This window comes from Passer montanus, unplaced genomic scaffold, assembly GCF_014805655.1.
Source record: "Passer montanus isolate IOZ18808 unplaced genomic scaffold, ASM1480565v1 scaffold48, whole genome shotgun sequence".
Taxonomy (NCBI): Eukaryota; Metazoa; Chordata; class Aves; order Passeriformes; family Passeridae; genus Passer; species Passer montanus.
The window spans coordinates 4,190,384-4,262,472 of NW_024369707.1; the positions used below are offsets into that span (position 1 = coordinate 4,190,384).

The 72,089-nt window shown below is 41.0% G+C and overlaps 1 long non-coding RNA gene across 2 annotated transcripts; it reads left to right on the forward strand.

Annotated features, from left to right (window-relative positions):
• Positions 1-25,124: 25,124 nt before the first annotated feature.
• LOC120508647 lies at positions 25,125-42,001 on the forward strand. Of its 2 annotated transcripts, none has more exons than XR_005629038.1 (4): positions 25,125-25,229; positions 26,674-26,888; positions 29,311-29,405; positions 41,900-42,001. It is a non-coding gene; the product is annotated as an uncharacterized LOC120508647 (long non-coding RNA). The 2 variants fall into 2 exon arrangements; XR_005629039.1 differs by lacking the exon at positions 25,125-25,229 and adding an exon at positions 25,650-25,816.
• Positions 42,002-72,089: the final 30,088 nt, after the last annotated feature.

Below are 72,089 nucleotides of genomic sequence, written 5' to 3' on the forward strand. Positions count from 1 at the left end.
ATGAGATTATTGGAAAGGAAGTGGAATGTTCAACATCCAGTCCAACTGGATGTTGGACTTACCAGCTTTGCCTTCAGTACTGGTGGGAGTTCCCAAATTTAGTAGCATCACTTAAGAATGGCTCATTTCTCTGACATGGCTCTAACAGGGCTGAGGCTCTGAAAGGCAGTTTCAACATTTCATAACCTACCTGAAGTCATACAGGTATGTCAGTTGTGGATGGGAACAACAGAGCAGGATAGCACTGCTATCCTCAGCACCCAAACCTTGCCAGCCCACAGAGCACAACCAGCACAAATTGATGGAGCCAGCTGCAAATTAGTTGAAAAGTCTTTTCCCTTGATTTTTGTGCATGGCTCACTCAGGTGAGGCAGTGCTGTGAGGACAGTGCAGCAGCAAAGCCATGTGAACTGTTCCTTACCCAGGGGCTGGACTGAACTGGTGCAGGGGCAAAGCACCAGATTAACAGGATCAAAGGGGATTAAGTAATCAGGGTAAATTCTTTTTCCTGGAAAACTTGGAAACTTGGCCAGTGTTTCTTCTTGCTTTTTAGCAAGGAGACCCATGGCTGAGCAGCAATGTTGAGATTCTTTCTTGCCTGTACAGGGTTTGTTCCAGTAGATTCTGAAGAGGCAGAGGGGATGATGGAGCACTTGACTGCAGTGCTCTCAGCTGGCCTTTCCCTTTCCCTTTCCCTTTCCCTTTCCCTTTCCCTTTCCCTTTCCCTTTCCCTTTCCCTTGGAAAGCTTTTCTATCAAGGATCATCCAAATATGTGCCATCTTGCCTCGTGAATGTGTCTAGTGTTTCAGTTTGACCTTGGTTCAAATTCTCAAGTGGTTTGAGTTTTGTTTTTTTCCAAGCACCAATGCAGCTCATGTTTTGTTCTTCCCATATTTTCCATCACACTTTGACAAATTTCGACTAATCCTTTCAGCAGCTTTATTGTCACTTGTCTCTGTGTTACTGTTTCTCAGCTTGTCATTTAATAACTGAAATACTAGGACATATAAGAACATGGGAAATACCATATATCACCCAGTTGTCATGTTTGGAATTGCAGCAGCTCTGTTGCACATGATACAGTTATAAATTAAAATTTTCCATTGACCTGGAGCTTAGAAGGCTATTTTCCATGCAGTTTTTACTTAGATTTGCTGATCTTGATATATTTATATCCATTTATCTTTTATGTATCTATTTGTATTTCTTCTTATGTTCCTATTTCTTATTTCATTTTGCTATTCCTAGTAAAAATCCATTTCTCTGGCATGCCCTTGTCTCTATTGAGGTGATATTTGCAACCATTCCTGAGATGGAGTGAAAGTTTTTGATTGTAAATGGATTGGCAAAAATATACAAAATCCTGGGTATTTTTTCTGTGCAGAGAACCAGGGAAAGTTGAGTTTTCTTAAACTCAAGAGGAGTTAAAGGAGAAAGGAGAAAATTATATTTTTCAAAAATGGCTGTCTCTGAAATAATTCAGAATAGGAAGGTTTTATGAGACCTCTCTTTATAAATTCTGGAATTGATCCATTTGTCTCTTTAAAATTTAACTGCAGTCAAGAGAAAAATTAAAGATTGTGTCGTTTTGATAATGTAGTACAAAGCTATTTTTGGTAACTTAAAGAGCTTGTCGAAAGCACTTCCACTAGGACTAGCACATTGAGGCCAACATGGGACTTGAATCCAACCCACTTTTGAATCACGACAGACCCAAGACATTTTTAAAAATGTTGAGATCGCACATGCTGTCTGATTTGAGACTTTACAGGTAAGTTCTGCCTTGGCACAAGGTCGTGAAGTTGCCCGTATGTTGGTGGTACTTTTCAGGAGCTGGGGCTGTGTCACAGTCGGCTCTGGCAGGGAAGGCTGTTGCAGGTCCCTGCAGAGAGGCATTGTCTCCTCAGGATAAAGTGAGAGGTATTTCAGAAGTGCTTTGAAGCCGTGCCAGCCTCCTCGCAGGGCTGTGAAACCTGATACCTCCGCTTTTGAGCTGTTGGGGAAAGTACAAACTGTAGTACTTGTGGAATTCATTCACTGACTTCCAACCTCGAGTCTGGCCTGGGAATGGAAGAAAGAGTTTAAGAAGAAGGTGGAAAAAAAGACTTCAGTAGTATGTGGCAGTTAACTGTCAACTTTGGCATCTTTTCAGATTTGCAGCTTCATGCTTTCTAGAGATAAACTGTGACTTTTCCCTAAGGACTGGAGGATTTCATTTTCCTTCCCACTGAAGCTGCTAGGATTTTATGACTGTAGGAGCTATGTGAACTGCAGAACTACCAGCAAGATGCCTGCCATGCTCTTAGGTAGTTAATTTAAGGTTACAGAACATTTCTCGCAGCTCGTTCCTATTTACATTAGCTTCTCAGTATTTTCCATTTGTAAAGCAGATCAATAGGGTCCTTCTGGCTGTATTACTATGCCTTGTCGTGTTTCATCTGGGTTTCTCTGAAACCTTTTGTCTCATTAAGAGGTGGAGTGAAGATTTTCTGTGGGCTCAGAGCACATTCCTGTGCATCCTGTGTGACAAAGGAGCTTGTGTAAAAGCAGGGAAGGAGCAACCAAATCTTCAACGAGTCAAACTTTGTTACTCTTTTTGTTCTCAGTGGAGCTCAGATGCGAGCGGGCAGTTTCTGCTGTGTCGCCTGTTGCTTTTGTTTCATTTTGGCAGAGTAGAAGAGAAACATTCACTCATGTCTCTCCCGGTGCTCTCTGGCCTGCCTTGGCCATGCAGGACCTGTGAGGTGTCGGTTCTGTTAGGAAAGCAGCAGCCTTTCAGGTGGGGCTGGTGCTGCTTGCACAGGAGCCAGAATCTCACGGGGTCAGCCAGGCCAGGCTGGGCCAGCGCGGTTTGCCAGCTGCCAGCGCCGTGCCCGTGCAGTAACACAACCCCGGGTGCCATGCCAGGGCACTGCTGCTCTTGGCTAACAGTCCCAGAGGAGGGACAGGGTGAGACATGAGCCTGGCTTATGGCACTGAGCGGGACAGGGAAAGATGGCAAAGGTGTGTTTCACCTCTGGGGACTGGTATGACAGATTTCAGAGACACGTAAGGGAGAGCTGGAAAGCTCGGGCTAAAACTGAACTGCAACTGCTGAAGAAGGAAGAATAGCAAGAAAATATTTAAGTAACAAAAGTGGAGGAAAGTAGAAGTTTATTGCTTAATAGGGAAATGAGCAAATAATAGGTCATCTCTTTGATGTCTTTTTCCTTTCAACCGCCACAGAAAAGGTGAATTATGACCAGATGCTTAAACCAGTTATTTTTAATAAAAACAGGACTAAAAAGGAACAGGTCAGGTGTACTTGATAGATAAGAATGATTATGCAAGTCAGCAGGACTTGATACAATATCCTATAATAGGAAAAATTTGCAAATGCTTACTTATCTGCCATTCTCTGTAAGAAATGTGGAGTCTCCTGATGATGTCAAGAAGACAAATGCATGACGTGTGTTTGAAAATGCAAGGGCAGCTGAGAGGGAGGAAGCCATGGAGAATTTCGAGAACTTTAATGCTTATTTAGTATTAAAAATTAATAATGGCATAAAGCACTAGATGATACTTTAAAAATCTTTCTTTTCCTTACAAATGTGATAAATAATTATCATGATGCCACTCTGTACTTGTGCGTAGTAGATTTGGTAGAACCTTATTGCAAAGACAAGCTAGTACACCATCCCACATGACATTCTTGAAGGCAAACTGAGCTGGGTTTATGTGCTAAGGTAGGCACACAACTGACTGAGGCGGTTGTGGGCAAATGCGTATTTGGGATTTAGAATTTTTCCTGTGAAGATGGCCCAGGGAGGTCATGATGACTTTGCTGCTGGAGTATTTCAAAAAGACTGTAGATATTTTGTACTTGATGGTGCCTCAGAGGTGGGATATAGATGAGATGATTTCCTGTGATTCCCTTCACTTCTCTGTTCCTGGGACTCTGATGTGTGGCTGACTGGGGAGGTATTAACTCAAGTGCAAATAACTCAAGTTAACTGTGCACTGAAGACACAACCCTCAGCTTAATAGATGTCATTTTAAAACCTGGCTGGGAAAACATGGTTTCAGATGTGGTAATAATGTCCCAAGAGGACATCCCAAGATGATTGGTAGATTTGAGAATGATATGGCTGATTGGAGAGGTTCCAAAGTGAGAATGATCAAACAAATAGGAAACAAACCTAGAAGGCAGCCTGAAACAATCTGGATTGAAAGAAAAATTGCAAAAATCTTCAAATAACAGAAACGGCTGCTATAAAGAAGAGCAGTATGATGCTTAGAGAGAGTCCAATCCCTGCAGAAGATGGAACAGGAATTAGTGAACTAAACTGCAGGAAAAAAATCTCAAAAGAAGGCATTAAAATAAAGGGGGAAAACCCCAAAACAACAACTATCCAAATCAGGGATAGCAAGTACTGGAAAAGATTGCTTGGGTGATTATGACATGTGATGATGTTAAAGGGCAGGGGTGAGTGAAATACCTCTCAGAAAGGACATGGAGATGGTTGTTCTTACTTTGGGACCTTTCAATGTCCCCATCTGATTTCTTCAAAGATTTTTTTTCTCCTGAGAAGGAATGCTTTGCCTTGATAGCTGAGGACTAAATTTATTCATTTACTGCTCAAAATAGAATTGCTACTTTCTATTCCTATCAAAACTGTCTTTCTAGCAAGTAGGGCAAATAGCCAGCCCTGCATCTGAGGTCTTCACCTTTCTGTTCCCTTTTGCCTGTGACAGGGAATCCATGTGAGCTATCCTTTACCCCATTGCAGCCTGTGGATGGGGACACAGAGATGCTGTTTCTTTGCAGGAGATGCTGGGGCTCTTCACAGAGAGGCCACACTGAATATCCAGACATGCCAGTGAAACTGCTGGGCGCAGTTCTGAATGCAGCCTCCTAATTAGTGTTTGCAGTGGTCCTTCAAACAGCACTGTGTTCATTGCACATATTTGAATTTTGTTTCAAGTAAAATCCTCACACAGCTAGAGTTTATGTCTAAATTGTCTTTGTCTTTTGGGTATTAAGGTGGAGAATGTGTTGTAAGGTAGAAACAACCCTGGATGCAAAAGGCAGCTCCTATCTAGGCAGTGTCACATAGGTTTTCTAAGGCTAGATCTGTTAAAAAGCTACAAACGGATCTGTCATTTCTGGTTAGAAGTTCAGAAGGAAGCAGACAGTTTGGATCAGGCAACAGTCTGCAGCGATGTGTCCAAAACAAGAGCTTTTGTTCCGAGCGGGGCTGATGCAGGCCACCAAATATGCCAAGAATGCGGGGCCGTTTGTGGCGCTGCACAGATACCATCACCGGCGAGCTAAGCACCCACATTCCTGCTCCAGTAACAGCTCTGGGGATGGAGGCAGCTGAAACCCAGAGCAGGAGGTTGCTACTGCCTCCTTGTACACTAATGTCAGAGATAAAACGACCTCTGTTTTTCTTTGAATTGCGTTTTCAGAGCCCTCCCTCAAAGAGGCAATTAGCTGTGAAACCTCTCAGGGTCAAACGGCCAAGGTTAGTTACAAGAAGGGAGTTAAGAATTTTTGAATCAGCTGCTGTGATTTCAGTGAAAAATCTATGAATGATTTCAGTGAAAAATCTGTGTAGTCTGTGCCCTTTGCATCAGGAAATTATGTTTCTCTAGCTGACATAATTGCCAAAATCAAGTAAATATGTGAAAGCTCTGTGTGTAAACATGTATGGATTGGAGGAGTTGTTGCACTCCCTGGTTTATGAAAAGGCTCTACAAATTGCTCTGAGCAATTTTCATACCCATTTCAGTGGTATTTTTGTAATGCCATGACAATTAACTGCTAAGATTGTATTCATACTTTTAAAGTGGGGTTTATTTCTTGTTATTAGATATGAAAATAGTAGTTGAAATAACAAAAACAAACAGTATCCTTAGGGAAAAGGTTTATTTTTCTGTAATGGAAATGTACTATATCCTTTGGTAATTCAAAGAAGTTTAAAGAAGTGGTCTTTGAATTTTACAAGTTCTATGTAACATTTCAACTATCAGGACAGCGTAGTGGTTGAAGCTTTAGTGAGGCATTGATTGCAATCCATTCCAATAGCTTGTCTATCTTGAAAATAATTTAAATTAGCCATGACACCTTGTTAATAGTGGCTAAGGGAGCTAAAGAATTAAAAAACCCCAAACCCACAGTGCTCCAAATCTGCCATATGGCACATCTGAACTCTGACATTGCCAGTTTTGGAATTAGCTCCTTTGAGCACCTGGTAGAGTTCATCTTTAGTAAAGCAAATATTTTGTAGAAGAAAGTTTTCTTTCACCCCAGGGTGTGAGGTGCAGTAGGGAGCTGTTCTTTGCAGGACCATGACTCTAAGAGGTTGCTCTGTGTCAGGTTCACCATCTCCTGATGTGTGGTGTGCTGCAGGGGAGGTATTTTCATCCTCCACAGGGGTGAGCCGAAGTAAATCTGCCTGCTGTGGGTAACCCTTAATAAGCCCAGCTAAGCACATCTGGAGAACAGGCATTCAAAGCCATGAAACACCACAGCCTCAGCTGGTTAAAAGCTCTCCTCCAGCAGCAGAGAGGCTGGAGGGGCCCTTGGCACTTCTGATGCTGGAAATCAGAGTCTGCCTGCCTGGAGGTTACTTGGTGGGTGTAGCAGAAAAAAATGGCTTGGAAAATACTGATTAATAAGTAAAACCAGGCTGCTACTGCAGCTGACACCAGTAGCAAAATGGGAAGAAAAGCAGATTAAACTCTCTCTGGAAGATCAGTTGGTGAAGGCAATGATTTGGATCCCAACCTGCTAATTAACCCATCTAGAGGAGTCACTGTGAAGGATTCTCCTAGCCAATGTTTTGATGAAAGAGTTGAGTGGTGTAAAATCACAAATCCAACACAACTGGTATTTTACTGTCTTTCATTACAACAATTTTTCAATTATGCTTCTTTTCACTAAGCTCATAATGCAGATTAACAGATTTCCCTTCCTTTTTAAAGGAAAACTGTGTGGTGATACTAAAGTAAAAAATTTAGGGAAGAGGCACAACTTATTTTCAGTATCTTTATCATCTGTCAATGACAAGATGGATAATTAAATCTTCTCTGTCTTTGCAGAGTGGAGTTTATGTTTAAATGGGTGGGTCTACTCAAAGCTAAAAGGAAATTTCACAATATATTTTTTGTAGAGAAGACTCCCAATGCTAATGAGTAGCCAAATCTGTCTTGGGGAAACAGTTTGTTACTAAAAATAAATTGCAGCCTAACTGTAACTAAAATCAGATTGCAGAAACCAAGCTACTCCGATTCCTGATTTCTGCTACAGAAGGAGTTGAATCTATTACAAACAGCTTTTATTATTATATATATTTTTAATGTGCCAACTGAGCCCTGTTTTGAAATTAATCCACTTGTGAGCTTCTATCAAATGCTTACAGCATTCTCCAGAGATTTTTCTTCAGACTCTGCAAAGCCAGTGAGGAACCAGTTCATAGTTATGAGGCCAAAAGGAAAAACAGTGCACACGAGCTATTTATAGAATATGAAGCAAAACAGTGTGATAAAGGGCAAATGAAAGCTTTCAACGAGAGGCTTTTCGTTCCCAGTCACATGGTCTTTACATGCAATTTCTTTTTTACTATACAATTTAGCAGGGAAATTAAATCACTTGACAGCAGCCTTTTTCTGATTAGAAAAGAACTGTTCAATGCTCCTTTACCATTTATAATACGCTCACTTGTGGCTGTTGCTGTTTGAGAGGGTTTGTTTGCAGAAGTTTCTGCAGAGCCAATACTTTCCTGGCAGGTGGAAGCAGAAATGGTGGCCAGAGGTTGCCCTGGGAAGATTTCAGTGTGGAGCATGGAAAACCACCCTGCTGCCGGGCACAAGATGCAGAGTTCTTAGTCATGAGCCCCAGATATTTGGGAAAACAAGACAAGGATCCCCCTCCTCTGAAACTCTGACAGTCACAGGCAGTAGAAGCAAGCAAAGGTAAATTCAACATTTTTAATTGCTTTTGTGTCCCATTACCCCCTGTATATAAATGTCCTTGTTGTGTTCATGCCTTTTTGTTCTTAGTGCAAAAGCATTAAGCAAAAAGCAAAGGACATTTCTGTCCTGGGAGTTTATCAACCACCTCATTCATTTTTAATATATTTCTTCCAGACTAGTTTGTTCAAGTCAAGTATCTGTGCTCCATCTCTGGGGGCTGTCTTTAAGCAATTCTGACCTTGAATAAAACACCAACTTGACCTGGGTGCCAGATTGTGACTTAGCCTAAAACCATATTCGACTCTTTCAGAAATACAGGAGTTGCCAATTACTAAAATTAGATATTTTACTGCCTAAGTGTGGTGATTCCAAGAAGGGGAATGGTAAAGAGAAGAAATTGCATGAACTGTGTCCCAGAGCTCCAGGCTGATAAAAATAAATGGTGTCTCAGATTTCTTTTTGTTATCTTTCATTTTCTTTGTATCTGTGATGAAGTTTGAGGGAGGCTAAAGAAACTGGATAATTTATCTCTCAAATATAGAGGCTGATGCTGTCATTTCAGAATATTTTCACAGAGAAGGTGATTTATGGCAGCAGCCTCTTCTCCTTGGACATGAGCAGCATGTTTGCAGGTTCGCAGTGTGTTCTCTACCTGAGCTTCTCACCACACAGGCCATCACCCAGACTGTCTTGTCTCATCTGTGCCAGATTCCTCCTTAGTCCTGGGAGCTCCTGTGTTATACCAATACTTCACAGACTCATTCTGCATTGTGACAGGTGAATGAGTGGATGAAATGCTGAGGCTTCAGCAGCAGTGGTGCTGTATGGGAGCTGAGTGCTGCAGCTGGGCAGCTGGGGGCAAGGACTATGAATGTGGTACATCTATCTGTAGTCAGTCAGTCCCTCAGACAATTTTACAGATTTGCTAATGGGAGCAAGGTTTTTTAGTGTGGATTCTCCAGGCCCTTACAAAGATGTGAATGTACTCCAGAACCCTAATGAATGATAAGCAGAAACACTGAAAGACAAATTTCTATTGCTGTTTCTCAGACACATGAACTCCTCCAGAAGTCAGGAGTTACTCTAAATTTAAAGAAATCAATGCTGGCTTCCTCCCAGGATGTAAACTCTTTTTAAGAGCTCTGTTTTATGTGTCTGTGTGTATGTGTGTATATACATATGTAATGTTGTTTTCAAATACCCAGTGGAAATTTAATGGAGTTGCAGGAACAGCAGAATGGAGGAGAACTAAGTCTATATCCAGCATATAACCCAAACAGTGCTGCTGAATTGATCCCCAAGAGGAAGGCAGGGCAGTAGTGCAAAACTAGAGCTGAGAGGTTTGGGACTGCTCAGTCCCATTGAACAGCAAGAAAAATCCCCACCTTTTCTGCTCCTCTAGTGTTCCTGCTGGACACTAAAACCAGGCTAAAAATAAAACCAAGCAAAACTGGAAGAAAAAAAATATATTGGAAAGAGTGGAGGGAAAAAATGTTATTTTCAGCAATGTATTCTGTGCAAGCTTTACTTTGCTGGTAGACAATTAAAATGGCAATTTTGAGCCATGATGGCTCACTGTAGTTGCTCAGAAACGGGGTGCTCCCATTTCTCTCTACACCTGGAACGTTCCAGTCAGACTGGCAGTGTCTGGGAGACACTGCCTTCCCAACAGCTGCATGGGGGTGAGGCAGAGGAGCGAGGAGGTGCTGTCACCCTGCTGTGTGAGCTGGAGGGTGTCCCCTCTCTGTCACACCCTGTGCAGAAGCAGTAGGGCCCAGGCAGTGCAGCTGCAAGGGGAGGTGACAGGAGTGTGGAGAGCAGGGCTTTGGAGCTGCCTGAGCCTGGCTTTGCTTCCCTCAGGTGTTTCTGGGTGCATGATAACGCCTCAGCTCATCTCTTCCTGTCTACTGTGGCATCACTGATATTTATTCACTTGTAGTCACTTGTGTGTGAGGCCAGTACAGGTCTCTCTTCCTAAGCTAGACTGTGACCAGAACTACAGTCAGTAGATTTAGGTTGGAAACCAAGACAAACCTCACATGCAAGTTCCCTTCCCAATGACCTGGAGCAAGGGTGAGTCCGAGAGAAGGACCTTAAAGACCTGATGGTGTTGGAGCACAACTGGACACAAATCCTCCTCTCTGCACTTCCTGTCCCAGCCTGAGGCTCAGCCCCTGCAAGTGAGAAACAGGCTGATGCCATTCATTACTGTCACCTTCAAATATAAACCTGCTGGAAAAGAGAGCTCTTCTCAAAGCCTTCCCATACTCTCTGTGCTAACAAACAAGATCATGCTTGTAAGAAGAGCATACCATGAAGTGGCATAGTGTTCTCTCTCTTTTTTTTTTTTTTTAAGCTGATCAAGAGGGACAAGAGACACAGGAGAGTGGCTTAAGGGTATTCAGATCACAAGACTTTTTAATGAAGAGAACATGCAGCTGGCTGCATATGCTATTCCAGAAAAATAAACACCAGTTGTAAATATCCAGCCCTCTTGCCATCTCTGAAGAATTTCTGCCAGCTGATGTAAGTAGCTGAGGAAGAGGTCAGAAGGCTGTCACCCTCGTGTGTTGATGGAGTGGAACAAGCAGTCTGCAAAATCTGGGGCAGGCAAAGATAAGCAGAAGGGACTGTCCCACCCCTGGTTCTGCTGAAGCATGCACGAGAAGAGTATGCACTGCAATTTACACTGAAGGCTCAAAGGGTGAATCTCACTGGGCACAGGCCTGTTTTAAGGAGTTGCTGAAATGGTCTCTTAAAGTATGGGACTACCTCACATGATCTTGTGTGCTCTCAGCTGTCTAAAGCTGGCTTTTATCCTGCCACTCCAGATGCAGGGAAGTCCTTTGTCACAGATGGGATCCTCTGGCATAGCTGAGGGGGCTGAGTACAGGCAGAGCAAGGGCTTGGCTGGAAGGGCACCCAGCCACAGATACTGAGCTCAGCTTTCAGCCCTAGGAACTCTGCATGGGCTATGAAGTGAAGCAGCCCTTACTCAGAGAGACTTTTCTGGAACAAAGGCAGCACTGAAGCAAGATCTGCAATGTTTTGAAGGAAGCATTGATTTGTAAAGTATCATGTAAGGTGATAGGTCTCCTTCCTGAAGAGTGGCCGAGGCTTCAGAAAAAAAAACATTGTGCCTTTTATATATTTATCTTTTCTTTGCTGTTACACAGTTATAGAGACTACTGCAAGAAGTTTTAATTTTGGTATAAGAATTCATCTCCTTCTGCCCCTCTTTCCTCATATGAAGTCAGTGAAGTGAAAGTTCGGGTAGTATCTGGGTGTGCTCACTCAGTTTCAGCAGTTAAAGTTTCCAAAATTTGGACTCCAGCCCAGAGACATATGAGATTTTAATACAACTTGTCTGATTCCCTTCATTGTTACCTCCTCTTTCAGCATTTTACTTACACTGCAACAGGATTAAATTAACTTTATTATGAGTCATACATGAGCATACATGCAGGTCTGTATGTGCATAGAAACAGGGAGAAGGGAAATACACTAGGATATTTAGAGTGCTTAGTATCTACATATTTGCATAACAAAATCTAGCCTATTCTGTTTCCATTTTTACACAGGCTTGTCTGATTACTTAATCCAAAGCCACATCCTCCACTCATGGCTGCCAAAGCAAGCCACAGGCAAGAGGTGAGCTGAGTTGTGTTTGGTCAGTCCCCATGCAAGCTGTTCTTTCCTTTATTTCTTTTCCTGCTCTGTGGTTTTCTTGCTCTTCTTTTTTTTGCCTTTTTTTTTTTTTTTCCTCCTGATTTTTGGTTTGTTTTGGTTATGTTCTTGCTCTTCTTTTTTTTGCTTGTTTTTTTTTCTCCTGATTTTTGGTTTGTTTTGGTTATTTTCTTCATCATTTGATGTATGATCCTCTTGGTTTGGGATGTTCTTTACCTATGTGTTTACATTGCACCTAATCACATTGGGCTGTGATCCCAACTTTGGGTCTGTGTGCTACTGGAATATAAATAATAATGTCTTGCTGCTTTGGTAGGCAGTCAGGTTGGAATCTGCAACTCTACTCTACTTGTGGGCACTACCCATTGCAAGACTGCTTTCTGAATTTTTACCTGAAAGTGATACTGTGTGTAGTACAAATAACCCTGGCACAGCAAAATAATGAACAGCAGCAGCATAGGAAAAAAATCTGCTGTGCCAATGGTGAAAGCATTTTCTTGCAGGAGTGAAATTGTGCTGTAAGTACTTGTTGGTTTGTTAGAAGTCTTGGGATGTGTAAATATAACTGATCCCATCTAAGTTACATTAAGTTATCATTGGCGAGTCTGAGGTTAAAAAGCCCCTAAAGCTCAAAGGATAAGGGAAACAGGTGCTTTCCCAGAGCCTTGGAAGTTATGCTACAATCAGTTTTTTCCTTCCCTTTGGGCTTAATAATATACTAAAGTTGATACGTTATAGCTGTGGTAACATTTATAATAAGAAAATATGCAAATACAGCAGCAACATAATTTTTCCATACTGCTTAGCAAGTAAATGGTTGTGTACAGAATAGCCTTCAATCCTGTGAGCGTCTTTCTGTCAGAGGCAGCTTCTGGTATTTATGATAGCAATAAAACCACTGATTATTATTGGACAAATTTCTCAGACATGAAAAAAAAACTTCAGACATTTTACTTCCAAATCTTTCAGTATGTAACAAAAGGTTTGAGGTTTCAGAAGTTTAGTCCCTGAGGATAAACAAATAAAGTTGTAAAGAGCACACCTTGCTAATATGATTGTTCCTTATTAGCATAATAGTTTTCAAATAAACAACCTTCTAATGTCTCTAATAAGCAATTACTCTATGATGAAAACTGCAAATGGGGCCCACTGGTGGGTAACAGATAACAGTAAAATCTGTCAATAAAACAAATATTGTTCTGCCTGAACAGCTCTCTTCCTCACTCCAAGAGAAGAGAGAGCTGCCTGGGTATTTTTACAGGCAGATGCTTGACAGCCAGATATGTTGCAACACTGCTCCTCTGATGCTTTGTTGTGATATTACTTGAAGTCTTTACTCTTTATGGTGTGTTACAACAAAATAAGGCAGAGACCTTTACTTATTTGGAGCTACCTACTCTTGAGTCCAGTAAAACCACAGTACGATGAATGCTTGCCCAGGAATAGGGATTTGACAGATTAATAGAGTTTGCTTTCTTTCATAAAAGGAAAATGATAATTAAAAATTTGGAGTCCATCCTATCTCTGAAACATGCAAATGAATGGAAGTAGCATCTCAGCACTCTTCTTGCTATTCTAAATAATTTGCAGTGGCAAAAAGGTGTTAAATGCATGCAATAATCACACTTTCCCAAACATTGAAAAGTATGAAAAAAAGTCATAACTTTAATAACTTTTCAAGCAAACTATTTTCAAAACATTTGCAGTGCAATTGACATACTTGCCTAGTTGCTCTATCATTGATTACAAAGCTGTGTTGTGCTTGCTTTGGTCCTTGTACTTCTGCACTCATTTTTCCAAAATAATTTTGCATTTAGTTTTCAAGAAATAAGGGTATGGAATATGAGAAAATCACAAATCCCCAAGCCTGGTCCTTTCCAAATTCTGTGGTGAGTATGAGGGTTTTATTTTATATATAGCTTTGTAGAAACAGGATCATTTGAAGGAAAATCTTGAGCAATTCTTATCTTTGTTCCATTCTGGGCTGACATCATGGTACGAAAACGCAAGGAATGTACAGTAAAGCCTGGTGTGGGAAGAAGATCTTGACAGAAGGATGATTAATGGTGTCTGAAAGAGGGAAAACAGTTATGTAAGAAATACAGCCCATGAGTTTGAAACTGAAGAAACCATCACAGGTGCAGGCTGTAAACAGGCCCCAGAGGGAAGAATATTGGTCTTTTAAAGGTGGACTCTGTAAACAAACAGATGAGGCATAGGAAATATCCTTCCATATAAATTTTTATGGTACAAATAAGTACATGGAGCACATAAGCACTGTAAGTGTTTATAAACTCAAAGAACATCCATATTGCAGTAAAGCTGCACAAATAGTACCACAGTGTAAATTTATATAGCGTGAGGCAGATGTGTGGTCTGATGGCTTAGTTTGTTTTTCTGTCTTTAGCAAATGACATGATTTCTGTGTCTCTGGTTTTGTTTTGTTCCATTTAGCTGCTCTCAGCTACATAATTGTTCTTGCAGCTTGTAAATATTATGGTCAACCTCCAGCAAAGTTTAGATGAGGCCAATCAAATGTAAACAAGTGTGTCTGCACCAATGATGTGAGTAAGCAAAGTCATCTCTTGTGATGTTTCCTCCCCCTTTTCTTACTCCCTTGGGACTGCAAGAGCTTTGTGGAGCCTGCTGTGGTACTGCAGAGCCTGGGGTTCCGTTTAACTGCCTGTCTGGGATTGTTTTTTCTGTTTTTCCTCGCTATTTGGTGTTGAATTTATACAGAGGATAAATAAATGGACCAGTATCACCTCTGGGGTGCATCTCACATCTGTCCTGTCTTCTGCCCTGCCCTAGGGTGGCTGCCTGCAATCCCAGCACAGAGTTCATACAGGTGTGAGGTGCAGTGCAGGGGCCCAGCAAGGCTGAGGGTGAGCAGACTGCTGAGGAGCCACAGCCTGATGCAGGGCTGTGACACAGAGGGGTGGCAGTGCTGCTGGCAGACCCCTGTGCAGCTTCCCAGCAGGCTCAGCCCCTGGGCTGCTGTGCCCTGCAGCACAGGACTCTGGCCTGGTGGCTCTGGCAGAGCTCTTTCTGTGCCAGGGCCCCAGGTGCTGCAGTCACCAAATCCTCTGGGTGAAAGCCTGTGCATTAAAAAGGTGCACATGGATCAGTTTTTACCCTTATTGTTACCCCATTATTACCCTGAATGCGATCTTTAGGGTTTCATTCCATGTTGCTCTATTGTCACTGTGCAACCCCAAACCTGCATGACATGGCAGGCAACACAGTGAATGCATCCCATGGGCTTTCTGCTGCAAACACAAGAAATCAGGAGGGTTTTCTCTGCGTGCAACCTCCTCCCATTGCTTTGGAGCCTCTCACTGTTGTGCACTGAACACAGGCCCTGCCTGCTCCCCTGCATCCAATCTTTACCTGTCTCCCACCCCAGTTTTGTGTCTCCAAGTGCCCAAATCCTGCTGTAGCTTTTTGCAGCTGCAGCAGTTCAACACTACCGCCAGCCTGACATTCCACACCTCATGCTCCCATAAGCAGTGCACTGTTGGGTCACAATTTTTGGTTAGATATAATTAACCTTTAAGGAAAAAAAAAAACCCACCAAAGTAAAGACTGCAATGCTATTGATCTCCTGGGAACAGAGCCTGGGAGGTGTCTGACATTTTACATTGTTATCTATGGGAGAGGAAGGAGCTGGGCTGTTTTTTCCCACAAGAAATGTATCTATTTTTGAGAGCAAAGTACTTTCTTTGCTATGGGACCCAAAACCATTTTCATTCACTGACTCACAGTCTCTGGGGGCCTTTTCCCTGAGCTTAGGAGCCAAATGCTTAGTGGTTTGCAGATGGAAAAGTGACAGCCCAATTAGCTAAAACTGTTAATTTAAAGGTAAAGATGTTACCTGTTTACAACTATCTTGGCTTTGAGAACCAAACAGTCTCCACTAGCCTCATTCCTCTGTTTTTACATAGAGTTGCTGCAGGTTTGCTCATAATAACTATTGGGTGAGAATCTGAAAGCAGTGTATCAACAGCATATGATTTATTCTGTGGTTCTTGTGCAGAAAGCCAGAATATGATTTCATGCTTTCCTGTTTCTCTTTTTGTCTTCTTATGGTATGAAAATCATTTTTAGTTATTTTCTATTAAATTTTTCCAGTAGCCTATTTGCTTAATTATGGATGAATGTTTATTGATGAATTTTTCCTTTCCAAGAGACAATCTCACTAAGACCCAGGCAGAAACAACGGGAAATGTATCTGGACAATGTTCACTTTGTATCTGTTCTTGTGGTGTATGGCAGAGCCAGTATGGGTCAGCTTGGCTGCTCCTGGCCCCAGACAGATCCACAGGATGCTTCCATGTGTGGTGCTATTTATTCTTTGAGTTATGAGGAATGTCTGTAGTAGCATTCATGGTCCAAACAGCTGAAAACTCTCTGCTGCATCTCTGCAGGGTCTGAGGGTGGATCCACATCTGCCTTGTCCACATGGAAGGACAGGAGTTGGTGGCAAATGTACTCTGAGAGCTGCCAGTGTCCACACAGGCTGGAAGTTTTGGCAGGCATGGGACACTGGCAGTTGGGACCAGACATCTAAAAACGCTTTTCTCTTTCATTCAGAGATTGCATAGGGACTGTTTAACCTTTAGACAAAGCCTTTCTAAATAAAATGCTTTACCAGAGGAATCAAATATCAAGGAAAGAGGTATAGCAATATTTAGAATTCTTCTGCATTGCAAAATCTGTGTGAGGAACTTCAGAAGAGCTACTACCAAATGTGCCCAATAGCATTTCTTAATATTTTAAATGTATATACCTAATCAGCTCTTTAACTTGTCTCCAGGCATAAGGAAAAGGAAAAAAAAATTTTTTAAAATTGCCTGAAGGGATGAAGTCTCTTGGTGTTTATGGTAAATGCACTGCTTTGCTCTTGTTAGAGTTTTCATTAGTTTGAATTGTCTGTCTTAATGCAGCTTGTAATTTACTGACAGTAAAGGAGATTCCAAAATGGCATGTGTTACCATGGAATACATTTACTGTTAATATAGGATAAAGAGGTAACACTTATATATCCTGAAGTCAAAAAGGAACTTTAGATTTCTTATTTAGAAGATGATATCTTAATTAAGCTCACCTGAGAGATCACTGGGTAATGTTCATGTGATGTTTTTGGTTAAGGTGTGTCTGTCAGGTGCAGTTGGTTGTTTTGAAAAACATAGCAAAGAATTTCAGTGCAGTGAAACTATTTTGCTGTCTGCTCACCACAGGTCATGTTTTCTGTTGGCTTTCTGGAGCCTGGTGTGACTGAGGCTGTGCCACAGTAGGGCAGAGGATCCATAAGCTTCTGTATCTCGAGGCACAGAGGCAGCAGAGCTACAGGCAACACTCTGGAGTGGGATTCTGGCTGGGTTGTTATCTACCTTATCTAACAACTGAGAGCTCCTTGCACTACATTTTTGATGCTGGTGGGCAGGCTATGGACATGCAATGTGCTGAAGGTGTGGACAGGACTGGCAGTCACTACCTTGTGTCTTTGGGGAAGAATTCCAGTCTGTAAAGGACCTGCTGCAGCTGATTTTGTGCTTTTTCCTCCTATCCTTTTGAATCAGCCTCATGTGCAGAATGTCTGCTCAAAATCCTTCTTACTGATGTTTCACGGTCTCTTATTTCCATTATTTGACAGTTACTAAAAGGAGATCTTGTACCTGATGCAGCATTAAGAGCAGATCTTATAATAATCAGTAGTTTTAGCAGCTCTTTCTATTCTCCCTGCTTTTGTGGCTTATTATAAAAGTGTCAATCTCTCACTGCTATCTAACAAACAAACTTCTGCCCTGGATCCATTTCCTCTTGGGCAGTTTGCCAGGAATAACAAATTAAACTCCAGCTCTCAGTTTAAGAAGTTTCACTTCACTGAGTAGAGTTCAAGTACAGTCTATTATCCTGACTAAGTGATAGAGGAGTCCTTTGATGTTTGCTTCTTGAGTGGTTTATACAAGCCAGGGCTTCCTGTAGGAAAAAGAGCTGCAGCTGAAGGAAATACTTGATTGATCAGGTAACCTCTTCCTCTCACTCTTTCTTGAGAGTGTCTGAGTGCCCTATGACAGATGCATGTGGAGATACAAGAGAGACCCATTATAGTCTCCACCAGAAGTCACACAGTTTGATGATGTTTCTCAGTTTTTCAGATGAGAGGGACCAATCCTGCTCCTTCCACCTTCCTGTTCCCCACTGCTTTCCCCACAGCAGTTCTGGTGGTCCACCATGGCTTGTTCAACCCACTTAATTTGTAAGACTTCACAAACAAAATGAAGTGTTAAGGGGACAGAGAAATAACATTATATTGGAACAGAAGTCCTCCCTCTGCACCTGCCAACCAGCAGGTCAGCCTGGCTGTGTCACTGAGCCATGCACTCAGGGCTCCTCCAGAGCCCTCTAACCGTCAGCTGAGTCCCACTCTGAATTCTTTCTGGAAGAAGCTGGTTTTCTCCTTTGATCACCAGGGGCTGTGTTAATTTCATTACATAAAAGATTCAGTGCTGGGTTTTTTCTCTCTATAAGAAGGTACAGTGATGCTCTCCTCCCAGTAATTCTGGCCTGGACGTTTGAGAGAAAAGCAGAAGTTGGCTAGAATATATTGAGGGAAAACGGAATGTGCAGTGCAAGCTGGTCACAGCATAGGGCTCAGCTAAGAACAAAAAGGAAAGGAAAGAGCTACCAGCAAACCTTGCATTGTCTGAGTTGTTTCAAGATATCCACTTTTCTGTGGTCAGTGGTAGTGAACTGCTGTGCTTGGATTTCTGAATCTGAGTATTTAAAAAACTCCCTTTGTTAGCTTGTCACTCACAGATAATTGGGGTGTTTTTTCTGTGCCAATAAATGGTCACTAATACTTTGCTTCTCCCTGATTCTTTAGAGGTGTGGCCACAACATGTGGTGAGTGCAGCATTGATTTCCTGTCCACCTTGGAGCACTTGGGCACAGAACCCTTGCAGAACCCTTGCCTCTAACCAAGGGGACAGCTGAACAGCTTGTGAGTAGCATTGCAGTGCCAGAAGCAGCTGTGCTAATAGTTCAGTGTTACAGGGGAAGTCTTGCTCCCCTTCTCAGCTCCTGGCTTTGCAATTCTGCAAGGAAAAGATCAGGAAAGTTCTACTTGCTGCTTTCCTCGACTTGGTTGTTGGGTGCCTGTCAGATGCCTACTGAGCTGATTCAACTCATAACTCAAAAGAAAATCATCTCCATGTAACATTGTCACCATTGGCTGGAAGGAGGGCATGAGGAGATTTGGAGGCAAACAGGCTTTATTTTGCAATTAGATGTTGCAATACCTGTGGATATTGCATGCTCCACAGTGTTGCAAGAGTCCCTTGAACAGAACTCATTGAGTTTGGTTTGTAAAAGCTTGTCTAAAGTATGGGTATTGGAAGTTGTGAAATTACCTGTTATTCAGTGCCTGCAAAGCAATCCTATACTACTTTATTACAGCTTATTTTTGGATTGTGTAGAAGCAGCTTTTCCTTCAGCTATAGCTTTCCTTTCAGCTACATCCATGCATGAAACCCCTTTAATCCCCAGCACCCAGATTCTCCTGACCTCCTTTGTTATACAGAGAAGCACTTTAGTAAGGTCTAATTACCTGTAGAAATGCACATGTTGAGACCTCAGTGTTTCCTTGCTTTGGAGCCTGATGTAACAGCTGGTTTCAGAGTACCCCGTGGATGTCTGAATAAACATGGGAGTTATCTTTTCCCCACAAATTATTTGCTGTTACTGTCCACTCTTCAAGATCTGGACTCCCATCCCAGAGAACTTTGGAAACCTTTTTGCATGAAGCCCCAGGAGTTTGTCCCATGTAATGGACACTGATGTTTTCCAATCAGCAATGTTATTTTTAAGCCCTGCCATGTCACGTTATCTTATTGCTTCACAGACCCCGTGACTGCTTGTGCCTGCAGACAAATCTGGCACAGGCCAGGGGGAGGGCAATTCTTCCTTTTTGGTCTGCCCCCTCCCCTCTTACATCCCAGAGGTCTATTTCTATCTGGGAGTGGAGGCTGGGAGGCCAGTTGTCCATATGTGAGTTTATGTGACAGTGCCTCTGTGAATCCAGGCAGCCTGGCTGCCTTCTCTGAACCTCTCCTGTAACCCACGGCGCTTCTTCTTCCCCCAGTGAGACTTTTGCCTGTAAACAGCTGTAAGTTTCCTTGGGAATAATTTCTAAAGCAGCTATAATTTTCCTGTTGTATACCCAAAATGTGTACACCTCTTCAAAGAACCCAAATGTTTCTTTGAAACCCTCCTCTTCCTGCCTTCCCATAGAAACGCTGCTCAACAGCAAGTTCAGCATTTGTGCATTCCTTTTCTTTCCTAGAGCTCAATGATACTCCTTTCTCAGTCTGAGGATGGAAAAAGGATGGTCCCTCACTAAATGGAAGCATATTTTTCCTCACAAGAGATTTACTTTTATCCAAGTTGATTCTTAAAGGAAGACAAAAATGCTAGAAAGAGAGATGTGAGCTGAAGCAATTTGTTTGTCTGCCTGCAGGCTCACCCTTACATCAAAGTCCCGTGGAGTTATGTGGTCAGATTGTCAGGTGTGTGTCCTGAGTGTGAGGAAATGAGGTTTACAATAACTACAAAGGGATAAGCTTTCAGAAAAGTTGAATTGGCCAAGTCTCAGTTGCCCTTCTCTTAGTTCCACTTATTAAAAAGCAGGTTCTTATTTTCTCATGGACTCTCTTCTGGATGGAGCATTACAATGAGTTCCATTATGCTCATCCTATTCAGGTAGTATGTCCTCTGGAAAAAGCAAGTGATAAATTCTACTATCTTTGCCAAGATTCTCATTTTTGCATTCAATGAAACACATTCCAAGGTGAGTGTAAAACAGAGTTCCCCAGTTGTAGATAATTTTATTTTTGGTGTTTTTAAATTTGGTTTTAAATTTCAATTTTTAGGATCATGAGCTTTGAAGTGGTAATCCAGGCTGGGTCCAGATTCTGACCTGCAGAAGGTTTGGAACAAGGTGTTTCGAATAAATAGCATTTTCTTTGGATAAATTCTGATTATTTGAAATGCCTAATACTTCATACTGCTGGTCAATTTGATTTGTTGTGCAGAAGAACCAGCTCTGTCCTAGCTGCCCAAACCCCTCAGACTGTCCCTGGGTATGCTTATGGAGACACAAGAGCAGGCACCTCAGCATCCCCTCCTGAAAGTCTCTGTGCAGGGTGTGGTATCTACCCCTTGCAGCTGCAAGGCTGGAACTGCAGCCTCTGTGACTGACTGCAGCTCTGATGGTAAACATAAACCAGAAATACACTGACTATTTGCTCTGAGAGACAAAGCAGCCCTATGGCAATAGGACTCCTGACTGCCAGCATTTCTTGCCTGCCAATTTACTTCTGTAGTAACTGGGATAAGGCCTTAGGGGGAAAAAAAAACCATGACAACGAACATGGCAAAATATGAAGCTCCTTTTCTTTAGTAGCAACTGCTCTCTTCCCAAAGCTGGCAGTGAGAGAGAAGACATGAAGAGAGCCTGAAGCTCCTTTTCCCCCAGTGTGTATTGATTTCTACCACTAGCAAAGCACACGTAAGAAATTCCTGCCCCAACAGATTGTTCCTGTCACAGGGTTTTGAGCTGGCATGTCACAGAGCCAGGACACACTGCCCCACAAGCAGCTGCACCTGTGTCCCTGGCATGGTGAGCTGCTGTGGAGTAGCCACGAGCATAAAGCCACACTCACAGCACACCTCGGGCAGCCAGTGCAGCCCAGGGGAAGGGATCCTTCCCACCTGCTGGCCAAGCAGCAGCACATGTGCTCTGTTGCTGTTTTTGCAGGTGATTGCAGTCGGAATGCTGAAGGGTTGGATGCTTCTCTTGAGAGTAAAGAAGACTGTGACATGATCATTTGATTGAAAAATGTGCAAGGAAGGACAGAGGGAAGAGAAGCAAAGCCTTGACATCTCTCCAGCAATAATGGAAGAGGAAGGTGATGATAGGCCCTTTTTAGGAAAGCTTTGCTGCTTCCTTATGAGTCACTCCCATTCAGCTGGAGGGCCTTGTGTTGTGTTTGTCCTGCATGGGAATAGCCAAAGCATCTCTCATAGAAATTTTAGGAGTCACATGCCCATGTCCATTGAGTTCAGCTTTGGGAACTTTAAGTTTGTTGTGCCAGAGGCTTAGTGTGCCTCTCTCTGTATGTGCTACTGGTAAAGGCATTTTGCAATTGCAATTTGGTTTTCAGGCTTTTTGGCTTTCTCTTTTGTGGTAAAACACACCTCCTAAACTTTGGGGAAAGGATGGGAGAAAAGGAAAACTCCATGCAACTGACATTTTTATATTATTATTGAACTATTCTGATGAGAGAGAATCCTGGAAGATTTTTAGTGATTTGAAACATTTTCATTTTTTTTGAAAAGTCTTTGCTGAAGTGGATTCTGGGATTTTGGCTAGCATTTCCCAGCAGCTGTTGCCAGATTTCCTACAGGTCTGCTACAAAGTGCATAGACTCTGGTATGCTGTGAGACTGTATGTTCCTGGATGTTTTGTCTCTGTGACAGTCCCCACTCCTCATTTCAAATTTTAGAAGTCTGCACAATGATAAAGGCTTGAGCATCACACTGCGCAAGTGCAAATGGAAACTGCCTTTGCTGGACCCCCTAAGGCCCACCGTCTTTGCTAATAAAGATTCACTGTGTAACTCCCCATTAAAAGTGGCAGTTGGAGGCCAGGAAAAAATCAGTTATCCAGTGTTTGAAATATCTGTTTAGCTGCTGGGAGCCACAATTTGATCTTAAGCAGGATACTTAGATGTGTTCATTTTTAAGTGTCAGGTAGCTCAATGACTTCACTCAGCATTTGCATTTTATGGGGGTACATGTAACCTGAGGAACGAAAGGAAAGTTTGCTATTTCCTGTAAACATTTTTATATAAAAGTGTCACATGAAAGGCTGTTGGATGAAAAAATTACTGTATTGTGGAGTGCCTGGAAAAAATCACTTAGGCATTATTTTAATCCTTGGCAGTAACTATTCCAATGTATATTGTGTGTTTAGGAAACCTAGAACACTGTTCCTAAAATGACTTTCTTACGACTCTGGGTACAGAGCCAAGTGCAGGGAATCTGTGTTTGGGTGAGCAGATAGAGGCTGTCCCCTTTGGGACAGTCAGACCATGTAAGGATGCAGAAGGATTCTGACTGTTTTACCTGGAATTTAATTCAGACCACATTGGTTTAGCAGTGGCATATGCCTGCAACCAAAGCAAGTAAGGCTAAAGGTTGACAGTCATTAGGTGATTTTCCTTATACCCCAACAAAAAGCATTGATAATGAGTTCTCTCTTTGTCTTCTCAGGCTCTTTTGATTGGTTGAAAGGTGTTAAACATGCCACTCTTTTAGGGCTTTCATCTTTATGGCAACAGTGTTAAGTTGCTCTCCTTGCGTAATTATATGATAAAAAAGAACAGAGAATGAAAAAACCTGGAAAAGCCTGAAGATACCCAAATGAGACAAGCAGAAAACACATTTTGTGACCATGAGGTGTAAATCAAAGATCTTACATATTCAATAGGAAATTTTGTCCTTTCAAGTGGCAAAAGAATTTTGGTGATTAATTTTATGTTTAATCTTGTATCCCACCACAGAAATCTAAGTTTAAAGAGTGATCTAGTGACTGACAACAGAAATAGATCAATAATTTCAAGCCTTGATATGTCTCCAGCAGAAAACAAGCACCAGTAAGAAACAAAACCATCCCTTTAATAGAGAAATTGGTGGCACAGGTCACCACCTACTTTGAGAAGTCCTTTTCTCTTGTGTCATTTGTTGGTTTTACTGTTATCTGTAGGAATGATCAAGGAGACTGATGTGTCATTGGAGAGCAGGAGAGAGGTCATACATGCAACTTGTCTCCTGTACTATCTTTAACTGAACTTTCCCTGCTGTTTCTCCAGCCTGGTGGCTTTTCTGCACAGATTTAGCTGCAAGCAGTGCCTTCAGAGATGCCAGGTTAATGTGACAGCTTGGCCAGAGCAAAAGTCTTGAAAGATTGCAGGAGGAAGAATTTTTGGTAATGGTAAGTGGCAAACAGATGCATACAAATAGAGGAAGGCAACTATAAAAGGTCAAGAATATACAAATAGAGAAGGACAAGACACAACCGACAACCTTTCCATGTTTAAAGGAACTTCTTTATGTATGTGGCAGTTCTGGACACATGAGCTGGTCTCATGCAGTCAGATACTTTTCCCAGGAAACCTTCAAGCAATTTGAATGATTCATATTTATTTTCTGCTGCTTAGGCAGCCTGTGAGTGATGATGTTGAGGAAATATGAAGTGTCTGACAACACTGCTAAACAGCAAACTGTATTGTGTTTATCAGGACCTAACCTGTCCAGCTCTGGTTTTAATTTAAGAATAATTAGTTACCAGTTGCTCTAGTGAAGACACAAAGATATGAGGAGGTATCAGCCTTTTTCCTACCTGCTGTTGTCATTGTCCCTGAGGGAGGAGGAAGAGAATACAGAGGTCCTTATTTCAATTATCCCTCTTGTCGGGGAGTCCTCTCCAAGAATTTTAAAGTCCCAATCATTCTGTGCTCCTTGCTCTGCCTGAAGGGAGGTTTCTCTAGGAAGTCTTTAGAGGCTGTTTGTCTGTTGTACCAGAGGAGTTTGGGCAAATGCTTCCTCACCCCTTCTCTACTGCTCATCAGAAGTAGCCACCTGATATTATGCAAATTGTGGTCTCTTTGGATGCAGGTCAGGTACATGTTGTCCCCATAAATTTGCAGATAAAAGTGATGCTGAAAAAGGTGAACATGTTTAAGAGGTGAATTGGCCAGTAGGAGATACTTCCTCTGTTGTACTTTCCTTAAATGCTGTAAATAAAATGCTATGGGACATTTATTTAGTACATGGGAAGGTTATATGACTTGAAGTTTTGTGACTTTTCTCTTTGCTCTCTGTGTATTTCCGGCATGTTTTTGTTTGGATTATTATTTTTTTTTTTAAATCCTGGAGGGGCTTTTCTTCTATTTTTTTCCAAGCTTGCTTGCTTGCTTTCCTGGTGTGTCCCTGAGTCCTTAGCAGGGATAGGAAGCAGTCCTTCTTCAGATCTTTATTGATAGCCAAAAGTAGCAAACCAGAAGTGGTCTTAACTATGCAGAGCAAAATCATTCCTGTGTTTGATATTTAATTTTAGGTAACCAGGACAAGAAAAAGCTTGTCTGGGTAGAACTAATGTAGAAGATAAATATAAAATGGTAATAAAGTGTACATATTTATTATATATACAGTTACAGCATATGGGACAGTTAGGTGCTTTTTGAAAAGTAAGTTTTAAACTTATTTAAACCTTACTAACTTGCTCAATGGCAGTTTGAGCCTCTTCTGGCCCCATGCCCTCCTGCAGTGTAACTTGCAGTATTTCCCTCTGACTTGCAGAGCTGCCCTTGTCAGTCCCTTGTCAGAGCAGGGAAAGGAGGAGCCCTTTGTGCCAGCCACAGGAAAAGCCACAGAGGTTTCAGGCCAGGTTATTTATTCTCCTGGTGCTGCATTTTGTGCTGTACCACTCAGGACAGAGCCAAAGTCATGGAGGCAGGTAGGTGAAAAGCACTTCTAGGCTTTTCCCTGTTGTAGCAACTTGTCAGGGAATCTCTAATAGCTGTTTTCATTCTTGCATTGGTTGAGTCAGAGCCATTTGATTCAAAACTGCTGTCCTGAGATTTGAACCTTTCAGCAGACTGTTCTGGCAGCACTTTATTTTTCTGTTGGAAAAGGAGGGGAAAAAAATCATTGACATATAATTAATGGAGTCAGATAGAATCTGAAATCTGAATGACACCCATTATTGAATAATGAGATATAAATTCTTAGTTATAAATCACTTTAACATCACAATGGCATCAGAGGGTTCAGAGGAGATGGGGACTTGTTTTGCTTAAGCACTGATCTTGTACACATAGAAATGCTCATGAGAGTTGTTTTGTTAAAGACAAATCTTTACAGGGCAAACAGAATCATGGACCAAAATGGCAAAATGGAGCCGGTAGGAAAGGTGGAAGGAAAGCAGAAGGAGATCAAGATCTTACTTGGAACTTTTCAACCTGATGAGTCCCTGTCTAATTTTATTTTAGAATCAGGACTGTAGAGCTCTAGACAGCTCTGTCTTACATCTACTTTTCTGAGGTACCATCCACAAATGTGTTTCTGTCCGTGTAACTGTTGTCTCTCAGAATACAAAATATTACTAATGCACAGCTTCTAATTGATTACTAAACTATAATTAATTGTTCTTTTTAACTAAGGAGCTTCAATGCTTTAAGATCTCATAATTTGAAAGTAATTAATTGCATATTAAGTTAGAAGCCACTTGTTTGGTTTAACAAAACCAAATTCACATTTGAAAAAAAATGGCTTTATGCTGTAAGGAGTAATTGTTATATAGAGCAAATGGTTATAATTATAATTTGAATTATCTTTTTATCAGTCCCAAAGTATAAAATATCTCTACTACATGAAACCTAGATAAGTTTTGGAGGCATATTATATAGTACTGTGGGATTCTGCAGAGACAGGTAGAGGTGTCAGACTGACACTGGATAGAAGCAAATGTAGGTTAGCTGAAATTCTAGGGCACCTCAGATACGCTTTAAGAAAGTGTGATTCTTCAGTGTTTTTAAGAAGACGAGAGAGAAAAAACAAACAAATGTTTACCTGTTTTAATAATATAGTCTGCAAAGATTTTGACATCTGTTTTTAGTGGTAACTGAAAGCTGAGGGATTTGGGGAAATTGAGCTGTCTGTGTGGGTAGAATCAGAGAAATGTTCTTTAATGCCACATCCCAGGATGTGAGCTGACAAAGCTGCTTTCTATGTAAAATGCATAAGACACAAGCTTTTTTCTGCCATATGTAAAAGATAACTGAACCACTGGCAAATGTTTCAAAAGTTCAAAATTTGCTCCATTTAGGCTCCCTGCAATTCAGAAAACTATTGAAATTTTTCTTTGTTATCTCTGGACAAATCCCCTCACCTGAATGCAGGCCTGCCCCATGCTCTCTTGCCTTGGCTCATTGCTGATCCGAATCAGCTCCACTCAAGCTCTCCTGCTGTGCTTGGAGGATCTCTGTCCTGGCAGGCTGCTGCCATGGATCAGGCACATTCAGGGACTTTCCTCAGGATTAGAAAGGTGCAAAATCTGTTCATGCCTCTCCCTGTGAGGAAGCCCATCAGCAAGCAAGATTTGGACACAAGCCAGGTAAGCATTACTGAGTCTGCTGAGATACAACTGCGTGTTCCACAAAACATCAGCAAAGGGATCTCTTCACACCTTTTGAAAAAGAAACAGCTGGGTGATTTTCTGCTGATATATACCCAGGTGGACCTGGCTCTGGAAAACCTGATTTGGTTTGTGCTGTTGAGAAAAGTCAGGTTCCAAGACAGCTTTATCAGTGCGAAGAGCAGAGGGCTGATGATCTTTATCAGTAAAGAGCGTCACCCCTGGCATAATCTACCTACTCTTCTTCTTAGATCTTGTTTTTATAGTTACATTGGAGACCAAGAAATTGCAGCCTAACTCAGCAAAGCAGGACATAGCACAATGCAGTGAGCTAGTGCCACAGTGAATATCTGAGTATCCCACATTTCCTGGGGACAAATCAGCACCAAGCTGCTTGGAGAAGCCCCTGTGTGCCTCAACTGGTGCAGTAGGTGTCAACTCATGTGAGAGGCAAAGAAAAGCAGCTACAATGTACAAGTTAACTTGCAGGAACCATTTCTGGAAGAGCCAAACAGTAAAAACTGCTAATAAAATCTTGCTTTAATACCTGACAAATTAAAAATGCTCCTACTTTTACATATGCTTTTTATATGTGTGTACTTTCCACTGAAATGTTTTTATATCTGATGCAACCTCTTCATGGGAACAGGATTTCTTCTAAAACAAGACAAGGCAAAATTGTCTAAAATAGTGCCTTTATTAGTGTTTTGTCACTTAATTAATGCTTAAAACATTGGCCAGTAGCTCCATATACTTCTTGCAATTGCAAATGGCGTGCCCATGCTAATACTGCAAATGTTTTGGGTAGTACTCATTAAGAAGCATGTCACCAATGAAATGTACACTAGACAGTTGTTTTGTGTTGTGTTGTGACATTAGGCTATTGCAGCTTAATTCTGTTATCTGGCCAGTTGTAGTATTCTGATGGGACTGGGGAAGATAAGGTTACAGGAAGAGGCTGATATGAGAAAACCTCATGTGCTGCATTAGATTGAGTGGGTCAAATGCATGGCGTTGTATATAGATAAAGAAGTCTGTTCTTGTTGGTTAGCAGCTTCTATTATGGAGCAGAGGAAAAGATAGTGCTTTTTCATTCCTGTTTCAATCTGGTAGGAGTCCATTCCTCATCTAAGCTTTAGTGATTGTGACATGAGGTCTTTGGGAAGAGTGACATAAAAGAGAGGAAATGACGTTTGGAGAGGAAAATTCCACTTGACCTCAGAGGCTTGTCCACCCTTAAGTTTTTCTTAACCCCCACTTTTCTGTTTTGTCACTAGATCCTTTAATCCCTTCTCTCTCCATAAAAGTGCCAAGATGTCTCCAAGCCACTTAGACTGCAGTGTTTCCATGTTCTTAGTTGGCAACTAATTCTATGAGTTCATTATTCTGACCCTGAGTGAAATAGTTTGAATTTCCGGTATACACAATTATTTTAGGTTATGACTTCTGACTTTTGAACCCCTCAGCAGAATGCACCATTTAAATCTCTTCATCAGCTCTGAGTGCTGTCACTGGGTCAACTTGGTGTCAATATTCCTCTAACAGCATTATGCTACTCAGAATTTCTTCCTATGGCTTCTCTTGGAACAAGTTCAGCAAAATCTGCAAGCTTCTGTTCAGAAGTCGTGATCCTTCCACTATTATTCATGTTCTCCAGGAGTCATGGGATTGTTTACGGCATATGGGACAGTTAGGTGCTTTTTGAAAAGTAAACTGGAGTCAGTAACTAATAGTCCTTGCTGTGTATTTCATGCTCTCTGCAGCTGTGCTGGGCTGCATTCTGGTCTCATCTGCAGCAATACAGGCAGTAAGCAGCACAAGCAATTTTAGTACATGATCTGAGTGCAAAAAGAGATAGAACTTCACAAAGCTGATCGGCTGACATTTGTCTGTGTAGTAAATATATTCTATATACATTTTGTTTTCAATTTAAAGCATCTTCATTTTCAAAAATATAATTAAAAATCAGCAGATATTAAATACCCAGTCACTGCACGGAAAAAAGATCATCTGATTTATCTTACTGTTTCTTTCACATATTTTGCTCTGTAGCTGCAGGAAGTAATAAGATATTAAAGAGTAATTTTCCATCTAGTTGCTTCATCCATTTATTGTATTGATATTGTCAAGTGCTCCTGTAAAATAAACTAGCAGCCCAGACTCACTTAATTCAGCCAAATACTAATCTACCAATATATATCTTTAGTGAAGCCTGATTTGGTGGAAGGGAGTTCAATTGAGGGTGCAAAATGGACATACAGATGGATTCCCAGATGGAACTGTTTTGAAGTTTATGTAAAAGCAGATAACAATCTCCTGAAATGCACTCTCAGCCAAAAAAGAGCATAAAAAGACTTACACCACTGAAGTGGTATTTACTATTTTTTATTTCCTTCCTTAGCTTGCTATCAGCCATGGGAATTTACAAGCTTTCCAACAAGACTGAAGAAATCCAGGAAACCACAAAGACAGATCCACTTGAAACAACCATTTCATGTGAGTGAGTTGAAGAAATACAAAATATTTTTTATCAGTGGCTAAAGATGTCTGTTGGAAACGTCACTACTACTATAAAGTTCAGGGTAATTAAGAGTGTTTCTCATGCACAGCTGGCAGGGATTTGCTGGCATCAGTATTTTTTTTAAGTGAAGGCCACTGTAAGCAATATACTTTTCTCAGAAATGAAGGTAAGATTAGAAGTTTTGGGTACTTTCTTTAAATAAGGGATTTGTTTTTCTCTTAAAATACTAATTTATAAACAAGAGATCTGCTAAGAAAATCAGACATCATTTCCACAGGGTATACACCTTCCTATTTCAATAACCCAGTATCCCATCTTTTTATTGTACAATTGCTGAAACTTAAGATGGTGACATTTCTACTACTTATTAATTCTATAGGAAGTGTTCAGAGTCTGGCTTTGAGAAACAGTGTGGTGTTCACTTCTCCATTTGACTCTGATCCAAAATTCTGGCAGAGGACCTGTTAGTGCCTTTATCTGTCCCACAGACTGTTACTGTGGGTTGAGATGGAGAAAGCCGTTTGTCAGAGTGAATCTCAGATCCCAAGCTGAGCTTCCAAAGCAAGCAAGATAAAATAAATTGTGCACAATTTATGTTTAAATCAGTAAGATACAAGCAGTATGGAATCTCAAATGTAATACTGGTGGGAATAGGCAAATTACTGTAGCTAGTGAGGTACTACTGTATATCTGAGCATGTGGGTTTAAGATTGCTTTTGGAAAATACTCTGTCAGTTGTGCTATCCTTCTCTTTTTTTTTTTTTTTTCATGCTTTGTTGAGTCTTCTGCTTAGTCTACTTTAGGTCTCATGAGTGGAAGTTTCCTTGACTGCAGTCTGCAGGTGATAACAGTATCACACAAAGGTGACACACTTATGCCCATCCCAAGTATGTTTTTTGGGGTAGAGCTTCATTTAGGACAAGTTTTTGGGGCAAATGAAGGCATGTGGGCCCACACTCTCTGGCTTTTTCAAGAGGCTTTTTTGCTGGTTTCCACACCATGGTTTGTATATGCTTGCCACCAAGAGCTATTCATTCAATAGGACTGAGATTGTTTCCCATACACAGTACTCCATTGCTGCCTTGTTAAAAATGATCATATGGTTCTTTTGTAGGTTACAAGCAGTCCTTGGAATTTTGTAATTTCATTGGAAGATGCCTACAATCACCAATTAACTCCAGGCTTAATTGGCTTATTAGCTTGTCTTGTAACTCTGCCTTCCCTTTAAATTTTCAGCTTTTTTTCCAGGATGTTGCTCAGCAGAGTGTCATTTTGTACTTATTTCAATTTTGTGGATGCTTGGTGATAAGTTTGGCTTGGTTTTGAATCTAGTTTAAATAACTATGCCTATACAGAACCTAGTTTGCCCTGTATAAAATTTAGTACTGGCACCAATGTAAACAGAACTGAAATGGCTAGCAGGCCACAGGATAATAAATCAGAATGATTAGTCAGCCTCCTGGGACACAGATGAGTCAGCTCAGGTCAAGACACTTCTGGGAAAACTAGATAGCTGGTAAATGTATTACCAGCTGACTATCAAAGTCCCTGTGCCATACCAGGAAATATCCCTGCCTTGGGCAATTCTTCCTCTCCTGCAATGACAGAAGCAAACAGTTGTTCAGAATGCTCTCCTCCTTTCTATTGCTACCTACTGTGGCAAGTCAAACAAATTGTTTCTCCATATTTGTGGGCTAACAACACAGCTTTTTATTAGATGCAGTACTTTTTGCAGTGTAACAAGCAACCTTTTAATCTTCTAGTAGACAAGAGGTAGAGTTACCTCATGATCTCTTAAAATTTGTTTACTTAATCATCTTTTCTTCTTGTATCAAATGGCGTTCAGACTGTGATTTCAGAATAATGCCAGGAATGTTCTCTTTTACTGCAGCACATTCTGCTGTGATGTACAGAATTAAAGCCTGAGCTCCCACCTGAGTAAGGATTATATAGTTTGCTTCATAATAGGATGTGAAACTAACCCCCCATCTGTTCTCATCATTAGCTCTTCCTTTTCATACTGGTGATTAAAGGGCACTTGAAATGTCCTGTTGGGGCTAACACTGATGCCTCAAGGTAAAGATGCTTCTTAAACTCATCTGGAAATACCCACAGTTCCTTTTTAATTCGACAGGCAGAGCTGATCAGCAGATCCACAAGGCCCTTTGCCTGTTTATTTTGTTTTTATAAGTAACTGCTCTCCAAATAAAATAGAAACTCCTTCTATCTTAGTCTTGTCCACATAATCTTATTTTATATGTCTCTAGATATGCCACAAACAGGGAGGCCCTTGGTGATTTCTCCATGACCTCAGCAGGATGAATTTACTAAGGAGTCTGTTAGTTACCTCTTCTCCTCCCCTTCCCTTTGCTTTTGCCTTTTATCATTTCCAAGCAAACCTGTCAGCCAGGACCTGTTGAACATCATAGGTGGATCCAAGTCTGATCTAATAATTTGCATCCAATTTTTATGCCCCTGAAGCTTTGGGTAGTAACCTCATTCCAACACGTTCTTTTTATCTTGTGTGTACCTGTGTGTCAGAGGTGTAGCACCATCCAGAGATTCGGGACAAATGCTGATGGGAGTGGAACTGTCTGGAAACGTTCCAGCGATGCCAAGATCTGGAAACACAGATCTGTTGAGGCTGAAGTATTTGGAATTACATGCATTTTTGCTGAATTGCTGCAGCCTTGCTAGAGAATATAATCTTGCATCTGACATATGGCTGCCTTGGGAACATGATCCCAATGCCTGCTGGAGTCTCAGATCTCAGGCTGACCGATAGCAGCCTGACCTGCATGTGGACTTTGAGAACTCCACAGAGGAGCAGCCCACCCAGGCAATGTGGTCTGGAAGGGGTGCTTTGTGTTTGGTGCCCTTTCCAGCTTTGGAGACAGATATCTCAGAATCCAGATACTCAGCCTCGTGTGTGACTATATTCTTTGTCAGAGCCCTAAACAAGGAATTGAACATGTTTCTATGCCTACAGGGTATTACCTTCTTTGTGTTTGCTTCTTCAGATTCCACTAGGACAGACATTTATATAAAGAGTAATTGTGACCTGGAATTGTACCAGTGATTTTCAGTATTTGTGTTCTGTGAACCATATTAGTTGTAATGTTTGTTTTGAATGAATGAATGAAAGGCTTCTTTAACTTACCAACCCAATGTGAGTGCACCTATTGTCTCTTACAGTGAAGAAGTTGCAGCTGAAGACAGGTATCTGGATAATAATTTGGACTTTTTGCTGTTTGAGATGTAGGCCTATAATGTCTTTCATGACACATCTGAGAATTTTGCAATGTGTGCACAATGGCAACCATGGGAAAAAACGGTTAGATGATTTGGTTAGAGCCAATTTATACATGCCAGTGATGTTCAGCTAATAAATTATTTAGTGCAAATAGATAAAATTATCTACAAAGCAATATATTTGTACATTTAGTCCCTCATTGCTGTTTTTGTCGCTTATCTGCCTTGGCCAGAACCACATTTTCTAAACCTATGAAAAACTTGAATTTGTTTCAGAAAAGAAAAAAAGGTTTTATTACAAGAGAGTTTGTTTATTTCACTCTGGTAGACATCATGAAGGATTTGATATTGCTGGATGAGATAAGTGTGATTCTTAGGTTTTTCTGATTAATCTTTTTGAAGCTCAATATTCAGAGAGCTTGGCAGTGGGTATTTAATAAACAAGGTAAGAGAAATGTCCGGTGGCCTGTTCAAGGTTCTGTTTCTTAGGCTGGATGGGATTCTAAACCTTCAGACAGATAAATCATGTATATGGCTCCTGGGAAATTCAGATGTTAAAGTGATCCTCTCCTGATGATAAAGCTCAGTTAAGTATCCCTTAAAGATTTCAAAATGTAGGCCTCAGTCCTACAGGATAAGGCACTTCGATTCACTGGCTTCTGCTAAGGATTTACTTGAAAACAGGTGTCCTAGAGTGAGTAAACAGGGCAGGATTAAAACAGATTCCACCTTCTTTTGGTTTCTGGGAAGCTTTTACCAGAGTACGGAAAATTGGTGTTACAGCCATAGGGATACTGTTCTCAATGGCATAAAATCCCAGTGGTCTACAGAAATGGAACATGACTGGTACTTTTGTGTGACTGAACAGACCTAGTTATCACCTATCATTATTGGGTTTTTTTTTCTATTGCTGCAGTTGTGAATGGGACTTAAAAATGCAGGCAATGCAATGCCAATGCCACAAAGTATATGCCTGAAATTGAAATGCTCTCTTGATCCTGTGGATATTAATTTGTAACCTGGATCTTAAGTCTATTAAAAACCCAGGTAGAAGTATCCTTCTGGCTTCACACATCTCTTTTGGACTTATTTCTTGCAAACAGAACTGCTCTATTAAAGTCCCTTCCACAGAGAACTCTTTGTAGGATTAGGACTGTAAGCAGGCTGTGACAGAAATGCCAGCTGTGACATAGGATTGTGTGTCAGTGCTGTGGGAAGATGGCAGAAGAGCCTAGTTCCCGTGCAGCACTTCTCATTCATAGATTTTTTGAGTGTTGTTTTACAGTAACATCCCAAGGTCACTCAGCAGAAAAGTGACACAGCTGGAAATGAAGTCCAGGTGTCCTGAGCACTAAAGCACTGCTCCATCCATCGCACTTCCAAGGACGCAATGTTTGCAAAGAGCTGTAGGAAATGCCCGATTTGCCTTGTGTTTCATCCTGGCAAAGGAATGTTAGGTCAGCAGTATTTATTTTATTATCTTGATCTCACTAATTTTTACTTTTTAAACAGCTCTCTCTCTGTAATGGAACTTCTTGCAAACTCAAAACATGTGTTTGGTAGAGCTTGGAAAATTTCTTGCAAGTTATTGATGCTTGTAAAATAGCGATTCCCAAACTTAGGAAAATGGTACTGGGAGGAAGTGATCTCCTGGCAGCATGTAAGCTGTGGTCCCACTTGCTGTCCTGATCCCACAGATGACTGGATTTGAGAGTGGACCATGGCTGGTCCTGTCTTTGCACTGTTTTGGATTTCACCCCTCTGCTCTGAAGAGAATGGGTTTAGAGGTATGAACTCAGTTTCTTGGTCTGGAGCTGAACAGATTACTGGACCTAAAAGCCCCACCACGCATTGCTACAAATCTATTAAACATCTCCAGTTAACCATACAGCCTCCTGCTTCAGCAGCTGAGCATGTAAATTCCTGTGACCAAATAACTGCACAGTTAACTGCTTTCACATGTGCTCCCAACGTGCATCTCAAAAGGTGAAATCCTAGCCTGGCTTTGCCCCATGGGCAGCTGGACGGTGACCAGGACACGGCTCTTTGGGAGGCTGGATGGGGCACCCTGCAGCCTGTGCATGGCAGAGGGGCTGTGGGCAAAGGCAGCCTGGTGACAGCGGCACCTCTGGCTGTCCCTCACCCTCCTCTCCCCCACCCTGTAAGAGCCAGTGGCTGCTGTGGGAGGCTTTCCCAGGATCTGCCCCTGATGGAGCTGGGCAATAGATCTCGTGGTGGCTCCCTGGCGTGGCCCGGTGTGTTCTGCGGCTCTCCGTCCCACAGCCCCGCCACACCTGTGCGACATGAACCCGTTTTTATTTTCCTACTCCGAGGCTGCGGGCAGGTTTTGTTCCAAGCGGAATAATGCCCTGAGGGGCGAGGAGCTCCGCGCGGCTGCCCCTGCCGGGCTGGCACGCCGGGCTGTGAGGGGCCGGCAGCGCTCGGCACAGCAGGGCCGCGTCCCCCCGGGCCGGGACCCGCGGCTGCGGCGGCGCAGGCGGAGCGTGTTTGCCTCGGCCGCCGCCGCCAGCGAGCCCCTGGCCGCCGGCCAGCTCCCGATGTTTCCTCTCGCCCTTGTTCGCAGAGGCATTCAGGAAAACAATCGGCAGCGATGAGGGCTTTCCCGTTCCGGCGGCGCCGGCCAGCGCAGCCCGGCCTCAGGACCTGCCACGAGCCTCCTCCGCGCTGGGGCTGGGGGACGGGCGGTGTTCAGGGCATTACTTTAAAATAAAAAAACCCTCACCGCGGTGGTGCGGTGGGTATAAATTCTGTGCATGAAGCAGGCTGCAGGCTGCCCAAGATGTCAGCTAGGAAATCCTATAGAAGACAAACTAGGAAGGAGAGAAATGCTCAAATTACCTGCCGTTTGCATTACCTGGGGCACGGCAGCAATAAACGTGAACACAAGGAAACTTGGCAAGTCCCTCCTTGTACAGATACAACCACACCAATTGTAATGGAGCCAGCCAGGTGCCGGGAATGCCCCTTCACGGCTCCGGGACTGCCTGAGACCTTGCAGGATCCTGATTTCCCTTGCAGATCTGAGCCTGCGGGCCGAACCGGGCACAAACAAGCCGGGACATGTTCCTGATGCCGGGGTAATTCCGTGTGAGCAGGACAGGCTCCAGAGTTCACCAGCCCTCGCTAATGGCACCGAGGGAGGGTGCCCACCTTGAGTCACTACAGCCCAGAGAAGCTGGGCAGCTGAGAAAGAAACAGCTGCCAGGGCTGGTATATAATACTAAAAACGAAGTCAGAAACTTGGCTGCAGAGTGTTTGCTGGCCTCTTGCTAGTTCCCCACACCACGGCTTGTACCTGCTCTGCTGCTCTCAGGAAAGAGCTGCTTGTTGGGTGAAGCCTTACATGTGCAGATGAGGCGCTTTCAATATTGCAGCTTGAGTTCTTAAGTTTTGGGGTCAAATTTAAAGGTGTTTTCCTTGTTCAGGAGGCGGGAATGCTAAAAGTAATGTTGAATCTTTAAGTGGTGTGTCTCATCAGAAGCCTGCACAAACAACCATTGTTACTAGAATAAGCTTTTTTTTTTTTTTTTTCAAGTAATGATCCCCTGACATCTAACTACAGGAACCTGCTTTGGAAGAACTATAGCCTTAAGGGCAGGTGCACTGGTTATACAGGAGCACATCTATTTTTCAACTGTAGATGTGAAAGCCTATGACATATTACAGCCTAAACTAATTTTTATTTTAATGACATTTGAAAAGCACTTGAATTTTTAAATGGGTTTCTTTCTAAAATAGTCTCAACAGCACAAGCTCCAATTTTCAGCTGCACTCTTCTTCTGCATCAGAAGGGAGTTGCAAGTAGAAGCTACCTTGAGTTAAAAAATTGCACAGTTCTTGTTGCTGTTCAGCTGCAGAAGGATGCACTGCATGTTTCTCTTTAGGGCTGAACAGTTGTATCTCACATCCAGCAGTACCAACAGGGAGTTTTAAAAAGCAGTCTACCCTGAGTGTCATGCCTTTTCATGCTTGAGGAAACACTAGGAACTCTGTCTCAGTTCCAGTGAGTTTGTAACATTCCTTTATCTCTGTGGAGTCTTACATTTTTCTAGAAATTGTGGCAGCCCATGAAATGGACTTCATTTTGGAATTATAAACTCTGAATTCAAATTTTATCACTTCTTGGAGCTTAACAGAGCACTAGGTTTGTGATTTTATTCACAAAGCTATGGATCATTGCAAATTGCTTCCTACTATTTGACAGCTTCCTTTTTAGAAATTTCAACACTCCAGCTATCTGCCTTTAGCAGTGTATGATTCTAATCACTGATATGATTTCATAATCCTTTAATTCAGCAAACATTCCAGATTATCAACATATGCGATTTGTATTTTGGGAGAGCACAGTGCCGAAAAAATTTCCTGTTGTCAGGCTTTAGGCTTTGTCGCTGAAGTGTACACATTGTTAACCAGGGGTAATTTCTTAGATGGAGTTTATAAATATGTGTAACTATTTTGAGTTGTAGAGATGACATTCCCTTCAATGAATGTAAGACATAAAGCTGCAGAGTTTAAAGCCAAATTTAGCAGGAAGAAAGAAAATTACTTCCATATATCTTCTGTATGTCATTAAATGGAAAATGAGATAATTCTCCCATACATCTGAAAACTAAATAAAAAGGTCTATTCTCCTCAGTTTCTGGGGATAACTTCAGCTAATTTTTGTGGCAGTTATGCACATTGGTGGGAGAAAAGATGCCTCAAGTAGGATGATACGGTATACATACATTACTAAATAAAATACTCATTTTACTTAGGATAATCCCTCTTTGTTCCAGATATATGTAGGCATTCTTCTTAAAGCAAGTGTTTCAGTTGTCAGGATGACTTGATACATTTGTTCTTTGATGTCAAATTCAGTTGCATCACTGTGGAATGGTTGCTACAGAAACCCCAGCCCAGTTTTAAAATGTATTGAGTTCACTCCTTGTTACTTAGAAAAGCTGGATTTGATTTCTTTCCTGTAAAAAAGTTCATAATAAAATGGGTGCAACCTCTAAAACTGAAGCAATAAGCATGGAAAAAGTACCCAGATAGTGAGATCAGAGACAATAAGGAAAAAAAGCAATTTAGAGTCCCACAAACAAAATCTATCTCTTGATAAAATGCTCCCCGTTGTAATTGAAACCAGAGCTAAATTAGATCAATACCAAAATATTAAAGTGTGCCAAACCTGTTTTCTGTAGGCTTTGCTATAATTGGATTCTGATGCAAGAGATAGCTTAAGTAGGCAAAGTCAAGACCATGATTATCCATAGAAAAAGAGCTTCCTTCTAAGGTACATTTATCTGGTGTTTCCTGAGGAATTAATACATTTCTATCCCACCCTTCCATGCTGATGCATTTGAAGTCTGGATCTTGCCTACAGTAAATCTGTGTCTTGCTTAACAAGAAACTATTTCACTGTATAAGCGAGGCATATTGACAACAGATTTAACCCAGACAACTCAGCTTTATTCAATCAGAAGAATGCTGGCCTGGTTTCAGGTTTCTGGGATACAGGCACAAATGGACATGCCCCAAGTAGAATCCATTTGTTTTCCCATGAATGCACCTAGTAGGAGGTCAAATAAAAATAAATATTTTGGCTCTTCAGAGCAAGATAGATTTCTGGAGTATTTGTGATTCAGACTGGAAATATGATTACAACAGGCAGAGGTAGCATCTGAAATATGTTGTGTAGAGAATAAAAAAAGTGTTGTTTTCCCTCTCTCTCTCTCTCTCTCTCTCTGTTTTAAGCTGTAGTTATGCCTTGTCTTCACTAATCAGGTTTATGAGAATAACAACATATATCTTTATATTGTTCAGCTCTTCAGAGAATAAAAAAAGTGTTGTTTTCTTTCTCTCTCTCTCTCTCTCTCTCTGTTTTAAGCTGTAGTTATGCCTTGTCTTCACTAATCAGGTTTATGAGAATAACAACATATATCTTTATGTTGTTCAGTTCTTTGTAGAAGCTCAGGAGTTAAGGAAAAATAGCCATTTTTGTAGTATTTTAGAATTTTTTTTAATGTCGGTATAACTTAAGCAAAGGAGTAGTTTATTGACTTCCCCTGTGATAGTAAGAATAAATCAATTTAGATCCAGTGTACTAGGGGCCTCAGATTCTCTGTGGAGTTCCACCAAACAATGGAATAAATTGTGCAAGGGCAATTTGTCCCTAATGTTTTTGGCTATTTGATTTTGTTGAGGTTTTGCCGGTATTATTTAGATATTCACTGTAATTTATACTGCCGTGTAAAAAATCCCTGCATATTTGCCTGCAGGGGAGTGAGTACTCTCTGAAACAGTCCTTTGAACATAATAAAAGTGAAATCCCCAGGTAATAAAAAAAATCCCTGGCTTTTATGAATAATGCATTTGTGGAACAGGGGGGAGAGGAAGTGCTTTTTAGATTTATTTCCCCTCTCTGCTCCCCACTCAACCTGTTGGAAGAAATAAAGTCTGGGTTGGGTGTGGGTTCCTACATTGTGATTGTGCTCTCAGGCACTTTTTAAAGTCCTGGCCTAAATGCTGCAACAAAAACAGACACTAAACACTGGTAATTCTGATTTATTTGTTTGTTTGTTTTTAAAGTCTGTGGGTGTCTTCCCCTGTGTATTGACCATCTGGTTGTGGGTTAGGCTGTTTGGGATATGCCTGGCATGCTGAAAAGCAACACAAAATTGCAAAGTGATTGGAAGCCCATTGAGGATGGTTTGTTTGGGGTCCTCAGTGAGCTTTGACAGAGAGCAGGTGTTGTGATGATAAATTCAGAATGGGGTTGAGGATTTTTCTCTTCAGCTGGTAAGTGTGTGGGAAATGCTGGAGGCACACTGTAAAAATTCTCCTGAAACATTCAGGAGACACTGAAATGGAAACACTTTTATGTCACAATCCCAGTGGGAAAGCTGTTGGAGGATTTTAATGGATTTCACCCCATAGCAGTGGTTTGGGTTCAGCACAGGAGGGTCCAAACTCAGAGCTGAATTATGGCTGTTGAGCTTAAGTGAGACTTAAAACCAGAGTTTTAGTAGAGTTCCCATGAACAAGTGTCCCAGCCATGAACATTGCCACAATACCTATTGTGGTTTTTGAAATAAAGCTAGCAGTTCCCAAAGAGAGGATATTGGAGGAAATTTTCATAAAGTGTGAGGGGTGTACACCAGGCAGTAGAGAATCAATTCTCGCTGGTTTCTGAGAGTTTCAGTGAATGTGATGCTCTTACAGCCTGTTAAACTTTGAATAATCTTTTCAGGAATAAAATATATTTTCTGTGACTGTGATTGTGCCAAATCATTTTAACTTGCCAAAAAGCTGCTTTGGAAGGACTTGAGGAAACCACAGCTGGGAATTGTGTCACAGATATAAAATGAGATTTATTTACTCTTCTACATCCAACACTGAAATAATAAGGAAGTCAGGAACAGATGAAAGAAACACTTGCTTTTTAGAGATTTTTTTTTTAAATTTGATTTACTTTTTATAGAGTTTCTGTAGCAAATCTGCATTTTCAACAGGGACTTAATGCTCTTCATGCTGAGGTCATTGGCCAAATGAATACTAGGAATGAGTCTGTTTTGGGGGTAGGGAGTAGAGTGCATGTGCTTCATGCCTCAGCAGCGTCTTGAGGATTTCAAAGCGCCGTGCTCAGTGTGCAGAGCCTGTTCCCAGGCCCATGTTCACTGATGCTCTCTCTGCACGCCTGTTTCGCCTGTGGACTCTGCTTATCTTACTGCTCAACATCAGAATTCAAGTGGTGCCCAGGGACTGACTTTTACTTCCACAAATAAAGCATTTTATCACTATGATTTTTAAATGCTGTAAAATGCTTCTGCATCTTGTGGGTTGCAAGGATCCTTGCTTGTACTGGGAACCTTTCTGAACTGCTTGTATTTCAACATTTTCTCTTGGACAGTGTGTGGGAACTTGCAGGACATATATATATACAAATATAGGCTGACCACTGCAGATCTCTCTCCATGAATCCTGTTTTTTTCAGTGTAAATTAAAGAGACCTGCCAATGATAATTCTTCTGAAGTCTTTACTTTTTGGTGTTACTTGTATTTGCATAACTGATCAAGTTACAGAGTGAGGGGTAAATGTTATGCTCTCTTCTGCTTTTCCTTATCTAATCTACTGAGAGATGCATTAGCAAGAAATCTGTCTTCTACCCTGGTGCAGACAGGAACTTTCATGTATCAGAGCTGATAAGGACTATTGCAATAATGGGAATCTGAAAATACAATACAGCTGAGTACATGTGTGTGTGTTTGTACAATGTACTTCATTGTATTTGAGCTTCTAAAAGTATTAGGCCAGTAAATTTTCTGTTCAGTTGATATGAATAATTTATTAAAATGCTCTTGCTTTGCATCAAATGAAACATGTTAGCATGCAATGATTTTTTCCCCTCAAATGAATGCCCTTTAAAAAATAGCACTTAATTGTTTTTGAGTAACTGTTTTAATCATTGGACAGGTATCTACTTTATAAGCAGCAACTGGCAGGGGGGTAAAGAATGAGCAGAGACAAGCAGAAACTGTTAATGAGTTGCAGGTTCCACACCATTGGCAGAGGAGAAGAGAGAGCAGTTTTCTACTGGAATGTAGAGGGAGCAGTAGCATGGTAAAGAAGCTGGGATTTGAGGAAAGGTATTTTAAACAATGAAAACATTTTTAAGGACTCCTTAGGAAGCAGTAGAATTCTTGAAGCATATAGCATGGAGTCCTTAGTAGGGTCAAGCCCTTAGGATTGTATAGTTTGAAGTACTGAGATTTGGATTTGGAGAGCATACTTCTTACCAAAAAAGCCCATTTGTATTCTACAGGTATTAAAAAATGCCAAAACAAATTACAGAGAAAGGAGCCAAAATTAAGCAGAGGCAGATTGGCATGATTGAAATGAAATTATCTACTTCACTTTGTATCTTTACAACCCATTCAAATGTTTATGGTAGGATTTGTGTGAGCAAATGTATAAACCCTGAGGCAAAACGTGCTGTAAGAGCTGTGTAAGATGCACTTGCCACCGTTTCATTTAAGTTCCATCTGCTTCTGCTTGGGGTGATTTTGTACTGTTTTATGGACAGCTATTCCAACAGTTCTGAATGAGCTTTTTGGGGATGTAGGTGGTGTTATCAACATTTTTATTGAACATTTTCAAGGAAAAAAAACTTCACTGATGGGAAAGCACTTTTTTTATGTTGCTGTGCTGCAGGCTCACATGTTTTCAAGGCTCAACTGTCCAGTCCATCTTCCTGGAATGGATACATCTTTACTCCAGTTCAGCTGATCCTCTCACATGGGAAAGGTGTGTATGTAACCCCAACTTTAGAAAAACAAATAAATCTGTGGTTTTAATTCATACTGCATGTACAGCACCTTTAGGCACTGCAGGATTTGAGACTCTCACTGAGCATTTCCACTGAGTCTAATTAGTTCAACTTCTCCTTGGTTTTGCACAACTTCAAGTGTGACTGAGTGCTTCAGTATTATTGGGAGGTGGATGAAGCACTGTCATGGTTTGAGGCTGGCACAATGCCAGTTCTTAACCTACGACAAGTACTTTCTATCAAAGCTCTTTTTTCAGCCAAGCCAGTTCTTAGAATATTTACTGTTTTTTTTATCACATGATCCTTGTGGACAGTCTTTCTTTAGCTTTGGAAAGCAGAACTTTAGAAAACTAGAGACTAAACTATGATGATGCTCTTCTGGGGAAAAGGGACAGTGTTTCCTAAGAAGGTTTACTACAAGGCCAGATTTGTTGTTTGCAATCCCTGCCTTATGCCCAATGAAACTGTTACAAAATGCCTTGTATTTTCTATGAGAGAAATGAAGGTTAAAGGAGTCCTGAACTATTTTATTGCTACTTTGGCAATCTCAGCAGACCCCATTTAACACCTTGCTGTTTAGCACATGCTTGCAGTGGAGATGTTTAGCTCTTTTTTAAAGCCACATAGTAGATTTTCTTGTTGTGATTTTATAAATTGTTTTTTCAATACAGTTCTGAACTTCATTATATTCATGACTTTACAAGATGCCAAAGAGAGCAATCCTCCAAACTGAGGCTTTAGGTGTAAAATACTAACAGATTTCTTGACCTAACACATATCCTGGAGTAATCTCATGGAGTAATACTCCATGTTCCTATTCCTTGTGGTACTGAGTTAAAATATCTCAGATAAATAACATGTCTGCTGTTGTCATATTTTAAATTAACTCCTTCTTAGTATAATCAGCTGCAACTCCTCCTGTAGTTTTGGAGCCTTGTGTCATTGGCTTCCGTGACTTAAAATTCCCTTTGAAAATGCTTGTTCCCGTGATGGTGTTTTCTTTCCTTCCATTGAGCAGATCTGTGAATAGTCCAATGAATTGGCCTTTTTCTTGGGTTGGTGATAGGAGTCAGTTGCTTTCACTTGCTCTTCATTTGTGTTTCTCTTCTCTGAATCCTTCAACCAAATGCAATTACAGCATGTTAGTCTTTTATACAGGAATATCTCCTGAAAAATAAGAGACTTCTAGTTCTGTAGTACCAACTGTTGCTGTCCTAGGAAGTGTTGGAAAAGCCATTGAGACTTAGATACTGAGCAGAGTTTCTATTAGGTTTGCATAACTTCGGTGAATAAATTCAGAGGCAAAGTTGATTTTCTTGTGCAGAGCTATTGATATTTGTGAAAGAGACATTATTGTTTTGAAATACTATGTAAAAATCTCTTTCATACATGCAAAAAGTTTGAAAAATAACAACAAATAACATTGTATCTAAGACTAAATACTTGTTGTTTTTATGTTTTGGAATAAAACAAATTTTGTTGCTAAGAAAGCATGCCAAAAACATTGAAACTACTAACTTCCACCCTTTATTTGATGTATCTGCATTATGAATCAGTGTCACTTGGCAATTTTTAGAATAAAACATTTGCATCTACACTAGCAATTTGACATGATGCTTCAGCTGAGTATGTCTTAAATGGTGAACTAATAAAGTGGTTTTAAATGGAAACTGAAATTATGTCTTAAAAAATTATAGTGATTATCTCTAATACTTTAGTCAGTTAAATAAATATTTGCTTAGGGAAATATGTACAGGATGGAAGAAAATTCTAAACAGTTTTAGAAATACCTGTCTTACTTGCAACATATATATATATATATAAGGAGTTTGGATAGTTTCTTATCCCGTAGAAGATTCAGCCTTACTCAGAGGCCCAAAACAGGTCAGTGTCCCAAAATATAACATTGTCCAGGAACGAGAAACAGTGCTCATGATGATGTGAAGAGAAACTGTCTTGGAGATGAAAAAACTGGCAGAAAAATTGTGATTTCTAAGCGCTGGAAGCCTGGTTATTGTAGAGTTGCTTGCAAAGAAAATGCTGTCATTTAAAAACAAAGAAATCCCAATGGAGCTTAATTTGAGATTTTGTAAATCAGCTGTACAACTGTATTTATGTTACGTATTTATTCAAGTATAGAAACTGTGGAATGCTCTGATGTGTTATTTTGTTAGGGTGAGGGATCATGGCTAGCAGTTTTCAGGGGTTTTCCTCTATGGCCATAGAGTCTGTTTGCTTAAAGGATACGAAAACATGCAGAATACACTGCATCTTCAAAAAACACCTAATCAAACTTATTCTTGAGGGTCTTTTCCAACCTAAATGGTTCTGTGACTCTGTGATTTATTATCAAAACAGAAGCTGCACTCTGCTCTTCCTGAGGCCCTTCTGTGCTATTATCTGTGGAGGTGCCATGCTCAGTTTGCAGTAGCAGCCTTTGCCAAGGTCTGTGTTGGTGTGCAATTCTCAGTGGCCAGAGGTACTTTCCACCCCACTTGCTGGCACACAGCTGCAGCAAAACAGTGAAGGGTCACCAAGGGTGGGATGTGTCAGTTCTGAAACTGCAGCTTACAGCACAAATTCATGGAGGAAGTATGCCAGAGGTGTGGAGGCCTTTGTCCTGGGGGGGATGCTGTTCCCCACCTCTGTAGTGCTGACATCAGGAGGTTTTCTCACTGTTCTCAAGCTGCAACAACATTGTGCCTTTTCACCGGAAACTGTGCCAAAGATTTTTTTGGCTTTTATTTTTTTGCAAAACTTAAGTGATTTGCATAATTTTAACAGAAGCAAAATCCTGGTTTTAAATGGCCACTATGACCTGAGGAGGCCTCTTGACTGAGAAAACCCTTTGGGCAAAATCACAGTTAGCAAAGGATCTCTCTCTAGTGTCCTAAATCTGACCCAATCTGCCTCTTTGGCTTTCGGGGAAAGTGAGCCTGAAAGGTTGTCTGTGATATGACAGCCCAGTGAGAGGTTAGGCAGTGTCCCAAGTGAACAAAGTTGTGCCCAGATTAACAGAGAGCTGTTTTGTATAGAAATGGAGAAATGTTTTCCTTCATATGGTAGCAGAAGTCAAAAGGTACATTGTCTGAAAGGGGAATTCCTCTGTCTGGTGTACTTAGAGGGACAGGGAAACCCAGAACTTGGGTACTCTGGAATCCAACAGGAGCAATACTGTGTTCCAGGAAGGAGGGAGACTTCTGGATGGAGGGGCAGGGAGAGACAGAAGGTGGGGGTTAAGGAAGGTGCAGGTTGATAAGTGAGGGATTCTGGAAATATCCAGTGTAGGAGGGCTTAGGAGAGGCATATAAATGGATGGAGAAGGAAATCACAATAGAATGAGGAAGAGGTGCATGCACAATGATTTGTGTTGATTGCAGCTTCAGCACATATTTTCAATGTTTCAGCTTTGTTTCTCTGAATTAAAAACTATTTATGGTCTTATTGCTGGCCTGTTCTGCAAATTTTTCTTGGAAGCAAGGGAGAAATTACAGATGTGACTGCAGAATGCTACGGAACTTCTTGAGCTTTCTGAGTGCTAGCTTACTCAAGTCCTGGAAGCAATCTTTCCACAGGAGTTTGAAGATCAATCCAGTTTAATTTATTTAGCAGGCAGGTCATTAGCATTTTGCAGCCTTGGTGTAAGGCTTTGTGCTGCTGTGGGCAGCCAACCAAGCTGGGTGTTTGGCTTTAGCTGCCTAACAGTCATGGCTTTGCAGAAGTGTCGAGTGGAGTATCTTGTGCAGAGCCAGATTCTATGCAAGGGAAAGAAGACCTGCTTTGGCAATAAGACTGAAGAAGTTGAGGAACAGAGGAGTAAGATTTCCAAAAATATGTATGGAGTTGAACAGATTTCAAGGAATCTTCTTGGCCAACATTAATATATTATGGCAACCCTGAGTCCTAGGCAGTGACATCCTCATTCTGGGTTTTGGTACAATGTCTAGCATCAAGAGCTTTGTATTTCATTGAGACTTCGGCATCAGTTTAAGAAAACTGTAATGATTTGCAGCTTAATATTCAGGCATGAATTTCAAGACTGCAAGCTGCTGCTTATTGAAATAACTGTAGTAGGTGGTTGATACATGCTGTTTGGGCAGCAGGAGAAGGTTAAATACTCCCTTCCCCTGCCACCTCTGAGAAGGCTCAAGTATAGAAAGAATCCTTGGGAAACTCTTGCAATGGCAGTAGGGAATTACAAACCTGGAGAAAATGAAGTCATGCTGGGGAATACTTGTGCTGCCATCATCAGTGATTCCTTGGCATGCCTGGTGCAGGTCAGCCAGCCCTCCTCTGCCCAGCCCCCACCTGCCAGGGCTGTGCTGGCCATGCTGGGGAGGAGGCCCTGGTCCCAGCAAGGGGCTGGGATGTCCTGTGCTGTCTGGCACAGGTGTATGAGTGTGTGGAATGTGGTGGGAAGGTGGGGATGGAAGGTGCTCATCTCGGTATTCCCTCTCCCTTGTGTACAGCAGTGTAGAGCCTGTTAATTCTTACATCTGATAAAACTCTGCAGGGATAAGATCAGCTGATTGTAGTTGCAAACATGTGGAATTTACAGTAAGTACTGAGCTTACTTAACCAAGCAGGAAACAACTGGCTCATAAGGGTGCACAGTACACTGGTTATAGGAGAGCTGGAAAATCCTGGTTGTGGAAAACCTGCATCATTCTAAATAAATAGTGAGACTGGTGAATTCCTGTGCTCCTGCAGAACCTAGGCTCTAAAGAAAATTCGTACCTGAGGTTTCCCATTTACTTCTGCATCTGATTGACCTATCTGATCTTGCTTTCTCTCCCCTCATTGTGCAGCTGTTAATGTGGCTCCCAGCTCCCAAAAGAGTGCACAAAGGGCACTTCTCTTTTTGTACACTCAGCTTTCTGGACACATGCTTTACAACATGAACACCTGTGTATATCGGGGTGCTGTCTTCCCTCTCCTGCAAGCACAGATGTCATGCTCAGAAAGTGCACTTGCTGACTTTTTGCTGCAGAACAGCATGGAACCAAATGAAGGCAGCTTTTTAGAAGCTTGATGCAAGAGTATATCCCTGCAGCTCTGACACGTCTTGGAAAGTGGATGGAGTTGTTCACTGTATTGCGAGGGCCCATTGTGCCCAACTTGATGAAATCATTGGCAGTTTTTTGCTGACCTTACCAGACTGGATGTCTTTCTTGCTCCTATCCCTCACTTTGGTCTCCCTGTAACTGAGGGGAGATAGCCAAGGTCCCTGTCTGTGATGTCATGTGAGTGCCAACATTGTGTCCACCCATCAGAATTCTGTGAAACAGATAACACAAAACTGTTCCCACATTTTCCCACGAGGTCTCGGTCTGTGATGTCATGTGAGTGCCCATTGCAGCTACTGTTTGTGCCAACATTGTGTCCACCCATCAGAATTCTGTGAAACAGATAACACAAAACTGTTCCCACATTTTCCCACACAGAACATGTGGAAGTGCAAATAAGGAAGGCCCTGCTCTTCAGAGGATGTCTCTCGTCTCCATGTTGGAAATAGGAGGTGTTTATTTTTCAGACCTCTGCTTTTTTGACAAAGTTGGTTAAAATTGGCCAATGGCTTCAGAAGTTACTGGAGGAGAGGGAATTTATAATCAGACACAGACAAGCTGGCTTTATGTGACTGTGTGAGCCTCATTTTTTAGGAAACCATGGTAAAATATGTGGATAAAGTTGCAGTAATATTAAGGTTAGAGTTCATGCTGGCCTGTATTTCTCTCTCAATTTTTCTAGCATGACAGTGTTAGTCAGCTTGAGCTTTTGGAAACTTTTTATTCCATAAGCTGAAAGCTTTTGAACTTAAATTCTCTATCTTCCCTCATTTTTCCTTGCTGAGTTTAATCATTAGGTGGGAAAGTGACCACTTTAAAAATAGAGGAGCCAGTGTAGAAATGTTGCTGGCTAGATTTATTTGTTGTCTTTTGTAAAAAACTCAATGTTGCCAGAACATTTTGATTCATTATGGTGCTAAACCAGCATTAAAGCCTTCTGGCTAGATAGATTCCCTTGTGGCCTGCCAGGAGTCCCAATCACCACAATGATCTTACTTGAGAAAGAAAACGTGCTCTACATCTGGGAGCAGGGCTGTGTCCTGTTAAGCATGGTCAGGAAGAGTGTTAACTATGTTCTCTCAATCTTATTTCACTTAAACCCAGTCTGTTGAATTATAAGGTGGCTATAAGATCTATAAAGACTTAAGCATAAGAGAGAGACATGGAAGTATTTCAAGTGTAGCATTAGCTGAGATCGATGGATTTTCTTTGCAAGGCTGGAAAAGGCAGAACTGCCCACATAGGAATCAACTCCCGGCTTTTTGCTTGCCACAGCATATCAGATAAGTACAGAAGGGATGAATGGAGAGGTACCTATCTGGTCATGATTTTCTCATCAGGTTCAGGGTGTGTGGGAAAAGGCAATCCTGTTGTGTGAAGTGTAACCTTTAGCAGCCTATTGAATAAGGGGATGATAGCAGATGTGGCAGGAGACATTCAGGCTTATTTGCTCCTACAAATGAAACAGCTCTAGCAGGGAAAAAAAGCCCTTAAGAGAATTAGCTAAAACAAATGTGTCAGACAAAATTGTGCTTTGAATGCATTATAAGTGCTTACTCTCTTGCAGTGAGAAAAGACAGTCAGGTGTTGATAGCATGTAGGAGGCAAGAGCTGTTATTAGTGAGTGGGAAGAAACACATTGAGTGTGGTGTGGGAGTAGGGCAGATGGGAATGAATCTAGAGGCTCTTTTGGAATCACTCATTCTGAATCATCTTACTCTCAAAGCCTCTGGTGCAGAACACCATCGTCCTCCAAGGTCCCACGGCACCACTGCTGAGTGTGGAATTGAGAGTGATGTTGAGTCAGCTCTGTGTGCAGTTGTAGTAGGAGATGTTCAGTGAGGAGTTTAGGTAACTACTTCAGCCGAGTAGACTGTGACTACAATACAGAGGTGGGATGCATATTCATTTATTCAAGCCCTCTGTGAGATGAAAAACTGGTAGCGTATTGTTATTGAGGTAGTTCAGTGAGTCTGTGCAGAGCCATTAATGAAACAATTTCCATGCTCATTCACTTGTGAATGCAAGAGCTTTGTTGCCAAGAGCCTGGCTCTGCAGGAGACTTGGTGGGAACCATAAGAGCATGTCCAAATGGCCTAAGAGGAGCCTGAAAATGTCTAACGAGAGAGCTCTTCCTTGGACTTGACATCCATGCTATGTGCTCTGACAGGAGACATATGGTGATGGTGCTAGAAATCTGGTCCTGGCCTTGCAGACCATGGTGTTGCCTACACAGTGTTTTGAGAGGCACTGCAAGCTGTCTGTCCAGGCTCCCAACAGCCACAAAATGAAGGAGGCAACAACAGATGGACTCAGTCCAGCAAGTTGGGTACTGGAGGTGTGGACATCCCCACAGTGACACAAATGGGAGCTTGCTACAGTCTGGAAGTGAGTGCCCTGTGAAAAGTGGCAGAGCTGTGACACAAAGGCTTGTGCCTCCAACCATTTGGGGACATTTCATGGTTCAGCAGCTTGGAAAAAGCAGGAGCAGTAGGACTTTCCTAGGACTCTCTAACCTGCAGGCCTGTGCTGGGTGTTTTTACATCTGCAGTCTATCACTGAGGCACAGGGTCCTGTGACGTGAGAACCTCTTGAATTGCTCCTCTGACAGTACCTTTTACCAGCTGCCACCTTAACATGCCCCCCCACAATAGGGAAGTTTTAGAAGGAAATTTATTTAGACACAGGTGTGTAGAGCAAGTTTATGACTTTCACCAGTTACACTGTGCTTTGTATGCTCAGCTGTGTCTTAAGACTTGCCTTGCAATGAGGAGAAAACAGTAAAAGCTGTGAGGGTGGGTTTCCTTTCTCTTTTCCTGGCCTCTTAAGGAAGAGCACTAAGAGTTGCTGGGTTAGTGCCTGACTTCTGTCTCTGCTTTGGGACTGCACTGGGCCAGCTAGTCTGCCTTTGGATATTGAAGGTAGGCGCATTCTTGGAGAATAGAAAATACCAGCAGAAGCAGATTGATAGAGAGCTTAACACAATGAAGCCTGTTATCTGGGATTGTCACAAATCCATTAACTTATTCCCTAGTGGATTTTAATTCTGAACTTTTTGCTTTTTTGAAAAGCAAAAAAGAAAACCAACATAATTTTACCAGACTGTTGCTTGCAACATGTATGCACCTTCCTGTTTGTTGCCTTTATTTGTTGCTGAATGTGCTTGTAGCTGTATTTTTACTTCTCCTGCTTTTGTCTGCTAATCCAGTTTACTCCCAAAGGACAAAAGAAGATTTATTTTACAAATTTACACTTGAACTTCCTAGCACTAAGTGGTGGTTTTCCTCTCAGGTTTCAGGAGTAGTGATGAAAGGTATTTCCCACAACACTTGTGAAATTTAAATGAAAAGGAGTCCCTACATTAAATTTTTATTATACTTCAAATGTATTATTACAATAATTGGATACTCTTTCTGAGGCTTATTATGGTGGGATTGTGTGGTATTTCTTGATCTTTGTAATTAATTTTGCCTCAGATTCATACATTTATGTAATGTTTATCTGTATACATAGATGGCTAGCTAGCTAAATATTAAATATATTTATAGTTTGTTTCTGGACAATTGTTGTCATGTCTGAATAGTAAAAATGAAAAAAAAAAATACAAAGAAAGCTAACAGGAAAATATATTTTCAATTCCAAGCTATCATGTGGGTGAACAGTGGGGACAGGAGGGAGAAAGGAAGGAAGGAAGGAATCAGTGAATAGTTGTAACAGAGAGGTGAAAACACACATATTGAAAAAACCAGTAAAAGCTGTAGATTCCTTCTGTGTTTTTCTGAGGTCTTGAAACAATTTAAAATATGAAAAAACTTAGACTTACTCAGAACATTGTATTGATTGGCCCCGATTTCCTTTCTTTCTTTGTTTTCAATCCAGCCTCTCTCATTATAGTCTCTTAAAATAAATAAATAAAAACTCTTTCTATAAATATCTGAAAGAGTCATTCTTATATAATAGCCCTTTCTTGCAGCAAAATTTATCATTATAACAATACTGTAGTAGTTTTGCTGGCAGAATCACAGCCAATCAAAGCTATTACAATAATGGAACATTTCATGGTTTGGAAAATTAAATGTGTAACCATGGAACTGAAGTGTCTCTTAAATCATATTTGGAGATGTATTTTTCACCAAGTGATTTGCACATTATCTCATTCCATCTGAATTTTATTTTCATCAATATTTCACCATTGACTTTTTCCTTTTTTGTTTCTGCAGTAATTTTGCAATAGAACTTCCCATCTGCTTTCACTTTTTGCAAGCTTGATCATATTTGTTCAGGAAGCAAATCTTCTTTATCACAAGGCATAATTTAACAGCTGACTAATGGTCAAGCTGTAAATTGTGCTGTAAATAACTGGCATGCTCAGTTTCAGGAGTGAATAATACTGTTCTCAAAATTCGTAGCTCTATTTGTTTCCGTACATAAGAAAGTGGCTGATGCAGTCATTGTTCCAAGACCTGAAATCAGCTCAGGGCACATGAATCCTCAGAAATTTGACCTGTTGGAGAATCACGGGAGCCAGGCACTTTTGAGTAGCTAAGGTAGAAATCTGCAGGTGTTTGTTCTCTATACATACACCAAGTGTTTCCTGAGGTGTTTGTATGCACCTGGAGCCATTTTTGGAACTGAACTAATGTGCACTCTCCTCTTTCCTAGGAACAGTGTCTGTCTCCTGTGCACAGGAACTTCATAAGGTTTGTTAGTAGAACTTCCTGGACAACTGGAAGGAAACATAAAAATTGAAAAACATAGAGAAAGTAAAAATATGCAGAGAAGATAAAAACATATCTGTGGCATGGCCACGGATTACATTTTAACTTGTACAGCTCAGATGGAACATCTTTCCACTGGAGAGCAGAGAATTAGTATAATCAGTGCCTGCAAAGAATATATGGGTTTGAACAAAATGTTGAATGAGGAAATGAAGTAAAACCTCATCTTGCTTTTCTTTTTCAGTCATGAGAAAATGTTTTCTTCAGCGTCACAATTTTTGTTTATATGGATTTGAATGAATTATTTGTGGATAAGGGAATATATGATTATAATTTGCATTTTAGTTACATCTCAAAATGAAGTGACACAATTTAAACAAAACTGTTAGTGATATTAAGATGTGGATTTTTCTGGACCTATAGATTACCCATGACAATGGCCTGGTTATGATTTGGGTACAGACACATTCAAAGTAGTTCTTTCTGGAAGGTACAGAAACACTGGACAGGGTTGGTGTGAGTTTTTTTTGTGAAAGTGATCCAGCTACATCAGAAGAGCAGGTGGGTTTATTCATTTGGGTGCAGAAGGAAGCTCTCTGGGCTGGTGCATGCACAGACTGCTCTGTGAGGTCAGGTGGACTCACTGTCCAAGGTCACTGTCAGCCTGGGATTCCCTCACCTTTGGTGCAGGGATTGCAGTGCTATTCCAGGGCACTGGCCTAGTGACAGGGCTGTTGACTGCTCTTGGGATGTCATTTCTCTGATCAGAAATACCATCTTGTACCCAAGAAAATGTTCCAGACAAACTTAGTATGTATATTCCTGCCAAAAGCTTTGTTTCAAGTAATTGACATTTTCTTTTGAAAAACAACTTAGAAAATTACCAACAAGCTCTGGTTTCACACCCTCTGATCTGACCTGTTTAATGAAATCAGGGTTCCAGTAGTTCTTGCTGCTGGGCTTTTAAAAATCTTTTAAGCTGCCTTCTGCTTTTGTCTACATTTCTCTTTTACTCGACTCATCTGCAGCTATTTTCCTCTCCTTAGGGAGAACTCTGATCCTGTTCAGTCTCTTTTACAAAGACTGCCTGCTGGTTTGCTGGCTTTTCCCTATGCCCTTTCCCCCCCGGAATTGTCCATAACTAAAATATAATGGGAAAAGAATCATCCCAACCTATTTGCAAACTCGAATTAGGATTATGCTGATATTTGGCAAAGGTTCAGATCATGCTTTCATGTGAGATCTGGATACAGTCCTCAATCCCGCATCCTCTGTCTGAATGGTTCTTGCAGTACTGTACTCACAAGTGGTTCTAGCAAGCAAGCCATTCATTAATCTGATTCATCATAGGCTAAAATTTTGCATCTTGTGATCCTACTACTCTTTATTTTTGAGGGGCTAACTTATCTTGGTTTTAAACTTAATAAAAAATTAGTAACTTTTGCCCTGGTTGTCACAGCATCCTATTCCCACAAATAACCAGAATGTATTCTAGACTTTGGTGTTTGAAACTGCCAAAGGTAATTTCTTTATACAATATTTCATGTTGAGAAGGAATAACACTACATGATGGGGAAGGGAAGTACAGGGGTAATTCTGGATGTGTTGTGCTTCAGTGAACAAAAGCATTTGCAAATCTCCTTGCTGTGATATAGTAGATTGCAGGAACGCTTTACACATATCTTTCTCAATGTGCCCATAAGTTACACAGGGTAAAAAAACCTCCTCTAAGTAAAACTGGCAAGTGTTCAGAAACCACAACTATTCAGTGTATTGCCTGGCCATTTTTAAAATGTATTTTGCACTTTTGGTAGATGTTGTAATGCATTCAGCACAGTGTGAAGTCTTGGCATAGATGCTGGATTCTAAAATAAGATGAGCTCTGCCTTTTAAAAAAGAAATGTTTGCCTGTAAAATACCTTTGCTATTAAGGGGTTTTGGGAAGGGGGATAGGAAATTATTATGATGCTGTTACCATGGAGAAAACAGATTTATTTTGAATTTTGATAAATAATCAAAGCAATGGACAAAGCCCTTCTCAGTGAACACTGGGTGGGCAGAATTTTATTGTCTTTATATGTTAGTCTCCTTCCCCAAAAACCTTTTAACAGTCAAATGTGCTCTTGTATTGTGCATGTGACAGTGGCATGTGATTTGGTAGAGTGGGCAGAGGTCTGTCCCATAACACACTGTTTCTGAGATTGTTTCCTCCTCTGCAATTGCACATCAGCAGTTCTGTTCTTGGGGCCTGGTTTAGCCACTGGCTGGGGGCAGCCTTCAAAAATGCTGATGGGTTGGCTGAGTCTGTCAGACTCCTTTCAGTAAGCACAGACCCTGATAAAGGTGCAGAGCATGAGAAGCTATTGCTGACAGCAGTGGGTTTGCTCACCTTCAGCAGGGCTGCAGCCTTGGAGTGGTGTAGGAATGGGGGCAGTGTGGTTGTTGTGTGGGTGGCACACCTGAGAGGTGCAGTGCAGTGTGCTGGGCTCCTGTCCTCAGTGTCTGCACAGAATATAAAGGCTATGCAGATGCTAAACTTTTGTTAAAGGTGGGAAGGTTTTTAGGAGTAGAAAGGAAAGAGGGGGATTAAGTATGCCGATGCAAAACCTATAATGAGCTCCATATAGGTGAAATTCCTGCTGTGGCAGTATGAAGAAAATATGTGACTACAACTGAAGAGGACTGAGCAATTTGCCATACAGATGGAAACTTTCCAACTTGTGTCAAGCTGGAGATCGATTGCTCCCTCACAGGTTCTGCTGTGACATGTTTTATGCTTTAGGTTTAGTTGTCTTTGAAAGTTCCTATGGAACATCCCCATCCTCTCTAGAGGAATGAACAGTGGAACAGGGTTTTTCTGAAAACCCTGGGGTGGCTGCTCTCCAGGCTCTGTCAATGCTGCAGTGCAGGAGGAACTGGTGGGCATTTTATAGCTGTGGTGTGAGGTCCTGGTTCCTGCTGGTACACACTGCAGTGACTGTTACAGGACTCTTTCTCCCAAGGAAAAGTGTATGCTAGCCCTGCTCTGCTTTGGATGCAAAATATAGTGTTCCTGAAGTATTCCCATGAGAAAGAGAAAGGAGAGTAGCTGTAGCCTGTTCTGCAAGAGAGAACAGTTGCACCAAGTAAGTTGGCCTCAGCCACTTTACTGTGCTGAGAATAATGTGGTTAATGAAATCAGTGTTAAAATGAGGGCAGAGGTACAGGGTGTCTTTATTCTTGTACTGTCAGCACTGACTCAGATTCTCTTCTAGGCTTAAAGTAGTATCTCTGTTATGCGCCATGAAAACAAAACAAAATGAGAAAATACAATCAATCACTTAAAATACTGTAGCCCTTTCTACCTCTTCCTTTATTTTTCTCCATATTTTGGTTTCTGTCTAAGTCAGGTGGAGTTGATTGGTGTAAGAAATCTTTCTCCCCGAGAGCTGATCACATTTGTACTTTGACCAGAGTGCATCTGGTGGTCCTGAAGGGCCTCAGGAGTCAGCAGGGCTGGCTGCAGCAGGTGCTGGCTCTGCCTGGGGAGCAGGTGTGCCACCCTGCAGGGCCATGGCTGCTCTTCCTGCCCACTCTGGGCACTGCCATGTTCTGTGTGCCCCTGCCAGGGGCAGGCCTTGTTGCTGTGCTGCAGGGTGCTCTCCTCATTAACATGGTTTCACCATTACCCATGTTGTTCGCTTCCATATATGAGCCCTCACGTGTGCTCCATCACGATTACGAGCGCAGGGCTGGCTCTAGGAGCCAGGGAGCTTTGCAGGGCACCTTTGTCACTGCAGCCAAGCTCTGCTGAGAGGAGGTTGTCCCCTTTTGCTGCTGTCAGCCCTGCAGTGAGCTGCCGCTTCTGCAGCTGCGCCGTGGAGCAGAATAAACCTAAATTGGTTTGTTTATGAGGGCTCCAGGGAGCCGTTCTGCAGCCCTGGAAGCTCGTCTCGTGTGTTTCCCTTGCAAGTGCCGTCCCTGTCTCACAGGGTATGGCTCTGAAGTGCTTCCAGCTGCTGGCTGTCCCTCTGAAGTGTCCTGCTGGGAACCTGCAGCCCATCCCTGGGTGGCACAGCAGGCAGCAGCCGGTGCCGCTTCGGGAGCCCAGGTTATTGTCCTCCCTTGGCACACCCGTCTGGCTCTGCCATGGCTGTCTGTGCCTGGCGGCAGGACTGGCTCTGGAGATGCAGCTGGCTAGCGGCTGCCTGCAGCAAGCAGGGATGGCAGCCCTTCCGAGGGATGGACTGCGCGGCTAGCGGATAACTGCAGCATGCAGGGATGGCAGCCCTTCCGAGGGATGGACTGCGGCCCTTGGGTGTGCTAAGGGCTGCCTGCAGCGTGCAGGGATGGCAGCCCTTCCGAGGGATGGACTGCGGCCCTTGGATGTGCTAAGGGCTTCCTGCAGCGTGCAGGGATGGCAGCCCTTTGGAGGGGATGGACTGCAGCCCTTGGGTGTGCTGAGCGCTGCCGTGTGGTGGAGGTGCCCTGCCGCAGGGCTGTGCCATTTGTGCCATTTACAGCCCTTCCGAGGGATGGACTGCAGCCCTTGGGTGTGCTGAGCGCTGCCGTGTGGTGGAGGTGCCCTGCCGCAGGGCTGTGCCATTTGTGCCATTTGTGCCATTTGTGCCATTTGCCCCCGCTGCCATCCCTGGCCGTGGGCGAGGGACAGCGAACACGAGCCCTGGCGCGGCTGGAAGCTGCTGCCAGAGCTGCAGGCACTCCCCTGGGCACTGTGCTAAGGCTGGCCCCTGCCCAGGTGTGGTGGGGAGGGGAAGAGGGCTCCATCTGGCCTCCTCTTTGTCTTGTGCACCTCTGGGAAAGGAAAGCATGATTTAGCTCCAAAGCATTAAACAAAAAAACCCTGAAAGGCTATCCCTCCAGATTTGTCTGACCCTTTATGGCTTAATATAAGCGTGCCTGAGGATTGATGAGGAAAGGATGTTGTTCGTGTTGGTAATTACAAGTTTGCTCCTTCCAGTGTTTTTTAAAATTCTGATTGTTCCATTTCAGCATTTAGCCTTTGTCGTAGGTGTGTGCAAATGCATTCTGCTGTGTCAGGAGCTTTACTTAGCTATTCATGTGCTCATACCCTTGGTAAGATACTTATCCTTTCAGGCAGATCAAAGACATATGTTTGGTCATTTGGAATAGGTAAGCAGGAAGAAAGAAATCTCTTAAGAGTGATGGCATGGCATAACTGCTAAGTAACAAATGCAGTTACATACATATATGTGCACGTCCCTCTAATCATTACTGTTGCCCATGACACAGAAATGCTTTGCAGTTGAAATCTTTCAGTTAATTGCAATGTCTGTCAGTCAACCTGTCTTACCAATGATGTTTTTTTCTATTTCAATGATCTTCTCTCTTCTATTCAAGAGATGGGCTTCTGCCAACAGAGAGAGAAAATGTAAGTTTTGCTTTAAGAAGCAATGTTTAGAGCTGGATGATGAAACTAAAATGCAGAATTCTTCCCTCTCCATACAAAACTAAAGGCAAAAAAGCTAACAGATGATTAGTGGGATTCATTTAAAACTCCATGTTTCAGTCACAATATAAGCACGTGATGTAGTCAGTGTTGAATAGGAAATGTGGTGAGATGCAGGTGCTCTGTTTATTTGTAGATTGCAATGTGTGGATAGATAAATAAGTTTCAGTTTAGGAACAGACATTTTTGCATACTGGAGTGTTTAGAATTCAGACAGCCATGGCACTCAGACAGCAGTGGGTCTGCAGGAGCAGGCCTGTGATGTGTGGAGCAGATAACATTCAGCAGTGCAGAGACAGGCGAGCTCTGTGCAGTGAGGGGCTGCCTGAGCTGCAGAGGAGCTCGTTCTGGATCAAAGCAGTATAATGCAGAGCTAGCCTGAGCTCATTAGCCTGGGCGTAATGCCATGCTAATATATCTATACTGCTCCCAGGACCCAGGCTAATGGCTCAGCATGGTGCTATGCTGGGTACTCCCACCAGCTGGTGCAGGGATTTCTGCATTGTATAGTGTAGACATGCCATAAGGTTTTCACACCAGCTCTGTAAGCAAAGAGAAATGGATTAAGGGAATATAGCCCAAGACTTTAAAGAGCAGACATGTTTAAATTTGGGTTCCTGAATTCTTGTTCATGAGAATCCACTGTAAATGTTATGGAAGTCAAGGACACTCTTTGGATCAAACTCAAGAACTCCAAAGTCCAAAGTACCTAGTAATTCCTACTGATGTGATTTTTCAACACCATTTAATTGTATCTCTGGAAAACAGTCTTGTTGAGCTAGTCAGTCAGATGTGTGCCTTTTGAATTTATCAGGAGTGAAAAGTGACTGAAAACTTCCACCCTTGTTCAGGGAACATTTATATGAAATGTAAAAATAATACTCTGTTGTTTCTCCCTCAAAAACAAGGAACGAGTACTACATGAATAAGTGGTTGGACTAGCTGATATGAGTTAATAATGATCTAACTGCCCATCTCTGGCTGAAGATTTTTTTTTTTGCAAAAAGTAAAAAAAGCACTAATGTTTGAGTTATATTTTTATTGATATTTTCACTGACTTGATTATCTGCACCAACCTGTACTTACTAAGGCTGTCACTGTAGGTGTTAAGGACCGCCCCCCCCAAACAAACTCAAACTAGAAAAGAGATAGTCCATGATATAATTGTGGCCCAGATGCACTTAGGAAGTATAGGAAATTGCAGAACTGAGCCTGCTGTCATACCCAATCGAGCCTTAGATTGCTCAGTGAAGAGTTTAGGCCCAGCAGACTCAGTGCACTACTAATTCCCAACATGGGAGCTGGTATCAGCCAAATGATGTGCATAGGAAATGCAAAATCTTCCAGTGGGAGTTCTGCCTAGGAAACTACAAGTTCTGGCCTCAAAAGAGCAGGAAGTAGACAGTTTATGTCTGAAAAGAAGTTTTATATTATTTTAGAAAAAGTCATACAGACACTAGAACTCCAGCACAAGAGATTATTGTCACTGGGTGACAATAATAAAATGTTTATAATGTCCAGTTGAAATATAAACTATTGTAAAATGTAATCTGGTGGGATTTCAGTGAATGAGTAAGGAGACAGAAGTGTGAGGGTCAGAACTGGGTAGAACTGTCTGTCAGGGAGAGAGCAATTAAATAGTGTTTCTTTGCTAAGACTCATGACATTTCCCTTTTTTTTAGCATTACTGAACACATTCTGGAGCTAGATAAGAAATTAAATACAAATTTTGCCAACTTCACAGCTGAGGAAACTGAGGGAGAGAGATTAAATGTTGGATTTTCCATGTAAGTAACCTGTGTCCCACAGAAAGTCTAACCTGGGATTGTTGTGTCTGTAGTAATGCCCCAGAACTGCTCTTCTCTGTCATCAAGGTCATTGATACTGCAGTGATAAAAACCCCACTAAAAATCAAGGCTGATGTGCTCCTGATTCCCACTCTCTCACTCTAGCAGCAGTATACTTTAATACCTGCTTTTTTGATTCCTTGGATGCTTTTCTATTCCTTGAAAATTATTGCATATGCTTGTGCTTTGAACTAAATGAAAACATATAGTACTATAATAACTATAACTGACATCTTAAATACATGGATTTAAAATTGTCAGTTATGTCTTCCAGTAGCATTTAGCATTTCTCTGATTTTGTAAACATCACAAGGTAAATTTCTCTTAGAAAAGTCAGTTCTGTAACACTGTTCACGACTGAAGCAAGATGTGTGGAAATAGTACCTGCTGCAGAATGTCAGGAGGTCCTGAGGTCAAATCCCTCTTGGGAAATGGTAATAAATGGTAGCTCAGCTGCTGTGTTCTGAAAATATTTGTCAGATAAAACTGTAACCTATCCAAGAAAGATTAGAATCTTCTGTGGCACAGATGGGCGCATGCAACTGTCTGATCAAACATGTGATTAAGTATGTGCCAGTAGCCAGAAAGCTGTAGCTTTAAAATGCAGCTCATGCAGCATCAACAAAATTGTGTTTGCAGTCTAAACAGGGAGCTATAAAGTGGTAACAGTGGTAAATGCTTGTGCTCTAGTGTGCCCCAAAGGTTGTCAGGATGTGTGCTAGGGGACTGTAAAAAGGATTAGAGAACTAGGAAAGATGTTTTTGTCAAAACAGGATTCATAATAAATATTAATCTTCCATGTGATTCTAAACTGCATTTCTGGCAGAATCTTGATGATGGCTCTCCGGTGCTTTGGAGCTCACAAGAGGTACTTACTGAGAGTAGTATTTTTTAAAAGTCCCTGGCTGCTTGGACAACTTGTTTGTATTCCTACCAGGCCATCTGTCCTTGTTTCCACCCTCTCTAGGGTTCCTTTTTGTGTTTGAGTGTTTGACTTTGAGTTGAGTGTTTGTGTTTGAGTTTGTCCAGGAGCTCCTTGTTCATCCACACAGACCTGGCATTTTTACCTGACTTCCTCTTTGTTGGGATACCTCCCTCCTGAGTTTGGAAGAGGTGATTCTTCAATATTAACCAAATTTCTTGGGCCTCTCTTTCCTTCAGATCTTTTTTCCATGGTACTCTTCAGATCCCTGAAAAGTGCAAAGTTTGCTGTCCTGAAGACCAGGACAGGGAGCTTGTTGTGTACCTTCCTCATTTCCGCAGGGACCTTGAATTAAAATTTGAACTTTTCAATATAATTTAATTCCCTTATGCTTTATTTAGTTTCCCACTTGCAGGAATTTGTGGTAGGACTTGTGGGGCCAGGTGACTCCTGCGTCAATTTTCTTTCACAGGTTTGAAAGTAATTTAGTGTTGTTTCTCATGGGGCAACAAAGCTCTGGAGTCGTGTGATTAAAAGCAGCCTCTTGTTGCCGTTGAGCAGGCCCGTTAGAAGGCGTGTTGAGGGAAGAGCAAAGCTGTTTTTTGGCTTCCTTGGAAAAAGCAGTTTAAGGAATGAATTTACAATTTTTCCATTTTCAGCACACAGTCTTGAAGTGTCTTTTCCCTCAAATTTCCCATATTTTGTGTGTGTTAACTGATGACCCCATGTTTTCTGACAACAAGGATAAGTTCTAGAGTTCACCATGTGCCCAGGCAGTCTACCCACTCTAAAGCCCCTTTGTAACATGAAATGACACTTTGTAAAGCCAAGAAAATGAGAGGGTGCTGACGCTGCCCTACTGAGTGGCACCATTGCCTCATTGCTCCCAGAGTCTGAGGGGTTGTGAGCACAGGCTGAGATGGCCAAAGGGTTGTGTTCAAGTGCTTCAGGCAAAGCTGAGTCCCATTAGTCAGTCCTGGCACTGTGGACAGACTCCTTTGGGGCAGAGCAGTCCTTCAGTGTCCTGGAAAGTTGCATGCAGTGACCTCCTTTCATTGCCATACAGCAGAGACCTGTGGGCTTCACTAGCAAAGGTCAGGAAGAGCAGGATCTCTTTCTGGGAAAGGGGGGATGGCATCTTTTTTCCTCATACTTCTACCTCTTTGCTGAGAGGTATGTAAAGAGTTACTTCTTTTGCTTTTCAGTAGCTTTGTTTAATATTAAGAGCATTGTTTACTGCTAACAGAAGGTGTCCTTTGGAAAGGACACATGCCTCCTTCTCCTTTGTTTGATTCTAAACAACATGGAGAAAAGAGAGGTTTCGTACCACGTTTTGCTGACTCAGTGTGTTCACGCTCACAGAATTAGCGTCACTGCTGTTTCTGCATGTGAAAAATTTGCTGAGGTTTGGGAGAAGGTAAGCAGGGGAATGGTGAGAACAGGGGATGCAAATATTTATCCTCCTTTCAATCATGGCTTTTCATTTAAAAATTACTAAGCAGCAAGTAGTTTGGCATTTCCTTTATTTTGCTTATTAGCACATGAGTCTCAACAGTCATGGATCAATCCTGTGAGAAGATCTCTCATAAATATCTGGGATGAGCTATACTGCATGATGTACTCCAAAGAGCAATGGATCTTTGAGGCAATGGCTTTTGTCTGCTGTTTAGGTAACCAGCTTAGAAATAATAATAAAAAAAGACTATATCTGAATCATTTTGACTCCAGAATGACTGATTTCAGAATGGCTTTAGAAGCATAATAAGAATGGTAATACAGGGATCCCCTTGGATGGCCCATCTGAAAAGCAGCAGTAAAAGGATGATATGCAGAAGAAAAAAAAAAAAAAGCTGTTGGTGTTGTGAGGAGTGCCAGCAAATTAGCCTGTGGCTGATGTGGTGTCTTCACCTAAGTATTAGACAATTTCTGAACTGCATCTTTTCTCTGCTAGCAGGACATCATGTAAACCATGATCAAGTCTTGGTGATTCCTGTGCTCTTAACTGGTGTACCTTGTCCCCCTGGCAACCAAAACAATGAACTTAATGAGCAACACTGTAAAAACACACCTCTTAAAAAAAATAAAAATTCATTTTTCTTCTAAAAGACAAAAAATTCCTTAAATAACATAAAACTTGTTACTGATATCAGTGCAGTGATTTTCCTGGCACTGAAAAAAGAATTTTTGGGGTCATATCACCAGAAACAATGCTCACAGTTTGGAGATGATGGCACTAGTTCATGGTTTTCCTTTGCCATGGGGAACTGTTACTGTAGGAGAAGCTGGCAACTATATTTTGTTTCCTATCCTTCTGCTGGATCACATCTATTCAACCTCAGCTGTATTTGTGTAAATATGTATATATACATTTGCATACATTTGAATCTCTTTATCCCGCATGCTATTCTTGGATGTCTGAATGAATTAAAGAGAAAGAACTAATGCAGAATTAAGAAGGAGTTTTAAGATTGTTTTCTATATATATATATTTGAACCATGAAGAATTACTTGAACATATCCAGTTCTAAGGTGTGCAGGGATTATTGTAAGGTATGGATGTGTCTCTGCTGGTATAACAATGTAGATGAGGTAACACATGTGATGAGCGGCATTAAAAGAATTTATAGCACAAATAGTATTACAAAATAGTCTTTGAAGATCTGAAGATCTTAAATGAGGAAAAAAGGGTCTGTTTTTCATGCTCGAAACTTCCTAACTTCCTTACTGATAATTTAAATGTCTGATTTTTTTTTTAAGTTTAACATATTTGTTGATTTTATGAATGTGATCCCTGTTCCTCTCTAGTGTTGTCATGTGTTCAAAATAATTTTTTTTTATGCCCACAACAAATTAGTAGCAGAATCTGGAGACTTGGGTCCCTGTTTCATAGTTCTCAGTGAGAAAGAATGGGCAATGGTAATTTGAAAAAAAAAAATGAGTCAAGTATTTTTAGTTTGGGTGCTTGGAAAATCAGTAGGATTGTGGCAGTACTGAAGGATTATATACTGGCTGAACTTTCACTGAAATTTCCTTTATGTATCCAAAATACTGACAATGAATGTGTCTGCATATGACAGTTAACCCCAAAATGTTTCTATTTTGGCATTTTTGCAGACGGAGTTTGGAGATTTCCACATTTTTCCCCTTTACAACAGTATTTCAGATACATTCCCTTTAACTGCAAAGACTTTATTTCTATGCACCTCAGATAAAGGCACCCTTTATCTTAACAGTTTTCTTCTAACTTCCTTAAATGCCATAATGAGAAATGTTTATACCTACCTGTAGATCTGCTAAGTTACTGTATGAATATGGGAAATCAAATCCTCAAAGGCAGAAACTTGCACAAATTCTAGACTTTCACTTTTCTCTCAGCAGGGCCCTGCTGAGAGAAAAGGAAAAAAACAATTGGATCTGGTTTGTGCTCAGCTCACTAAAGGAAGGATCTAGAGCTGGAAATAAAATATGACTTTTATTCTTTTTCTGAGCTCAAAGTTTTGGGTTATTTGGATTCAAAGGGCTTGGCTTGGCTGCTTCCAGGCTTTATAAACAGTATTAGCATCTCTGTTTGGTTGCTTCCCCAGAGGCCACTGATACCCTCAAAAGGAGAATTAGCAGAGGGAGCAATTGCTATTTTGGCAGCAGTTAGTGGTCAGCAGGCAACTTTACCTGTGCTTAAAATGTAAAGTTTATGTTGGGGATTTCGGAGGGGTCTAAATGAGTTAGGCAATAAATGAAATTTGATGAGAGCTTTGTGCCAATGCTCCTTATGCTTCCTTGAAAGTTCCAGATTAGTTTACATCATTCTGGCCTCTTGGGCCAGCACAGTGATGAATCACTGTGAGAAACCAGACAGAGTTGCTGATAGGATTGCCACAGAAACCCATGTTGAGGAAATATATGCATAGTTTCATTGGCCAGCCCTCTCTGTGGCTATGTTGCCCACTTTTTAGGAAGAAAAAAATCTGGGGTATATTTCTTCTTGATAGTGAACATATGCTGGAAGGGTTGGAGATGTTTTTATATCTATGATGCTAAATAAAGATACTCACTTGAGCATTTTGTTTTGGCTGAGTCTGCCCTTTCAGGATGCATGTGTAACCTCTTTGTGAATTACTGAAATAAAGGAATTGCCTAATGCAGAAGAGAAGTTCCACAAATATGAAACCCTTGGAATGTTTTCTACATCAGCCATTTCCTTTTTTGCTTGTGCAATGTGTATGGATTGTCAGCATGATGTGGTGTGTGGTAACCAGTGTGTGCAGGAGGCTATTAATCTTCTTACAGTCCTGTGTTCATGTAAAATTTGGGAGAGAAATGGAATCTGTTCAAACACGCTCAGCTTGTACTTATCTGCCCATATGAATCCTTTGCATGCTCTCACAAATGTGAATCTATTTTCTGTATGTATCAGCATGTTCATCCTTCCCTTACACTCTGGGTAATCAGTCAGCTCATGGATCTTGATAGGCTTTATTGATCTTTTCCCTTTGTGGGGAAGGGGATTCATATTGTCCTGGGTGTGCTCAGGGTAAAGAGTATGGTGGAAACAATTAGGTTTGACCTACTACCTATGGGATTTGAATGCCTGAGGCCATATGCTGTACTTTCAGATATGTAGATTTTGAGTTAATTTATAGATCAAGATTTCATTCTCCAACAACTTGCCAGACAGTGAAGCTTGCAGATTTGTTATACTGCAGTTGAAGTTTAAATAAGGGCTTAGCTGAAAAGGAGAAAACTTAAAGTCAAAAACATTGGAGGAAAAGTGATTTATTAAACTTTTTATTTCCACTGTCTTTGCAATTATAAACTATCACATTGTATAGAGTTTTCTTCCCTACAATGCTAACACTCCCTCTGGTATATGTAGGGTATTTTTTTTTCTATGGTGTTTAAATGTTTAAAGTCTGAGGCTTTTAGCAGTTTAATCCAAACCAAAGCATCTATATCATGGGACTTGCCTTTAATTCTCTCTTAGATGCTTTTTTCCTGTATGCAAAATTAGATATCATTCTGAAGGCATTCTTAATTAACATTTTTTTAATCAATGGCTGGATTCTCTGGAGGATTTTTTTCTATGCATCATTATTTTTCTCTTTCCACAGCAACTTCACAAGCAAATTAAGTAAACAGAAAGAAACACTTTGTGGATTTTTTCTTGTGACAGCCTGTAAACCTGTGAACTTTTTTTTTATTTTTAAGTTGAAGCTGCTAATTGTAGAACTGTATAATTAATGCATTATCCACGACAACAAGGTTACATGGTTTGTGTTTAGCAAACATGCTTTTTCTGGAGGGTGGAAAAATACATAGTGAAAAATTATGGAAACACTAGGCTGTTTTTTACCACTTTGCATGACAGCCAGTCTCTCAGCCATCATTAGAGCTGTGTGCCTAATCAGACTGAAAAGATACCCTGAAAATTGGCTGGAGCCCTGGTATCACTGTCTGAGTCCATGGCTCAAACCTGGTGTTTTCACCTTCCAAGACAGGCTGTGGCAGGGAGATATTCTCAGAACTGGAATGTTTGCTCTGCTAATTGGTGCATTCCTACGTAGATTTGGTAGGACATGCTGATTTGTAACATGACTCAAGAATTTACTTCTTAGTGGATAATTGCCTCATATTTCCTTAATCTTTCTGTTTACCAGCCTCTTTTCTATATTGTGCCTGTCTACTGCTTTCAGCATTTGTAATCTTCTTTTTTTAGCTAGATATCCTTCTGATTATTTCACATCTTTTTCACTGGTTTGAGAATTTCTTTGCTCCCTGGCCTTTTCATAAAGCAACTATGCGTTGGTGTGCGCTGGAAATGATGGAATGATTTCCTTAAAGCTTGCAGCAAGTGATGTTGTATCAATGCTGACTTTGTTACTGCAGTTGTAGAAACATTTTAAACAAATTGGATGATGCATTCTGTATTCAGAATTCAAATACAGTGTGTTAAGGGACTTTGTGAACTGAATGCTTGAGAGCCCCAGAAACAGTGTGACCTCTTCCACTATGAAAATTAGAAGCTTACTCATGACTTACACAAGTCTTAATGCATTTCCCAGTACAAAAATTTAGTGTAAATACCATAGATTTCACTGATTTGGTCTTTTTGGCAACTTCTGTTCAGGTAATTTTTTTCCCCCTTTACTCCTGATCATTTAATTCTCTTGATTTTAAGACTGTAGTGAAAGGAAAACCATATTTCAATTCTTGGATGAGTTTCATGTTTATTGGCATTGTCCTTACATGGTTATTGATGTCTGAGGGTTTCTTGGTGAAACACTTATATCACTATTCCAGACCAAAATACCTGTAGGAAAACACTTCTGCTCTCAAGCAAAGTTTGCACTAGGTTTGCTCTTTCTATGCCTCTGTGAATGTGCTGAAAGTTCTACAGGTGGCTTTGAGAGCAGAGATGCTTTTTTCTTGTCCTGACAATTTTCTAATACTTAATTTTTTTGGCTTTTCCCAGGATGACTTCTCTGGTGTGTCTGTGCTCATCAGCACTCAGAGTGCGTGCAGGGAGCCACTGAACAGCACTGTGGGAGAAAGAAAAGCTTGTTCTGCTCCCTGCACAAGATTGTGCCATTCAAAACTATCTTATCACAGCATCGCCTCCTTAGCGCTTTAATACAGGATAAGCTTATTAGAGATAATCTGTTTACTGAATGTCCTTAGCACAAAGCAATCTAGTTAACAGCATCTTTTGAAGCTTTGTCTTCTGGATATATCTTTTAAACTCATCCCTGATTATTTATCTATATCTGTATATTTAGATCCTTTTCTTTATACTTGTATCTGCTTTGGCATGAAATTACAGTGTCTGGCAAATGCACTGATAAATTTATTATTCTTGTGGGGAAATAAGGCAAACCAACATCAAAATGAGCTAGTCAGGGCAAATAATTCAATCTGTTCATGCTCCTTTAGGCTTCACAATAATTTTTATTCTCTAAAGATCTATACTGCTACCAGACATTGCCACAACCTCCACGGTGCTCCTCACACAGCAGCTTGTATGTCCAGATGATTCCCATCCAACATGTTGTCCTCCTTAAAGTCTGGACCCACTGCTTAAGATGTACAAAAGAGGAAAGGAAACCTGGCAATTCATCCTCAAATGACTAGGTATTTTTGGAAGATACTAACATGTCATTGTGTTAAAAAAGACAAGAGGAAAGAGCATTACAAAAGAAGTGCTGAAGAATGAAAGGTGAGAAATGTAATATAGTGAGCCCATTTTACCTTTGGATCTTCCTGACCATTGGAAACTGCTCAATAAAATTCTGCCTTGATAATTCAAAATACTTTACAGGTCTCTCGTGACACAAGAGCAACTGCACCAGTTAATGATGAAGACAATGTTAATGTGAATAGTGCATATCTTTCTGTTCTCCCTCTTTTCTCATGGAGTTTAGCTGTGTTAAACAGAATTACAAATTATCAAGCAGCCTTTTCTCTTCTTAGGAAAGAGAATCACAAACTTATCAATAAAAACAGTGTCTGAGCATCTTAAGAAATTGTTTTCTCCAAAAGGACCAAGTTTGGGACATAACCATAACTGATGGAAGTTTTCCTGTGATGAATTTTCAAACTGAAGTGACTGTTTAAAAACCTGTATTATGCACTCTGTACCTCTTGCTTAACTGATCCTTTAATTGCTGAGGTGGCCTGGATGCCAAGGATGTAACCAACCTGTCAGAAACCTCTTGAGGCAATCACAGATTTTTATCTAGCACTCAGGCTAATTTTGCTTTGGTGATTACTGTATCTGGTCAGGTCATAGCATGTGATAAGCAATAAAAGTGCTGCAGTTGGAGGGAATTGCATCTCAAGTGCAAGGCATACTAGATAATGCAAACTTGATTAGTGTCTTGTAGGCAAAAATCTTACAGTGTCTTGACAAGGCAAAATGAGCACCTTGTCAAAGAGAGTTTTTATTTTGGATCTTCTTTAAACTTCTTTCTTTGGCATTATTAGGTACATGCACGAAAGGAGGTGCAAGAGAGATTGGGCTGGAGTCGATACTTGTGCACCAAGGTGGTATTATTTCAGATGGTGAACAGTAAAGGCTTTCTGTAGGAGTGACTTAATTGGTAACATCATAGGCGAATTCTACAAAGTTCATTCTTTGTAGTGGAAAATATAATCATTGCAAGGATGCAAAGCTTTTGTGTACATCAAGAGGAAAAGGACAAAAAAGAAAATAAACGCTTCCTTGCCAATGTTTTTAGAAATGCAATGCCCATTCTTGCTGGTGTGGACTGAGCATTGCTGCATTGCTACCCCAGTTAGAATACGGTTGCTACATGCTGCAGGAAAGTGGAGAAGTGTTTCCTTGCAAGCACTTTAAAGCTACTATTGAATCTCTGTAAGTCCAGAGAAATCTAGTACCTCCAGCCTGTAAAACAAGCTTCTCTATTTGGCCTCATTAATGTTTAGTCTGTTTTTTCTTGGCAAAATTGCTTCAGTGACAGTCTCCACCAGATTGACACTAAAGTGTTTTCTTTACTTGCCATCTGTCTGGACTGATTGGAAAAAGTAAAGTGGGGCTTGTTTAGAAAAATATATAAGCAGTTCATTTGGCACAAAGTTTGTTATAGATGTATGAAAAGCAGCTGGGTCCAGCTCAGGAGGTTAAAAAAAAAGTTTTATTGCAGAGGGATGACTTTTTGTGTGCGAGTTCATGCACTAGATGTGTGTTCTTTCATTTAGCTTGCAAGAAGTGACTAAATAAATTAGCTATGGCATTTAATTAGTTTTATTTGTGTTTTACCAGGTGACTTGTAATATTATGGGTGAATAGGGATCTGATGTTTCAAATGCCAGCCAGTTGCAAGTACAACATTTAAAAGTAGCAGAATAGAGCTGAAAGCTTCATAAACACTTTCTTCCATCTTAATTCCGCAAAGCACTCGAATACATCAAAGTTAGCTGTTTTACTGGATTGATTCTGTTTTTTTCCAGGTTTCTCTGACAGATTTGCAGCATCTTGGCTGTTTTTTTTTAACATTGAGAAAATTTGGCTAAAGATGGCTTAGAACAGTAATGAGATCCTGTTCAAATGAATGCTTCCTCTAAAGATGTTGGGATGTGTTCCTATAAGTACATGTATGTGTTGAGAGCATAAGCATGGTCACATGATGCTGTTTTCTCCAGCTGTGTGCATTGCTTATCTTCCCCCTTTTTGGTATTCAAAATCCATTATGGTTAGAGGTCAGAATCAGTCTTTAAACTAGCTATGTTTGGCCGAGCCTTTTCCCCCCTCCTCCTTTGAGCCATCCATATCTGTCTTTTGCTGTGTTCTTACTCTGAGACTTACTCTCTACTTGTATTGGCTGAGCCTCTTCCGTGCTGAATGTAAAGCTGAGCAAAAGCCATTTTTCTATGGTTTCTGAACAAGACAGTAAGGCTGAATTCTAATAGGAGAAAAAAAAAGGAAATAAAAAATTCTTTGTTCTTTCTGAGAAACATTAATTCCTGATGGGAATTGTCTGCTATGTATATTCTGCTTCTGCTTGATCACAGCTCTCTCATTATTTTTTATTGCAAAAAATTAATCAGTTTTAGGAAGGAAATTATTTTTCAGGCTCTCAGGTAGGAGGAGTCAGACCTCAGTCTTCTGTATTTCTGTTTGTGGGGACTTTGTTGTTTATAGTTTAGGGTACATAATTATTACAGCAGAATTGTCAAAATGAGAATTTATTTCCCTGAGGTTTAAATTCTAGTACTTTAGCACACCGGTGCTAAAGGTTAGTCCAATTTCTGGTTCCAGAAAAAAAAGGAACTGAGTTAGCCCTGCTGAACTACAATTATGTTTTCTCTGTGTTTCATAATCATAGACAACTATAAGTTATCTATAACTATAACCATCTGAATGTGTTTTTAAATTTCAAACCTTCTGAAATTTCTTATTTATATATACACTTGTTAACATCTTTAAATGAGAATATTTTGCACTGTTCTAATGCTTTTCTCTTCTGAGATTCCATTTCTGGAGGCATTACTCATGTTGAGTGGTTATTCCTGACTTAAATATGTACTACTCAGGCCTCGTGGATTAGGTCTCATCTATTACTGGACAAGAATTTTCCCTTGGTTATGCATGTTTAACATTGCTAATCTCTTCTAACACATGAAGATTGAAGACTGACCGTGGTCTAGGCAGCTAACTGGTTTTAATTTGGAAGTATAGAGTGGTGAGTTGAGGTTAGTCAGTCCCCTTTTAATACAAAGATTGGCAGAAACGATGTTCCTGGAAATTATTTATGAATAGGTGAATGTTTTCATTCATGAATTCAAATACTCAACTGCGTTAGACACTATCAGTCAGCAAGCTAGAGATATCTGTACAGGAATTATTGGCATACATTGTACCTGCATCTCCTCTGTGGCTAGATTTGCAGGTGGGGTTGAACAACAAATTCTGTTGTTCAAAACCAGATGCAGCTGTTTTGATGCTTGCCAATATATTGATTTTTTTTCTCTTGAGACTTTGATTAACATATAATTATTTTTGCCATTTTGCTTGTTTTGCAGCATCTGTTCTACATGACATGTTTACTTTGTCTCATCTTGGTCTCTGTGACATGTTCCCACTCAGTATTTTTCAAATATTTTCTGTTGGGTTGGATGATTCATGTTTTTGCTGGACTTTATTGGCTCAATTTACTGCTTTTACTACTGTTTGTTTTCAGTTCTAATGTAAAGGCTTATTCCTCCTTTCTTCATTAAAATTATTATTTTCAGTACATAATGTCTTTATGGATGAGTCAGTTATCTTCTCTAGATGGAGAGGCTAATTTTCTTTGAAATCTCATGTGTCCATATGGCACTTGATTTGTCTTTGTTATGCTTGTTTTCTGCTGTCATAGTTTTACTAATGGCAGTAGAAATATATTTATATAAAATTTATATAATAGTCCTTTAGTACTGCTGGCACATATTACGGCATCTTTTATGCATATAGTAGGACAGGGTATAAGTATATATACTTATATACTTATTATATATAATATATATATATATAAAATATATACTTATTCTATATCGTATAAGTATATAGAAAACTCATGGCCTGTTCTGTGTGGCAAGACCCCCCATACTAAGAACTGGAATAATTTCAGCAAACTCTCTGACTTACCAGTTCAGAAGATCTTACCACTGTAGTTTCATGTTTGTAAATCTAGCTACTTTCAAGGAGGAATCAGTAGGAATCTGCACCTTGTTCACTCAGTGTTGCTGGTCACTGAGCAGTAGTAATATTCCTGCCTCTTTACACAAGCTATTGATTGTTTTGTATGTTGATGAACTGGTTTTGACTATACATAGGAGCCTGAATTCTTTGTAATGAAAAGAATATCATTCAAACACAAAGCACACTAAACTAGATAAATACAAGAGGCATGATTGATTAGAGTGGTAATCATGTGTGCTTTCATTTTAGAGCAGAGACAAATGAGTTTCTTCCCACACAGAACTTTGAAGAACGAATCCAGTTTCCCATTGTATATCTACCAAAAGGTTCAGGAATACTCTTTGTGGTTTTCCTCCTTTTTGCATAAATAATTGTGCATAAGCATAAACTTATGGGATAATAATATTTTTGACAGATGTAGTGTGGGCAGAAGTGTTACAATTGTTCTTCGTAGTGGGCTGCTATTGAGTTTCAGGCTAGTCAGGCAATGTTGAATTAAACTTGAAAGTCCTTTTGGTGGAGAGGGCAATTTTTGCTAAGTTTTCACATGATAGTTTATGAACTGAACAGACAAAGATTAGAGATTTTTGTCCAGTTCAACTGGGTACTCCTGCAAAATTAAGCCTAGTCTCTTATAGGATGCAGTAAAAAAGGTAGTAAGGAAAAGGAGTCACTGTTGTCTGTTTCAGGAGACAGTATTGAGCATGTGGCTCCAACTTAGCTCTCATTGTATGGCATTAGATGGTTCAGTAGTGATAGGAAATACCCTGCAGAGGATCTCAGATTATGTGAACTGTACTGTTTTAACTCACACAAAGACTGTCAGTAAGGACATCAGGTATGGATTTGCCAGGTTTC